Here is a 72,089-nt window from a genome sequence, read left to right on the forward strand (position 1 = left end):
GAGAACTTCTCTAAAGCTACGCGTTAATTATATGAAACCGAATCCACAAGCAACCTCGAGTCGATCCATTCTTCCAGTCCAGGAAAACACTGCTGCAGCAGCACATTGCAATCGAACCCGAGAAGAAGACTTGAAAACCAAAATTGCACGTCGGGAACAAAAAGAAAAAAAATCAAATCAAGGAAGCGATTCGTACGTTGAAATGGGACTACGTCACAATCTTTCTCCCGAGCTCACAATACTAATGAAAAGCCTTCAATCCTTCCTCGAACATGAACCTGCTGCAGCAGCCATGGCATGAAAATTGTTCCCCCGAACTCTAGTTACAAATTCTGTTTCAATCCGCCATAAACGATTGGGCAGAGCACGAGTTCAATTGTGTCTTAATCCGGAGAAACGAGGGTGCCAAGATTCGGCTGCGCTCCTTTTCTTCATCCAGCCCAACAACTAGACCAAACCAGACGCGATGAGGAAGGGGAGCGGGGCGGAGAAATAAAATTATAAAAAAAAAGAAGGCGAAAAATAGAGTGGAAAATTAATAGTTCTGTTAAGGGAATATAATTGTGAGACGGTAAGATCTTCGTGTTCCTTTGCATTTCGATTTGGAATTTATTTGAACAGATGAGGTATCCTCCGCTGCCCTCGTCTTCTCTCTTTTTTTGGTATCGCGCCGGCGCTTTCGTTGGAGCCCTAGCCCCAATTCTCGACGGCTGCTAGGGGTTGGGGGTCGATTGGGAAGGACGGGGAGAGGAATTTTGTCGCGGATCTCCGTGAGTTTGGTGGAGGGATTAGGGTTTTCCATCGCGCAGGGGAGTGGGGGGATGATCATAAAGAGGAGCCAGAGGGCGCTAATGCCGACCCTCAAGCGGTGCAATGCCGAGGTCTCAGTGGGCGACGGCGACGGCGATGGCGGTTGGAGGAGGCGGAAAAGGCGGAGGGAGTTGGAATCCTTCCCTCTCGAGGTTCTGGGTCACGTCGCCGCAGCCTCCGACTTCCCTTACTTTCCCTTCGGTTTCGCGCGGAGACTCGAGGGCTGGGAGGAGGACGCCGCCGGCACCGTGAATTCTTACAGGTGCGGTGATTCCTCATGCTGCTCCGCAGAGAGGTATCTGGGGGCGCGGAACGGGCGGAAGGGGAAGATGGGACTGACACGTCAGGAGGTCAGACCGCCGGTGGTTCGGAAGACGTCGAGTGGCCGCGCACAGGTGCTGCCTTCCAGGTTCAATGATTCGGTTCTGATTGACCCTTGGAAGAAGGAGAAGCCTAAGGCAACAGCGTCGGACCCTGATTTTGAAAGTAGCTTTGGTTCGGTGTTGCCCAATTCGGTTTCGGTGTACGACGAAGAAGAAAGATATCTTGCATGCCGAAATATTGGCTTGAAAAAGTACTCTTTGTTAAGAAATTCGTCGACATATCCCCAAGAGGGTTTCAAAGACAGAAATGGAAGATTTGCACAGGTGCGTAATCAACCTAGTTATGTATGTAAGCCAAAGGCAGTCAAAGAGAAGTCAGTGAAGGAAACTAAGAAACAGAGGAAGACTGACATTAGACCTGATGAGTTTACTTGTGGAGATGTTGTTTGGGCTAAGTTGGGAAGAGACTCTGCTGTATGGCCTGCAATGGTAATTGATCCAGTGCAGCAAGGTCTGGTACAGTCTGCAAATGCCTGCATCTCTGGAGCCATCTCTATAATGCTCTTTGGCAAACAGGAGAGTGGGAATGAGAGGGTTGGTTAATCTCTGTGTTATTCTTATTTTGCCATTTATACACCTGCTTGTGCCAGCATTTGTAACAAAGATATTGACTTTGATCAGGAGTATGCATGGGTGAAACAGGAGACTGTTTTTCCTTTCACTGATTTTGTAGACAGGTCAGTGTTCAAATTTAGAGGGGGGCATTTTTGTCATTAGTCTTCAAATCTAAGTTGCATTGCAGGTTCCAAGGGCAGGCTGAATTGCATACATCTAAACCCAGCGAGCTAAGGGCAGCCATTGAAGAGGCCTTCCTAGCTGAACATGGCTTCTTCAACATGGAGGGTAATGTGATTAGTTCAAGTGGTGAACCTCCTTACTCTACTAGCATCAAGGAGGCAACTAGTTCAAACCATGAACAGGAATGCCAGTCAGATACCAAGGCAAGTCATTGTTACAGCTTAAGAACATAATACCTTTTTGTTCTGACTTAGCTGCCCACCATAAAAACAAATTATGCCCTCTAATCACGTGCATTAGCATTTTACTGTGTAAAGCTCGTAGGTGAGCTTGAAATATACTATATTGTAACAGTCTGATCAAGTAACAGTTTTCTTGCCACTATTACATAGTAGACATCATTTACCCAGTATAGAGCTTGCTAAATTTGTTCTTATTGTGTTTTAATATTGAATTATTTTAGTAGACATCTAAACACTTTACCATACTACCTCTGTCAATTGTGGAATGTGGTTATTTGATGGACCTCATGTCATCGACCCATCTTTACTACCAACAGTCACATGTGCTTAGAAATTAGCATAGCTTAAGCACTAGGTTGACTTTCCTGCTCGCAACCACCATACAGATTTTATTGAACCTCAAATCATTACCTAGAGATAAATTATCCTGCAAATGTAATATTTTTATTTATTGTCTTTTCAGTTACACAATCAAGGTTTGGAAAAGGACTTCTGTAAAAACCTTTTTTGTTATTGTGATCCATCAAGTATTTTAATTTTTAAGTTTCTGTTTCTTTTAATTCTTTTTATTTTTATCATGCAACTTATTTTTGGAGTTGGTTTATTAATAATACCACTGTTTTTCTTCCTCAGCAGCCTTCCTAACTTGTGGTTTACAGGGACTGTCAATGAGATTCATATCTAAACACTCCTTTATATGCTCTGAGATTAACCACAATATTGGGATTAATAACACACGTTTCTGTCTTTATTACTTGTTATTTTTCTTCTTATTGGTGGACCAGAGATGTAGCTTATGAGTGATATATGGTACAGTTAAAGGCTCTCATTTTTTTGTTTCTATATGCTTTGAATAAATCATTATATACTGTGAATTTAAATATCATTTTTTTTTATCTATCCTTAAGAACTTTTGATTAATTATCCTGTTGACGCAATTTTGTTTCCTCTGAACAGTTTTCTACCCCAAAACGATACTGTGGAGTATGCAAGAAGATTTTGCATCATAAAGTTGGTGGGAGATCGGTAAATTCTATGCCATAGCAGAGAACAGTTTATTTTCATGCTTTGCTGCAAAAAAGTCATTTAAAGTATTTTCATGCCATAGAAGAGAACAGTTCTAATTGCACTTTCATCAATCTGAAATTTGTTCTTGTAATATATGGTTTGTTGGAAAATCTATAAGGCATGTGGGCAATTGAATTTTTCTTTTTTGCTTGAAATTCCAAAACACTTAATGATGTTGAATGATGTGAAAATGAGATTCATCGGTCATGTACTCATTCTGTAATTATTTTACATCTGTAGAACAATTACTTTTGCTCCAGCTGCAAATCAAAGTTTGACCTATCCGATACAGAGAAGAATTACTTACAAATTAGGTGGGTGCCTTACATTTTAATTCCCGCCAAAATATGAACCGTGTTATTTAAATTTTATCATTTTGTGTTTAGAAGCTAATGCTGCCTGTCTTCTGAACAGCTGCAGTCATAACAGTGGTAGAGACACCGAACTAGTGTTTGATAAAGTGACAATTTGCTGTTTTGGCATGGAGGGGATATATTTACCAGAGCTAAACATGTAAGCATCTAATCTGATTTATGACAAAACTTGATCAATCTGCTCGACGATTCTGACAAAACTCAAGATTGACCCGAAATGCCAAATACACCCCTGAACACATGTTTCTTTTGGTCGCACAAACCTCTGGGTAAACTCAACCCATAAAACAATCAGAATTATAGTCTCTTGTAATTCATTAACTCACAGATATTCAAGTATTCAATTCAACAATCCACTTGATCGTATGAGTCTTGTTTCACAATTATCAGTTTCTAGTCAAGCTTGACCTCTTGGGCTTCCAATCATTCTTTTGGATTTCTTGTCAATCTGCCAAGCTCCTGGCCCACTATGATCTCTTCGACTTTCAATCAACATCTTCCTGTCAACCTTGAGCTTTTGGACTTCTTGTCTTTATTATTACCTTTTGTTATACCTGCTATAACTTAAGACATACTCTTGCTGTAGATCATTTGAGACTTTTAGCACAGTTGTTCTCCAAAAAAAGAAAAAAAGAAATACTGTGTCATTACAAATCTTTACCTGCATGGGTTTACCAACTAGTTTATTCTTTTTTTTATTAGGTAGACCACAACGTTTCTTTGTTTATGCATGTTCTGTTTGTTATTAGTGTGTTGTTGCTTTAGTCATCTATTTTCCATTTATTTTCTTATTTGAAATGATTTATGGTTCTACTGAGTATGCACTCTTGTTTGGATCTTTCTTGTGATATATTTCCTTCTGCATTTTGGTCAGTGTTTCATGCTGCTGCAGCTATTGCAAAGGGAAGAAGTTTATGCTTTCTGAATGGGAGAGGCATACTGGATCAAAAACTAAAAATTGGAGGTCCAGTGTCAAAGTTAGAAGTACAAATATGGCATTGGGAAAATGGGTTTGTCCTTAAAAATTTTCCAGTCATAATGATAATAATATTGTTCTATAGGACTGAATATTTCTCTGATTGGCCAGATGTGATTTCTTCAATTGCATGATTAACTTGTATTTACTGAGATCCATGGATATAGAACTCCCTATAATTTGGTAGTGTTACAAAGACTAGCTGTCTGAATGAAACAATAGCATAAGCAATTTTAACAAACATTACAAATGTCTTAATTTGCAGTTAGATCGTTATCATTCCAATATAGTTTCCACAAATCACACTAAACGGGCATCTGCAAAAGAAAGGAAACAAAAGCTGCTTGCTTTCCTGCAAGGTACATTCTTTTCCTAGTATTATTCCTTTACCTTCCCCTGTGACCAGCTGGAATTAAGACGCCTCCTTCAGAAGTTCAACGGAATCCATAACTGACGGTTCTGGATTATTTTTTTCAGAAGCATATGATCCAGTATACATGAAATGGACAACCGAACGATGTGCAATCTGCAGATGGGTCGAAGACTGGGATTATAACAAAATAATCATTTGTATTAGGTAAATTTTGATGACATGGCATGATTCTAATACTAGTTTTAAACTTAGATTTTCTTTATTACTATGTGTAAAAGAAATGAAAACTGCTAAAATTACTAATATCTTGCTAACATTAGATGCCAAATAGCTGTCCACCAAGAATGTTATGGAGTAAGAGGAAAACAAGATTTCACATCTTGGATTTGCCGAGCATGTGAAACACCTGATCAAAAGCGGGATTGCTGCCTTTGCCCTATAAAAGGTATCATCTTTTGGGCTACTTGATTTCTTTGCTCTCTATAACATTATAGCAGAGAGCCCCTTAATATTTTATAATAAATGTCAGTCTGTGATGCTAAATATAAACACTCATTGATATAATAAATTAGGATGAGTTTCCAAAATTAAATGATCATTCTATTGATTGCATATCTCTTTTCAGTATGTCTAGATTAATGGGAAACTTATTAAGCTTTCTTACCCTAGGTAAACCTGGTTTCTCTATTTATATTCCTGAATGTAACTTTACATTTCACGCCTTAATAACAGGTAATGTTTACAAGTAGGTTCCATATTTGCAAAGAGGCCTTTAACACTTCCATTGAAGCTGGTTCAAAGATACTATGAAAACTTAGATTCTGTCAAATATGAGTAGATTTACTAGTTGATTATCAAAGCTAATAATGGTAGCTAAGAAACAATGAAACAATTTTGTGGCTTGTTCTTCTCTTTGATAACATCTATGTGTTGTGTGCTCTTATGAAACAATCAATTATTAAGATAGGAGATGACGAGTTGCCCGGAACCGAGAGATTTAAATATTTAGGATCATTTTTGCAAAACGATGGAGGGATTGAGATGTCTTACATAGAATACAAGCAGGATGAGTGAAATGGAGGGGAGCGTCTAAACTTAAAGGTAAGTTCTATAAAACCGCAGTTAGACCTGCTATGCTATATAGAGCTGAATGTTGGGCTATGACTCAAGCACATGAGCAGAAGATGAGAGTTGTAGAGATGAGGATGCTAAGGTGGATGTGTGGGCATACAAGAATGGACAAAATAAGAAATGAGAGCATTAGAGAGAAAGTCAGAGTTGCATCTATTGAGGAAAAACTCCGAGAGACATGTTTAAGATGGTACGAACATGTACTTAGACGACCAATAAATGCTCCAGTTAGGCGATGTGAAACTATGATAAACATGCATATCAAACGAGGAAGAGGAAGACCAAAAAAGACTTGGTTAGCAACAATAAAACAAGATAAAATTTATTTAAATATAGATAATGATATAATAGGAGATCTAGCATAAAATGATTCATATAGCCGACCCCACTTAGTGGGAAAAGGCTTGGTCGTTGTTGTTGTTATGAAACAATCAATTAGAGACTTGATGCTTGCTTGATTGTTGTAGTTCAACATCATTGGTATAATGAGAGCATGCCTGAACTCATTATCAGCTGCTTGATCTAGATGTTTCGCATGTAGCTATGGATAAAACTATATACTACCTTTACACTCAGCTTGCCTATGCCAATTTGCTTTTGTTCTTCTAGGAAATTAGTTCATCTTCTCGAAGAATGTACTAGTCTGATGTAGATTGCCAATATGTGGGAGACCTTCCCAATCATCATCATTGTATCCTGCTATCTCTTACACTACAATCTGAGGATCCTAGATATTAATAAGGAATCCTTTCCGTGATCATTTTTAAGCTATTATAAAATTATCAGTGTTGTCTTGTAATGATAATGTGCTATGGAGTCAAGAGGTTGGCTGATCTCGCTTACTGCAAACTAGATGTCTGTAACTATGAGGAAATTTAGTTTCCTAAATAGTCTTCTCCTATGCTTCCATGGATTAATTAGTGATTCCATCTTGGTATGGTTCCTAGCATCCTAAGTCCTAACCTCAAGCATATCACATACTTCCACTGAGAGATATACTAATCTCTCCCTGCCTTACTAGCCTTTATGCTTTATGCTAAGGAAGCAGTTGAGATCTCTTAAATCTTTGGTCTGAAAGTGCTTATAAAGATATGACTTCATTTGCAAGGTGAAATATTGAGTAATCTTATATGCTAGCATTCCAAACTGAGGAATAGTTGAGCTAATATTCCAAACTAGTCCCATGGAGATGGCTTCGGCATATAAAGAGACTTTTTTATCTTGTATTTTAAGCCAATTTCCTCCTGAGAATGATGCAGATCAACAAGTCATGAAGGCAAGCGTGCTATCATGTTGATATTGTGTTGGTCAAAGACAATTGCTAAGGTAAGAAAGAGGTTGAATTAAAGTGATTTGGTCCACAAGTTGAGAGAGTGTTAATGGTGAAGACCCACTTATAGGACACAATAGACTTTACTGGGGAAAGAGAAACTAGCTCCCAAGTGTCATTGAAGTATCCATCTTTTTTGACCATGGTTCGCTGCCAGCCCAGATCAGAAAGAGCCTTTGAGATAATGCAAGGAATTGATTGTGAAATTAAAGAGGACAAAAAGTTTTTGGTTAAACACAACATAAAATAAATAACAAGAAAATGAGTGAGTACTGCACCATTGGCTACCTTGGTGAAGAGCAGTGGGAAGGTCTAAATGAACAGCAGAATTTGTGATGATGGTAGGCAATAGGATGGCTATAAATTCTGAAGGAAACACTGAGGCATATTTAAGTCTTAGCCTTCATCCATACACATATAAAGGTAGGCCTTTGAGGTGTGGTTCATAGTGGTACAATGCAGAGGAATGAATGACAGTATGAACAAGGAGTTATAGTGAAGAGATAAAGAAGAGAGTCAACTTAAAGAAAATTAACATTAGCTGAGAAAATAGACTGTGTGTTCAAAAGAGTAACAATGGCACCCCCTTCTTGAGATGACAATAGTTAGGAAAGGTACAATTGATGGATTCGGAGATACTTTTCTTGCCCAGGGTTTAAGAAAGGATGAAGAAAGTACAATCAGATATTTGTTGGGAAAAAGCAAAGAGCATCCCATATTATTTTCGTGAAAAACATTAATAGTACCCCATACTAAGAAATATTTAATATCATGTCCTATTTATCCATGTAATAATTAATTAAATGAATGGAATAAATTATTCCCTTCCTCTAAACATGTACGAGATTTGAAAATGGTAGAGATGTGATAAAAACAACGATTGAAATACCATTCCTTGCCGGGCATACTGTTCTGCTCGGGGAACGAATTCGACACAGGAAGCTCCCCAATTTCGCTTGCGTCAGTCGTGCGTCACATGCGCGAATCGCGCAACAGAAGCATCCCAAGGCGTTGTCGGAAACATCACGGGACTCCTCCGGCGCCACCCGAAGGCGTTCGTGGGTGATGTCACAATGATATCACTATGCAAAATTAAAATTATGATTTATTTAATTCGAACAATTCTTAATTAAGTGTGATATTTTGAAGAGGTTTTCATAAACCCTAACTAAATTATCCCAATAAAATATATAAAAAATATATATATATATATTTTTTAGATATTAATTTTATTAATTGATATTATGAAATTGGTTGACCCACCTAGTGGGATAAGGCTTGGTTATTGTTGTATATTTTGAAATTATTTTTACCGTTTTAAATTTCATTTAAAAATTCTAAAAAATTTTAATAAATCAAATTTACATCTTGATATTTTTTATTATTTTATATTTTTTTACTGTTTTAATGTGTAATTGATTTTCTGATATTTTTTTTACTATTTTAAATATATATTATTTAAATTAATAATCAATTAAATGAAGAAATAGTTAATTTATATAATTATTATATATAAAATAACATCTTTGTATTAATTTATATAATTATGATTATTTAATCTGAGCGTTGGAGAACTATAGAGTTGACACAAGCAATATTAGAATCAATGCTTCCATCTGATTCACGCCACTCCTTTTGATATTATTAAGGTCATCTATTATGATGTATCAATTTTAATTCGAGTCATTAATAGATCAATTTTCTTTAAAAAAACTATATTTAATTATTTTTCTAACAATATTAAGTTGTTCAATAATGAAGAACTTATATAAAATCACCATACAACTTATTTTAAAATTATACACAATAAACATATTTATCTAATAATTACTATATATAAATTAAAAATACCAAAACCGTATCGGTACAACACGATACCGAAACCGTATCGTTCTGGTTTGGGATTGAAAACTCAGCACGGGTCGAGATTTAAAACCTTGGATAAAAGTCCACAACATCCATTTGTAAACTTTCAATAAGGATAGAATGAAGGTGCCTCTGAAGAACTGAGTTTTCTGGATGGATATCATGCAGAAATATGAGGGTGATGAGTTTGTTAGAGGAGTCTTGTATGTCCCTAACATCATAAGTGATCTAGTAGATATCTTTGGAATCAACAACAAAAACTTTGAATTTGACCATGTGTGTGGTCATCTCCGTGTCTGATTGTTGCAATTGGAAGAGATTATCGATCACATCATAACTTGAGAGATGTCACCCACATACTAGTTCCAAGCTTTAAACCTATGTCCAAATCTCCTTGTGGAGAAGAAACAACCAATACCTCTATAAATAAACATATATGGGCAAATAATTTCTATTGAATTATCCACATTCAATATCACTATCCTTATACTTACTAATAAAACTTTTGATTATTTCTTGGTCCCTCAAATTAATATAGACTCTAGCACTAAGATGATGAATGGGAGATGGTCAGCATAGCTTGGTATAACAAAGAACTAAAAAGCCTTGTGTCACCTGTTCAAACATGGTTCTTGGTATGTAAAAAATGTATCAGATAGATAGATCGAGATATGCAAACACTCTTGAGGCTGGGATCAATGGACTGCCAAATGGGGGAACTGAGCATTAATCCACGCTTAACATCCTAGTTGGTCCATGAACCAAACTCAAATTGCTATGATCCATACAACATAGTTTTTCCCATTCAACTTCTTTGTAGTAAGTGTCATGGAGCTTGAAAGGACAAGAGACTCAATAGTAGCAGAAAAATAGGAAGTTGACGAGTCCAACATTTAAATTGAGGGGATCTCTTAAGGATTTATCAAGTATAAGGGTGCCTCTTGGCACTGGAAGAAAGATGACTATTTAATTTCTGAAATTTGGGCATCAACCTAAAAAGAAGGAACAAGAAGGAACGCTGTGGAAAGGGCGCAGCAGGTTCCTTGCTCCTACTTGGCAGCTTGCTACTTGTATGTACCCATGGAAAAGGAGGGTGATGTTGCCACCTATAGGTTAGAAGGAGGGCAAAACAAATAGTCGGGAGGGTGCAGTGGCTCGTGAGTCTTATAGTCACGATGCTCACGGAGGTGACACTGGAAGCTAGTAAAAATTTCGCATGGAAAATTGACTCATGTGGAAGCAACATGTGCGCATGGGAGATGTTGACCAAAATCATGTGGTCACACATTGTTATGGGTGACGTTTGTGGTTGTGGACAAGCATCACAGTCGGGTATCCTCATATCATGTCACAAAGGGAAGTTGATCGATGCAGGAAGGGACCTTTGAGTCGAGACAATAGATGGATAACGTAATGTGTCTTTAGTACCATTTGAGATTAATGAAAAAATATTTTGAATTCCATATTCTAGGCATCCCTATTTATATCCTTATTTTAAATTTAGACTTCACATCTCATAATAGGTAATATTTACCATTAAGTCCCTATTTTACAAAGAGGTACTAACAAAATATTGTGTAGCATAAAAATTATATGGATTTTGTTGTTTTCTTATCGAATTTAGATTAATTTTTACCTTAATTTGTTAGTTCTCTGTTTGACATATTGCCTCCATATGGATTATAAACAGTTTGGTTTCAAAATTTTCCCTCATTGGTGTGTTTAGGGGGTGCTCTCAAGCCAACAGATGATGATTTGTTATGGGTCCATGTTACTTGTGCTTGGTTTCAGCCTCAAGTCTCTTTCGCAAGTGATGAAACAATGGAACCAGCTGTTGGCATAGTGAATATACCACCAGAGTTGTTTGTTAAGGTTATGATATTATTATGAAAAGACATATTTGATTCAATTACTTCTTCAACAGCTTTATAATTAAAATTGATCTCTGAACTTATTTTGACATGAATTTTCTTCCAGGTTTGTGTTATATGTCGTCAAATGCATGGTTCTTGCACACAGTGCTATAAGTGTTCCACCTTTTATCATGCTATGTGTGCATCAAGAGCAGGCTACCGCATGGAGGTAGAATAAAATGATGATTGTACATTTTGTGTATTAAAAATTTAACTACAATGTCTTTGGATACAAAATGAAACATTTGACAGTCAAACATATCTATGCACAATGCTATATAAGACGTCTATCAATCAGATGTTTGCTTAAATTTGTACTTCAAGAAATCAACTCTTTCTACTTTGATCTTTCACCTCATGAGAAAGGGTGTCCCTTGGTACTTGCACCTTTGATATGGTTTCTATTTCTTGCATACGAGGTGAAGTTTTAGCATCAAACAAAAAGATGCCAAGTCTTCATACACCGACTATATATACTTGTGTTGTGTCTGAAGTATGGAACCATGCTTTTTTGTAAACATGATTGATTAAGGACAGATTGTATATATAACTTTGTTTCTGAAAGAAGGACCTATTCCAGAAGATGCTTCCAAACATAAATTGTACTTTCTAGCTATAATAACAATCTTCTGTCTTTGTCTTTTTGGATATTAGTATCGTCCGAGTACTTAAATAATTCTTGGATAGAGTTCAGTGAGTTTAGTTTTGTTGCACTTCATTGTAGGGACAACTACTATTAAAATGCTGTTTTCTTGATACAAAATATAGAACATGTAAACTATGTTGTGATGGTATGAACATACTCAAAAGTGTAATATATTCTACAATTAGAAGAATTGAACCAATTAGGGTGGAAGGTACAAGAGGTGGAGGAAGATCTAAGAAAATATTTGTTGATAAAAAATAATTAAATTAGTTTGAAATTACTAATGATAATATAGGGATAAAATTCACGAAGACATCAACTAATCATAATTGGTTTTTCTTGCATGAAGGTAAATAAGTAATAGAGGAATTATCACAAACAAGAATCTTATTACATGATTATCTCTTCTCATCTCCCACTTTGTTGTCTTTTATGCCATTATTCCATATCTGAAGCTTCATCAATATTTCTTGTGTGAAGGAAATCTTTGTCAATATAAGACATTATCTCAAACAAGAATCTTATGATTTCACAGATTCTGATTTTGCACTTTGTCATCTTTTATGCTATTATCCCAAGTTATGAACACAGATATGGGCCTAGTAATGTTTTAATAGATTTATGTTTTATGCTATTGATATAGGTGTCTTCTACTACCTCAATTCCTTTCTGATAAACGAAAATGTTGGTTTGTTGATTTAGGTTTATCCCTGAAAGAAAGTAAACTTCTTTCATATAGAAAGGATATCATTGGAACCAACAATACTTGCAATATTTAAGGAGGGGGCAATAGTCTCAATGCTTAGTCATGTTTATTTTAAGAGTCTGGATTTTCATATGTATGGAGGTACAATTCGCCATATGTTGTCATTTGTCAATACACACTAAAGTAAGATAGGTTTGCATTCCCATTGAAAAAAACTGAGAGATCAGTCTGACAATGCCATTTTTAGCCTTCTTGATGAATTTCACAAGAGAAGTATCATGCGAGCATCACCCTGGGGTATGACTGTATGAGCTCTGTCTTTCCATCTTTGAGAACTCAAAAAAAGGGCTTGTTACTATATTTTCTGTATTGTATTTTTCTTTATTGTCTGGAATTAGATGAAACCATATGCCTGCACATTAAGTAGCTCATTATTTACCTTTTGTTCTCAATTATTTAGCAAAAAGAAATTATGGAGTCACTTTATTTCTTATTTTCTGAACACTGTGGTTGAAGAAAATCTGTACAAAAAAGAACAGATCTCTGAGATGAGATCTTCATTCTTCAAGTACCTACTGATGTTTCCTCATCTAAACCATTTATCCTTGTCAACCTTCTGTTTGATATGCAATTGAAGTCTTATATCTGCCATACCAACACAAAATACATTTTTGATTAATAATCTCCATTTGTGAATTACAGTTGCGTTGCTTGGAAAAAAATGGGAAGCAGACGACGAAGAAAATTTCTTACTGTGCTCATCATCGGTAAACTTTTTTACTTTTTCAACCATTAATCTTTATCTAAATTGCATGTGCTGTTCTGAAGTATCACTTATATTGGTCAATGAAAATATACACAGCAATTTTACTTTGTAATTATATATAGCCACTCTTTTTTCTGTTTCACCATAACTATCTTAATTTCAAGCACTCCTCTGCTCTTGTAACATTTTTTTCTTATGTTTTGACAGTGTTCCAAATCCAGATAATTGTTTGGTTATTCATACTCCTCAAGGAGTCTTTTCTTCCAAAAAGATGAATCACCATAATGAAAAGCAGACTGGTTCAAGACTGATTAGAAAAGGCCATCTTCATAATTCAAGCATCCCTATTCAAAATGCTGAAACACCATCTGTTGCGAGGTGTCTTGCACATGGAAGGATAGAATCTGAGGTTTTTCACATTGGAACCTTGTTATTTTTGTTTTAAAAACACAGTTTATTACTTGCAGTTTTTCAACTATTTATCACATAATTCAAAATGGCCCATGTGACATGAGTATAATTGATTTTTTTTTTTTTTAAATTTCGTTGTGATAAATGAATTTTAGAAAGATTACATAAGGAATATCTATGTAATAATAGACATTTGTTTTCACTTGAAAACAATGTACCACTCATCAAGGGGTTAACAATATTATCAAATAATATAGAACATTAAGGATAAGGGTTCCTGTATTTGGCAAGTAGTATAGTCTCTATATAATGTTGAAGATGAATCAATAAAGTCAAAGGTATTCCTGTAAAGACAAAGATAGAGGGAGAGACATTTTAAGTCGCTTGAACTTGTTTGACATCTATTGGAAATATGAACTAATAATACATTATTAGTTTTAAAATGTCTGCTAAGTATATTTGATATTGTCATTTCATTTTACATCTTCTACGGGTTAAACTCCCATTAACTGCCATTCTATATCATGTGTTTGATCCTTCAACTACTTGTTGGTATGCTGGCATTATTCTAGAATATAAATGCAGCATATGCTCTTAGTTGATGCATAACCAGCCCCTATATAAGTTTATTTTTGCATTTTCTTCGTTTCAGAGGAAACATGAAGATGCCATTCCACACCGTGTAAGAGGACCTTCTCATCATTCTTTAGACATGGTTCACAGTTTAAATTCACCTAGGGTAATGGTCCTTTTTTCTCCTTGCGTGACATCTTTATAGCCTTCATGATCAAGCAATGCTTTAATTGAACTGAGATATGTGTGGCATCTCATGTTTTGTCTATCCAGAAAGAGAAGGATCCAGAGCTGTTTTCGTCATTCAGGAAACGTCTGTACCACTTGCAGGTAACAGTTTAACACTGGCAGTGAACCAGCCTACATTAGCATACATGATAATATTATAGCAAGTTAGCAACTGATCTACTCTTTATTGTGCTTATGTTTATAGTCAACAGAATATAGTAGAGTTTGTTTTGGCAGATCCGGGATACATGGATGGGGCTTATTTGCTTGTCGGAACATTCAAGAAGGAGAGATGGTATGCTCAGACAATCTTTGTCATTCAATTATCTGAAGAACTAGGTCTTTTAATAACAATTAATGAGATTACTTATAATTACATTTGGGCATGTTCTGAATCAACTAATTTGCAACCACTTCATGCTATTTTGCCCTTTGTGTGGAACTGAAATCCATGGTTGTAATTCCTAATTGTGGATCAAAAGTAACCAGTCGTCGCATTCTAGCTGCAACATAATCTGTAGCACACCTCATCAATCAAGCCAAAAAAGGTACATGGATTAACCACCATGGCTAAATCTTGTGAAGGAAAAAAATGACATTGATTGATTATGTTGGTTAATTACAACTGGTTCATTTTAATTGTTGTATGAAAGTTAGTTTGATAGAATTAGAAAAGAGATTAAATGGGTTACATAAGAAAGGATATTAAGTGAAAGAATAAACTAATCATCATTCCTTTGTCATCCATCCATCCATCCATCTGTCCTTCAAGTTATCTATCCTTCTAATTGAATAAGCTTTAATGCTATGTTTGATAGCAATGAACAAAACGAGAATTGTGGAATGATTCATTCCATTAATGAACTAGTATGACAAGTGAAATGATTTATTTTATGCTTCATCCATTTAGCCTGTTCATGTTTAAAATTTCATTTTGTACCGGGTGAAATGGGCAAAATTTACCATTCCGATCACAGCTTGGCACCGACACCGCAGAGGGGATTTTCATCAGGCGCGTCCCAGCAGTGATGCGAAGGCTGCTGCGACGTCCACAGGTAGCGGCAAGGTCACCGCAACCTCCGCGGGTCATGGCTAGATCGCGCGCAACACGCGGGGTGTAGGTTGTGAGAAAAATTAGAGTAATAATAAAAATTAAGTTAATAATTTCAATCAAGGTTTAAAATCTTGAAACGTGCTGAGGTACCGTATTAGGTCGTGTCGATATAATTTTAGTATTTTTTAAATATAAATATATTAAACAAAAATAAAAAATAACAAAATTAATAATATATATATATATATATATATATATATATATATATATATATATAATGAGATAATTTTATTAGATTTTAATTAAGCTATTTAGATTATCCCAATATAGTTATGAGTTGATTAAAATTATTAATCTAAGTTATTTAATTAAACCTATGTTAAAATCTTACCCCTCCAACGCCACCCGCCACCGCGAGTCTGCGAACATGTTTGGATGCATCGCACTAGCTCGGTGTGTCTGGACATGCCGTTAGGCCAGTGCAACGTGTCCGGACCCCTCGCAACGTGCCGACACTAGAGGCGTGCTTGTGCCGGTGCTGGTCCAATGGCGGAATGAGATGTTTCGCCTATATCGAGTGAAATGGCTTGAGATTTTATTCAATCTCCCAACTAAAAATAGATAATCTAAATAGACTTAATCTAACCCTAATAAAACTACCTCATTAACTTAATATATATCAGCATATATATTTTATTTATTTTAAATTTAAAAAATATATAATAAATTTTTATTTATCATATAATATACCACAATCTCATTATTTTTTTTTCCTTTTTTTTTAAAAAATTATTAGTTATTTATTGTTTTAATATTTAGATTAATATATTTTATAGTTAAAAAATATCGAAATCATACCAGTACGACATGATATAGTACCAAAACCGTATCGTTCCAATCATAAATTGAAATATCGATAGTGGTCGAGATTTTAAATCATGAACTAGTTTCACACTCTGAGTCCATTTGGTCTAACCTACATGAATGACAAGTATATTCAAATTTTCTAATCCACTAGGTCCTCTACCTCGCTTGGTACGTCGAACATGCTCAGTTTGCCCAGTCAGTGCAATCCACTCGATCTACTTAGCTTACTTGGTATGTTCATCATGCCAAGTCTACCTAGCACATTCAATCCTCTCGTCACGCTTGGTTCACTTGACTTGCCCAGTTGACCTGTATTGTTCGCCCAACCCACACTTTATGATCCATCTATCTTATTTATCTCTATCCAATATTTGAAATTCTTAATAATATTATATTTAGGAGTAAAGGAACGAAGCATATTTAGTAGTGGCGGAAGGAAGCATTCCATCTTTTTTTTGTTTGAAAGCATTCCACCTTTTAACATGCAATGGGTGGATATTCTTTGTAATTATCATTTCACCTCAATCAAAACATTGGATCCTATAGGGAATGAAGCATTCCTATTGCACCCTACCAAACATTCCGTCAATGATTGTACATGATATTCAAAGTCATGGATGCGTAAATAGTCATGTAATATTATATGTGCCATTTTATAATGCTGAGCATTGGACATCATTGAATTTCATAGGACATGAGAATGATTTGATGAAACTAACAACTGGTGAACTATTGTCAGGTTATTGAATATCGTGGTGAACAAGTCAGGCGTAGTGTTGCAGACTTGAGAGAAGTACGATACCGGTTGGAGGGAAAGGGTTGCTATGTGAGTATTCTTCTTCACTTTCTACCGTCTTTATCTTCTGTCATTTGCTAGTCCAAAAAATTTCACACAAGAATCTTTTTTAATATTCTCATATCTTTTTAAACTAATGAACAAACTGTTGTTTCCTGTAATCTTTAATATTATTAAATTGCACAGTGGTCTATGATATATTTCTCTCGTAAAATTACTTTATTAAAATTAAAGGAAACCATTTGCTTGGGCTTTTATTCATAGCATGATAAGCAGCATGCACCAATCAACAGTCTATGTTATATTTCTCTCATGAAACTCTATCAAAATTAAAGGAAACCATTTGCTTGGGCTGTAATTCATAACACGATTAAGCAGCATGCACCAATCAACAGTTTATTCTAAGATGTATGGCAGTTGTCTGTTGATATGATATTCTTTGAGTAATCACTGACATTAATACTACATATTTACCATATTGTCTGACCACTTTGATTTTTTTTTGCATGAATTATCCTTGTTTGTAAACGTGTTTGTTGTTAGGTAAGTAGAATAAGTAGTCTGGTACTTGCACAACTCTTATTTTCCTTATTTATGTTTTTAACTTTATTCTATAAGAAAACATTGCATTTTTTCCACTTATATGACATTAGAGAGTTTTCCCTTCTTAAAATGGTAAAAAAATTATCACAATAAAAAATATTTCCCTTTTAACTTTTAAACATATGAAATATTTTGAATTAGATTGCTTATTGATATTTTTACAAAGTTTTTTTGAAATGACATTTGAACATTTGGAAGAATATTTGAATATGAAAAGATTATTAAACATATGATAAAATTAAAATGAGAAGAGGAGAGGCCGAGAGGGGAAAAAGAACTCAAATAATCTTAAAATAGATGCATTTTGGGATTTAATTTTAACCAAGAATCATTAACTTAAGTTTAATTCAAATTAATGGCATGTATGAGAGATTTGAAAATTTAGAAGGGTATGTATGCAATGCTAAATTTTGTATTGAAAAATATTTCTTTTTTTTTGAAAGGGTAAATATATGTTTGCTTCAAAAATGAAAATCATCCTGGCCTTACATAATTTGTTAAATATTTTCCATTTAAGTTAATTACATTTTTATTTAGTTAAAGATTTCTAAGAATTTTGGTTGTAGTTAGGTTTGTGATCTTTATAGTAGGATTTTTCTTGGAGATTCATCTTGCACTTTTGATGGAGCCTACATAGTTTAAATGTTATATACAGGTTGTTTGTCTGTTTGAGGTTTAACCATAATGTGATTTGTGTGGCAGTAAAATCTGATAACTCAATGTGGTCTGTGCAGCGTCTAAGATTTTTTTTTTTAAAGAAATTTTTTTGTTGAACTTATACAATTGCATTTTGGCCTAGCAAGTGTGAATTATCAGTTGTGAGACGGCCTTTTCTGAGAACTTCTCTGATCATCATAAGAAACCCTTTTTTTGCTTAGGATTGTATATAAAACCAATCATGTAATGGACATGCTTACCTCAAAACTAATAAAAACAATAATCAATCCGTGCACTAATTTTCTATGTATTCTTTTATTGATTCTATCTCTTGTGCATGCGACACACATGCACACACACCAAAAAAAGATATCTGTGAAGAGGAAGATTACTAGATAAGTTTGATCCTCAAACCTATTGTTATGCTTTTAAAGATTGCACAATAATCAAGGATAGTTTTCACCCTACTGGCTTTGAGAAGTAGGGAGTACAGGTACTATGATTATCTTCTCTCAGATTGTAGTGTGAACTTGCATGGAAAGCATCTTGGTAATGTTGCTTCTCTGTCAATTCAAAAGCACTGAACTGGTTAATTATGATCTGATGGTCAGAATTTGTAATGTTTATTGATTTTATGAATGGTAAGTGTGTTTTGTGTGAACTTACAGTAAACCTCGTCTCCAATTCTGAATGGTCTCATTTTTCATATAGTGGAAGAACGTTTATCTATATTGCTCATCAGCTATTAGACTTAGTTGTGTTGGAAGATAAAAGGGGAGAGGGAGAGATAAAAGATCACAAAATTACAAATGGATCACGGATCACTTGTACAATTTTGTGTTGCTTTCCCTCCCCTTCCCCCTCCTTGTTATTTATTCAAGTAGTGTAAGATCATCTTGATTTACTGAACACTGCCCATAATACTATAATATCCTAGCAATTTAATGTTTATTGTCTAATATAGTCATTTGTCTTGCAGTTTTTTAAGATCAGTGAAGAAGTGGTGGTTGATGCAACAAATAAAGGAAACATAGCACGCTTGATTAACCATTCAGTGAGCCATATGTTTGATAGGATAATCTTTTATTGAATCATAGCATAGTGATGACAAAAGAATTGTTACTTCTGTACAGTGCATGCCCAATTGCTATGCTAGGATCATGAGTGTTGGTGACGATGAAAGCCGAATTGTTTTGATAGCTAAAACAAATGTTTCTCCTGGTGAAGAACTAACGTAAGTTCATTTTGTATCTGCAAACATTTACATTTAGGATATTTCTGTATTTCATTTTTCCTTACATTTGTACGCTTCACGAGTATGATAATTATCAAATTTCCTGCGTTCCATCATCATCATCATGTAGTTGTTTGTCCCGGCAATTTGGGGTTGGCTAGATGAAACTTATCTCACCATTTAGCTCTATTATTATATTGCTTCTATGCAGTGCATCCCCAAACCCCAATTGAACTCCATATGCATGATATTGTCAAATTTTTGTTTGTTGCATGCTAATATTATTCCACCCTAGCTGTTTCTAATTTCTATAGACATACTTATGAAACTAATTCTATTGTTCAATTTATAGCTAACTCTTCCAAAAGAAATCATGTTACCTTTGGTTGATGTTCTGAGAACCATAAACTTAGGACACTAGACACCATGAAAAATTAATGTTGTTTACTGTACAGAAAATTTAAAGATGACGACAATAACAACCAAGTCTTATCCCACTAGGTGAGTTGGCTTATAGAAAGTTTAAAGACCACCTCCAAAATTCATGGTCTTTGAGACAATATGTTGATCAAAAGCCTTCTTTCCTCTGAAATTGTGTGGCCTCTGTATCTCTTTCTAAAAATATTTTTTTTAATGCTCCACGTATAGTTATTGGTTCGATGGGCAGACATATGCCCTATTTGGCCAATAATACTTTTATTTATCTTGGAATTAGAAACTCGAGAGAAATTTCTTACTCCAAAAGATTATAAACTTCTTCAATTTGACAAAATAAATGCAGTTTAGACTCCAATGAAAAACATGAAACCTTGTTAGGTGATAGGAACATAAGATGAGATTCCATGTGTCCTTCACTTACTTGAGAGTTGAGACCAATTTTAGAGCTATTTTATATAATATTTTGGATTAATGTTGTGTTCTTTGTCACGCCTAAGTGCATCTATGGCAATTAGCATGATATGGAACTCAATGGTGTGACAATTTTTTTTTGGTACTTGTGGAACAAGATTTATACTCTAATAAGCGCCAGTATAATTACAAAATCCTGATATATGAAAAATCATTAAAAAAAAAACTTTAATTGCTTAGACAACTCTAAAAGTGTAATATAAGCAAAAAATTTTATGACATAAGCAAAGTAAATAAAAAGGAATTAAGAGTGAAATCTAAATATCTCAAAAATGACCTGCTGCATGTGCATGCCCCCTCAGGCGTGCACGTTGGCATGCAAGGGGGCTAGAGAGAGAGAGAGAGAGAGAGATGGTTGGCGATTGGTGGGTGTCAACGGCGTGTGAAGACATGAGTGATGTGATGCCGCATGAAGAAGGTAAGTGAGGGGAAGGATCACGAGAGTAGGGAACACATGGGGAGTTAGGAGGTGGACTATGAAACTCCTAAGTGCTAAAAATTTCCACTAACCCAATTCAACACGGCTAATGAGAATATTCGAAATTGAAATTTGCTTCAGTACTAAACTGATTAAAATGAGTCTAAATGATCTTGGTTTGCCATAACCTAATTATTTGGTTAGTTTAAAAGGAATTAGTTTGAAATTTTAAATACGATTAAAAAAATCTATATCTAACATGTCCAATATTTGGTTAAATGAAAAACCAGACAATCAATCTAATCTTTTAGTTAAAATCTTGATTTGGTTGTTATCGTAATTTGAAACTCTACTGCATTGAAACCATATAGTTTGACAAAGTTCAATTAATTCTTATTTTTATTCTCAAAGTTTATTTAATTTGATATTTAAAAAAAATTCTACTTGATAAAATTTCTATGTAATTTTAAATATGAATTTAGGTATGGTTTCGGAGTGACTAGTTTGGTTCGATTAATCAAATGGATATTGGAAACCTCATCAAAATCTTTCCAAATAGAAAAATATGAAGCTCTCTCTCATCCCTCAAGATGTCTGAGAATAAGAATGTCCTCAAACATTGTAGACAAATTTTCTAAACAATGTATTCCTTCTCTTCATCACTTGGCTGTCTTTTCAGAATCTGAAATTGGAAATTTATGGAATTTCCAGGCACCCAATAGGCCTTATTTCCGCCAGGGTAACGCGTTGCTAGTGGACTACTCAAAATTATTGAGTTGAACATTAATTTGTCTGTTTGTTATAGTTTTAACAAATTTTATTTACTCTCAAGTTCGAACCTGTGTGATGGCTTGCAGGTATGACTATCTTTTTGATCCTGATGAAGGGGATGAATGCAAAGTTCCATGTCACTGCAAAGCTCCGAACTGCCGGAAGTTCATGAACTAGATACTAACGATTAATGCTCTGATTCCTTTAGCAAAATTCCCTTTTCTGACTCCTTGGAAAAGTCTCTTTTCTTCATAGTAGGTCTAGCGTTGTCTGTTCTTATTCAATCTCCCATTATTTATTAAATAAGCTATTAAGAGAAAGAGAGAGATAGAGTGAGAATCACAGGTCTCCCATTCTTTGTAAATTAACTGGTGTAACATATAGTTCAATTGATTTACAAAAGCGAAGGACTTTTCATGACAGCTGTCTTGCCAGTGAGAGTCAGTCGATTTTTTTGCGGAACTTGTCGGTTTTAAAGTTAGTCTATCTCTAAAACAAACAAGCAAACAAAACTCCAAACCGTCTTGATGACTGTAGTATTCTTGCACCTAATGCGTGCGTAATTTGTATCCTAAAGTGACCTAGTAGGATACTTAGCAGAGATGTACGCAAGGTTTACACTTACCGAATTGGAGTTTAGAGAGGCATCCGAATGTGGTTAAAAATTACCCAGAAATCTTGGGTGTCCCAGAGAGGTGACATCGTTCAGGTAAGCGATGGCTCGCATAAACCAATCTACGTACACCACTTCATACGGGTTATGACCCCACCTGGTCCCTCCAATGCCGTGCCCTACTTCATTGATGCCACTCGAAGCTCATCACTGTTCTCTCTGGGCAAACTGATTGTCATTCCATGTCCATCAAAACTCAATCAACACGACCGAATTCAAATCATTGGACGCAATGATTGGCCTAGGCCTAGTTCATGCCAAGCGATTAGGTACCACCCGATTCCATGATCTCCCAGGCAGGTCTAGCAGGGGCAGGGCCCCAAGAAAGAAAAATGAAACAGAACAATAGAAAAACCATCTTCGCGTTCCGGTGGGCGGAAATCGGTGGCCGCAGCAGTCTCTTCCACTCTATCCATTCCACAGCGCGGCAGAGGCATCTCCCTTGATCGCAAATAGCCTGTTCGATTTGTGATCCTACAAATCGCCTGGCCTGTAGCAACGAATTACCAAGACACAAACTGATGTTGTCTGCGTGTCCAAACAAGAAAGGTGAGTTGTTTAGCGGTGTCGGATCCCATGGTCTAATCGAATCACGTACTTCCGACTGAGGTCGAATTCTCTCGGCTGATCGAGTTCGAAACATCGATCAAGGATTTTATATCCCTGAGGCAAATTCATCTGAATCGATATCGTCTACTACAATTCGATCGCAACACGAATTAAACTAACAGGCCATTCATTCGTTGCATGGTCTGATCTCTAGCTAGCTAGTTAATGATCCAGCATAGCTTCCCAAATGTCGACGAAGGCCTCCATGATCACGGCGTGGTGGCGCGGCGAGTTCAGGGAAAGGTAGCAGCGCAGGAGCCCCTCCATGTCGCTCACGGTGCTCACCTCCCGCCCCGCGAGCATCTCCACCATCGAGCTCCGGAAGTCCGCGTACGGATCGCTGGAGTTCTTCACCAGAGCAACTCCTCTGTTCATGACTCCGCTCGCTTTCTCCTCCCCCTTCCTTCTCCTCCTATCGGGATGGGAGCCAGAGGAGACGTCGTCGGAGCTGGAGCTGCCGGCGGAGCACAAGGAAGAAGAGCCGCTGAGCTTCAATTTGCTCGTCGGAGTAGAAGCCGGACGCCGCTCGCAACTCGCATGCTCGTGAGCTCCGCGGACCTGCGGGACGAGGGCCGCGCGGCGCTGCTGCTGGCATCGGCCGGAACATCTTTTGCAGCGAGGATGAAGCGGATGCTCATGGTGTTTGGAGGCGAGATGAGAGGCGGCCGTGGCGGTGGCGGCGGTGCATGAAAAGTCGAAGAACATTTGAGCGAGGCGATGGGTGAGGCCGCCTCCCCGTCGACCAACTCTTCGCGTGCTTTTGATCTTCTCCATGGCGTGGATTTCGTTACACTCACACGACTTCCACTTGTATATAAATATCAAATTTGAGGAATACACGTTCTAAAATTACTGCCAGGAATTGATGAAAAGAATTAAGTAAAGATTTAAGAAAAGTTGGGCTACTGTTACGCTCGTGACCATTTTCAATTTCTCTTTGAATTCAAATTTATTCCGGGAAAAAAAATAAAAGGACACTCCAATCTTACTATTTTTTAAATTTTTTATTTATTATCAAAAACATTCTTATTCTATTATAACAATTATAATTTTATAATTATTATAATATTAATATTAATTAATATTGTAGTATTGATAAAAAAAATAAAGTGCTCATTATAGTTATTATAATATAAAATTATTAGTATTTATAATATAATATTAAACAATATCAATTAGAGATAAAATACTAATATATGCTAGTTCAATAAATGGTATGAATCACAGTTTATTCCTTAGTTCTAATTTGAAGCCTATCAATTAATCTTTCTTCATCATCGTTGGTCGGATATATAGTCATCGTCAAAACACAATTATATTTTATTAAAGAAGATTAATATTGTTTGTCTTATCAGTTATCATTAACCATATCAAGTCATGGCACAATTAAGCAACTAGTTTGAAAAGAAATCATATTGGATTTTTTTGTTTTAAACTTTAGTTTGTCCTTTTCAATCAATAATGTATGCCCACGTGTAGACCTACTGTTTTAAATTTTTTTCAGTTTAACGGTAGTGATGTGGAGGAGGATGTGGAGGGCACGTGGTATCAAGATTCGATACGATTAATGAAGACCCTAATTAATTCAAAGTTAAGACGTACGGAATTCAGCTTAGGTTGGCTTAACTCATGGCGAACTCGACTCAAGTTGGATATGTTCTGCCAAGGTCATCTTTCGGTGAAGTTCAATTCGGATTGGTGTAAATTGCGATGAACTTGTACTAAAAAACAACATAAATAACAGTGAAATTTATATCCCATCATTAATCACCATGAAATTGAGTGTTTCGTCATTGATCAACGATGATCAACAATGGAATTACTCGATTCCGTCGTTGGTTCACAACGGGACATCAAGTCCCTGTGGTTAATCCTTCTCCAATTAGCAATTATGAATATACTCCTTATTAACTAATCAAGAGGTCATGTTTAGTCGATGATTAATGACAAAATCGAGTTTCTGTCGTTGATCATCATGGGCCAACGATGGAATACTAGATTTTGTCGTTGACCAACGACAGAATACTCGATTCCGTCATTGGTCGATGACGGCATTGTCGTTTCTGTCATTGGTTGATGATAATATTGAGTTTTCGTCATTGGTCAATGATGATTAACAACGGAATCGGGTATTCCGTCATCGACCAACGATGGAACACTCGATTTCGTCGCTAAAATCAGGCAAAGTTAGGGTTTGCAGCCCGACTTTTCTTTTCACGCGATCTCACCTCTCTCTCTCTCTCTCTCTCTCTCTCTCTCTCTGGTAATTCCGTCTGACAATATCCGAAGTGCTTTTGACTCCGACCCTTCCTCTTCGACGCATCTCCGGCTAGTTCTCGAGTGTCCCTCTGCGTGTCGTAGACGCCGTTGTCCTCAGCCCCATGTTCGACAGCCTCAGCCTCTTCTCCGACCTCCTCAGGTCCAGTCTCCTCAGCTTCGGTAGCCTCATCTCAGTTTTGACCTCCTCAGCTTTGGCGGGCTTAGCTTAGATTCGACAATCACAGCTCCAGCGACCTCATCCTCTTCTTCGACCTCCTCAACTCCGACGGTCTCGCCCTTAGATCTGGCCTAATCTCCAGGGAAGATGTTAGTGTTTTTTCTCTGTGAATTTTTGGTTTAAAATTTTGATTAAGTTTTTGTGATGACTTGATTGTCTGAGCTAACATAATTGTCTTATTTATCAATATTTTTCTATATTGAATAATCTAGTGTGGATAGTATATATTTGGTATATTAATGTAATATTGATGTTCTTCATCTCTAATGAGTTTGGATGATTATTGATAATTTTGTTATCCACGTTAGTAAATTTGGGATTAATTTAATCAATAAATCAAAATTAATTTGATCTACATTAGCAAATTAATTTAATCAATTAATTTAATGAAGCTTAATACAAAGACCAAAATGACTTTCAAAATTAAATTCAAATTATGAGTTATAACTAAACTTAATATGAGTGCAAGCTATTAATATTATTGATATATTATGTTTAATTGCTTTATTTAAGTTTAATTTAAATTGTACAAGTTTAATAATATTTTAAATTTTATTCTCATTAGATAACAATGTATATGAACAAAATTTGGATGTCCAATAAATTAAAAAATAAATTTATCATAGATAAATTTATTGCTGAAGGTGTCAGTTTATGAACTTTACTAAAAGTCATCCAGAATATATGATTGATGCTGAATTATAGTGATCGTATAATCATTGCAAATATAGAAATAAAAATTTCTATGATGAGGATAATGTGAAAGTACATATATGTAAAAATAATTTTATTCTAAATTACTACAACTTATACTGTCATAGAGAGCCTTATTTGTATGAACCAATTAGGTCTTCTGTTGGTTCATCATCTAACACAACTATTGTTCGGGAATCATCAACCAATGATATTGCAATGTAATCAATGGTTTACGATACGATAAATGCAGTTGATTATTTCAATATAGATGAAATACCGACACTTGAATATCAAGAACTATATGAAATGTTAAAGGCTAGTGAAAGAGAAGTGTGGGAAGATATTCCTTTTAGTCATTCCCAACTATCAGATATTGCAAGGTTATTGAACATGACAACTAAAGATCATTTTTCAAAAAGATGTTATTATGACATGTGTCAATTGATATCAGAGTTGCTTTCTGCTGATAACATAATGACTGATAGTTTATACAGTATAAAGAAATTAGTTAGGAATTTAGATTTATCTATAGAGAAAATTGATCGTTATATAAACAACTATATGATATTTTTTAATGAAGACTATGAACTAATTGAAAGCAGAATCTATACTAACAATCGTTATATGCATCATAGTCACATATCAAGGAAGAAGAAAAAAAATATTGAATGAAAAGTTATGTATTACTTCTCATTAACGACTATATTTCAATGCTTGTATGCATCTACCATAAGAGCTTTGTTGAGATATGCCCGGGGCCGACACTAGGGGGGTCGTTAAGATAGCAAATCTATCTTTTTTTTTGTTGGGATATACTCGATGCGGGTGCGTGTTAGAACACATTTAATAAACATGTGCAGTGGAAAATAAAATAATAATTCATAATTATTACATCACACATACCACACGCATACAAGGATACAACATGCCAACATGATCACATAATTAAAATTTTATGGAAAGTAAATTTATGTTAGGTATACCTTACGTATGACCTATAACGAGAAGGACATCAACCGTAACAATATTGTCGAACCTCGTCTCTATTCGTATCCACGTTAAGCTCCTCAAGACAATTTCTTGAGTACAAGCCTCTCCTTCAGAAGTTACTAGCCATGAGCGAAGAAGAGGGTTCAAGAGGAAGAAGAAGAGAAGCACACAAGGGAGAGTTTTTCTCCCTTGTGGTGGTCAAGGCAACAAGAGGGAGAACCCTCTTGTTGGCGGCGGGAGAGAGAGGAGAGGGAGAGGAGGATTGGGTTTCCAAAAGTCAATCAACCAAATAATGAAACTTGTATCTAATTATCTCTCAATTACATCTATATAAAATCCTCATTAATGAGTTGGATTAGAAATCTCAAATCCAACCCATTATCCCTTAACCAAAAATTAGCCCATTAACCTCTTGGTTTGGTTCACAACTAAACCAAGTTGGTTCATGACTAATTTATAATTAAACCAAATATGATTCAACTCTACCATAAGAGATGTAGCTCATTTGCGCTTTCATTATGACAAATATTTTCATATTTATCTTATGTATGGTACAACCAAGCATTTATTTCTTGAACTAAGAATTCTATTCTTTAACTTGTTTTACGTCTTTTAGAGACTCAATAGTGCGTGTGACCCAATAGGTTTTCAGTTTATCTTGGTCATCCATAATTAACTACTTAATTATAGAACGATCATGAGTAACACCTAGTAGTACATTGTGATTCCCAATTAGTTGGAAAATCATAGTTGATCCTAGAACTAATTCTAAACTCTTCAGCAGCTACAATTAGTCGTGCCTTGTTCCTTTCACTCGTCTTATACCCACTTGGTTCAGGACATTGCCTATGTGTCTGTCCCCACTAGACTGATTACGTCACACCTAGCCTAAGTAATACTTCCTCATTCTACAGATTTAAATTACTCATACATGTGTCTAAGAGTCTCACACTTTTAACATATGATGCTTTGGCCAAAGACTTTGAGTAATAATGCTAACGAATGGTCATAGGGTATACGTCTCCTTGCAAGGAGCAGTGAATCCTGTGTGGGCTATCCAAACATCTTCGGGCATTTCGACTTTACCCAATCATCACGGGTCCACACCTCAATGAGGTGCTTGCTTAAGATGTCAAAATATAAGTCTCTATGACCAAAATGACTTCTATAGCTTAAGTCGAAGGAAACTTACACTCGAACTGTAGTAAGAGCTTCACAAACATATCCATATATATAGATAACCATATGAAGTCTTACAGCGAGTCGCTCCAATGAAATAGTTACCATAACTAGTATCCACATTTAACTCTTAACATCCCAATGTCTCCAGCCAGTGAGAAAATAGTTGTTTGACAAACCAAGGAGTATAACTCGTGCTAGTCTTACAGAATTGATGATGTCTGAAAATTTGACGACTTAGAAATTCCAATACGTTCATAATTACACATGTAGAGATAATCACTAGTTGTGATCCAATCACAATTTCTCTTATGATATGAATTGTATTGCAGACATTTAGTAAATGAGTTTAAGACAATCAAATATATAATATGTACTCAAATAGTGAATCTATATTTAGTAAAAACTGTAAGGTGATTGCCTTAGGATATCCCTCAAAATCTAACAAGTTTGCCACATGAGGTGACATTATAAGCATGTGCACGAAGGAGATGTAATGTGTCATCCTTATGACTCCCCTACATGGAAACATATTGATACTATATTTCCCTCATTTGTAATGGATATATGTGAGATTGAAACTTTTCGTAGATAGATTTTAGTCATTTGGGACAATAATATTAATCTTGTCTAGTTATATTAATATTGTACAATTTACTGTCATATATGTGCATGAAAGATGAATTTATATTCTTTATTGTACTTATTCTTGGTCCAACCAATCACAAAGAGAAGATAGATATTTTTTTGCAACATTTGATTGTTGAGCTGAATGAATTATGAAATATAGAGTCAGTAACTTATGATGTTGCAGGTAAAACTAAGTTTACATTGCATGCTATCTTATTATAGACAATCAGTGATTTTCCAACATATTCAATGTTATTGAGATGGAGCACGACTGGTAAATTATCATGCTCACATTGTATAACAGAGTTTGATGTATTTTCATTATCTTGCAGTGAGAATGTATCTTGGTTTGATGTTCACCATAAATTTTTACCAGTTGAACACCTTTTAAGTGAAATAAGAAAAAAATTCTAAAGAATGTTGTAGAAAGAAAATTTCCGCCAATAATCAAGTGAAGAAGTCATTGAACAAATAGACAATTATGAATTTCTATCAGTATCAGTATCTCAGCCTATTTCTAATGAGATAAATAAATACATTATTAGGATGTGTAAATATGATTAGAAGAAAAGGAGTATTTTCTAGGATCTGCCATATTGGAAGTATCTACTCATTCGACATAATTTAGATGTGATGTATGATCTTCGACACTGTGATAAATATGCTTGGAAAAACTAAAGACACTGCAAAATCACATAAGAATTAAAAAAACTAGTCAACAGACCAGAGTTACATCAAAATTAAATAACCAATAAATTTTTAAAGACTTGTTATATATTAGACAAAGATGGTAAGTAAGATTTATGCAATTGGTTGAAAGAAATCAAATTCTCAAATGGGTATGTCTTAAATATGACTCGATGTGTGGATATGAATAGATTAAAGATGTTTGGAATGAAGAGTCATGACTATCACATGTTCATACAAAGACTTATTCCAATAGCTTTCTGTGACCTACTTCCTAATAATGTTTGACAAGAACTTACAGAATTGAATCTATTTTTTAGAGATTTAACAGCGAGGTGTATTATGATGGTCAATATGCTTCGGCTAGAAATAGATATTCCTCTTATACTATGTAAGCTAGAGAGCATATTCCCTCCTAATGTTTTTAATTCAATGGAACATCTACTAGTACATTTACCTTACGTGAGATGAATATGTGGTCCTGTATAGTACAAATGGATGTATCCATTCGAATGTTTTTTTAGGAAATTAAATAATAATGTTTGCAACAAAGAAAGAGTTGAGTAGTCAATATGTAATGCTTATCTGGTTGAAGAAGTATCTTCTTTCTACTTATATTATTTTACTAATAATATGAAAACAAGACATCATAAGTATTCTAGAAATTCTAATAATACTCAGCTGATAGATATAGAGATGTTTTCTATTTTCAAGTTTCATAGTAAGTCAATTGATGCATCAGTTTTTAGATATTTAACTTAACAAGAATACCATGACAACTTGAATGAATAACAATAACAATTATAAAATCTATCAATGGGTACAAATGAGGTAGCTGAAAAGTTAGAGATCAAATTTACATTATGATTTCAAATCTATATAAATTAGAGATTTTTTTTTATAAAAATTATTCATGTGTATTAAGTTTCGCCTGTTGGATCTTTGGCGGCCGGCTAGAGGGGAGTCAATGGCCCTGTAAAGAAAAATGAACCTTCCTCGAACTTTTATAGCTTAATAAATTAACACTTGTATAAAAGAATTAAGAGACTTAAATAAAAAATGGAAGAGGCACAAACAATTTACTTAGTTACAACTGGGAATGTTGTTAATCCAAGACCTTGAAAAGTGCACTAAGATTCTCCTCTGGACGGAGTAGCCTCTTACAACGTTGAAGCATACAATTACAAAGCTAAATAAGAAAAGAATTGATTACAAGTGTTCTATTTTAGCTTCTGGAACCAGAACTATATTTATAGCCCTAGTTGGAGTACCTGGAAGGGTTCCAGGTGCTTGGGGGGATAAACTTTTATCCCTGTCGCAACGGAATGCGCCATGTTACATTCCGAATAAAAACCTACTCCGGGCGCCCAGAAGGAGTTCTGGCGCCCGTACTAGAGTTAACCTCATGTTTGTTGGGACCTTGACGCCGCTAGAAGGGGGGGGGGGGCGGGGTGAATACCGCCCCACCCAAAACGTCACTTCCTACAATGGTTAGTGTGCACAGCGGAAATACAAGACAAACACTAACAAAAAAAAAAATGCAAACCTAACATATTGTTTAACGTGGTTCGGAGATGAAGCTCCTACTCCACGGCTATCCGTAAGGTGGACGATTCGGATCTGTTGGTGGATGACTCCCTGAAAAACCTTTGGCTAGCTTGAGTAGCTCCTTGTGGGTGGAGAAATCTCGCCATAAACTCGTACAAACTCTTGATCACTCAAGAAGACCTTGGAGGCTCTAATAGGGGTTAACTACCTTTACTTTAGTCAACCTTGCCCAAGCACCCTGAGCTTTATTAAATAGAGCTCGGGAAGAAACACCTAGCTGTATTTTTTATTACCAGTCGATTAGTAAAACCACCAGTCGACTGGTAAAAGTATCAGTCGACTGCTCCACATGAATTGAGCGAACAGAGACATTCTGTTCGCTAGCAGTTGACTGATGAAAACACCAGTCGATTGCTATAGTAACTGCTACAATAATTACTGTAGTAAAACCCTAAACCTAGAATTGTACCCTGAGTACAATCTCTCATGCACTCGTCCTTGCCCGCATAACCTAAACCTAGCCTTCTAGCCTCCTCCATCAGCCTCGCGTCACTCGGATGTCTCCCCATCCTTCATGCCTTACCTTCTGAAGCTTCCTTTGGACTTGTCCTTGTTGTCAGGTCTTCCTTTGCCAAGAGGCCGCACCTCCGGGACTTCATCCATTACCAAGTCACACTTGGACTTACGTTGCCAAGACTACCTACTTGAACTTAGACCGCCAAGACTCACCCTTGGACTTTCCTCCTTTGGTAAGATCACACTTGGATTCTCCTTGTTATATCTGTATTCTGCATACTCATAATGCATATCAAATACAACAATAAACCTAACTTAAACCTTTGCCCAAACATCAAAACCTAGGGTACCCAGATTACTCCAACAACGTTAACTTGTTTGGCCCGGGTTCTAGCTCCGGCTCTGCTCACTTAGGTCCGGGTCTTCCGCTTCGGCTTCAGCTCCGCTTCGGTGATCTTGGCTATCTGGAATAGGGCTCATCCGAACCCAACTTCTGACCTTCGAACAAACTTCCGCTCCGGCTTCTTGTGCCTCAAAAACGTCACGCGCCTCCTTCTCATCTGCCTGCGTTCTCTTCCATGACACCTCGTACCTCAGACGCACCAAGTTCGTCAGCTCTCTCCCGTGTTATCCTTCTCACTAGCTGCATCTTTCGCTCGACTTCCTGTGCTCCTAAGTTCCTTTACACTTAGACACATGGGTTAAATATCACAAGGACCTAACTTGACTTGGTTGATCACATCAAAACTACCACGGGATACTTACAATCCCCCCTTTTTGATGTGAGCAAATCCAAGTTAACTTAGGATAAATCACAAAAATAATAATTATATAAAAAAAATTTCAAGTAAAAAATACCACTCTCCCTAGATTTAATTTTTACTACTCACCCTTTTGATCACAGTAAAAATAAGATACTTTTAAAATAACTTTGGAAAAGTTAAATTTAAAGTCTAAGGAAAAACAAAAAAAACTTTGGTTTTATAAATAAATGTATTACAAAAAAATTAACAAGGGTTGAACAAAAAAAAAAAATTACAAAAAGTTGAATTTTAGGCAAAATTAAAAAAAAATGTATTTTGATAACTAGTTCTTAGAAAATTTTCTAATGGAAAAGAAAAAATGTTTAGATTAAAGAATAACTTAAATAAATTTTAATGATCAAACTTTTCCTAACAGAAATTTTGACAAGTAATTTAAAGCATTAGTTAAATGCTTCACAGTAAGTCAATTAAATATTTATTTCAATAATTAACTTTCAGGCTGTGGTGAAACACTAGGCCTTCTTGGTTATTGGAACAACAACAACTTTCTAGTCAAAGACTTTTAAAGAAATTAAATATTTAATTTTCTCTCTGAAAGTCCTTAGTAAAAAAATAATCAATCTAAATATGATTTTGGAATCCAATATAGGTTCCTTCCTACAAGATTAATCAAGAATTTCTTAGGAATATATTTTTGAGATATTTTTCTAATTTGACCCTTATGATATTTGAGATACTAGTTAAGTCTTGAATAATTTCTAAAATTAGAAGGAATAGCATTTGAGTATGCACGACTTTTCAAATTTTCAATTTCCTTTTTCAATTTTTTATTTTTTATTTTTACTTTGTCGAAATATTCTAATCGACAAGAACCAGCAAAGGTTAATTTTAACTTTTTATTTTCTTTTTCTAACTTACAACAGTTTTTCGATAATAAATTTATAAACTGAAATAACTTGTTAGGAGGAAGAGACCGTAGTTGACTTACCTTGTCGATCCCTAGTCTGAAGCTCCCTCTGAAGTGTTGTTTTCTTCTGATATCGCTCCCCTTTCATCGATGCTCTTAATGCTCATTTCGGATGAGCTTGCTTCGTCTTTGTCTTCTTGGTGACTTGCCACTAGCTTAAGTTCGACGAGGGCTTCTATCTCCGATTCGGATGACGTGTCGTCCCACGTTGCCTTTAGATTATACTTAGGCTAGGCTGGTTTCTTGTTCTTTTCCTTATCCTTGCCTTTGTTCTTAAATTTTGGACAGTTATCTTTGACATGTCCTTCTTTATTGAAGTGATAGCATCTTACTTTCCTTTTTCTTTTTGTACCCTGCACTTGATTAAATTTATTAGATTTAAATAATTTTAATTTTTTTTTACCAATAACGTCGTTTCGCCATTGTCAAGTGATATCTCAGAATCTGGTTCGTCCGTTTTAGCTTTTAAGGCAATGTTTTACCTTGGCTCCTTCTTCAGATCTGCACATCTCATTTCATGGACTTTAAAAGTTAAAAACATTTCTTCTAAAATACTTGACTCTAGATCCTTAGATATATAATAAGCATCTACTAATGATGCCCATTTAGTAATCCTAGGAAATCCGTTAAGCACGTACCTTAGCGAATCTCGGTTGCTTACCTTTTTCCCGAGATTTGTGAGTCTGGTGATGAGTTTCTTTATTCTTACGTGGAGGTATGTGACGACTTCGTCTTCTTCTAACCAGAGGTTACTGATCTGGTTCCGGAGCATGTCCTGTCTCGCTAGTTTTGTTTCTGAGGTCCCTTCGTGTAGTTCCAGAAATTTCTCCCAAAGCTCCTTGGCCGACTCGTAGGCTCCGATACGGTTGACTTCTTGAGGTGGTAAAATGCTAACCAGATGAAACTCTGCTTTACCATTTTCCATGAACTCAGCTTGCTCCTTCGTCCATTGATATTCTTTTTTATCTTTTGGAGCTACAAAATCATATTTCATAATTATTAATAATTCAAAATCTATTTTAAAAAATACCTCCATCTTTTTCTTCCAGTTCACAAATTCCCCCTCGAACTTCGATGAGTTGATGCTCGGTTTGGCCATCTCGTGTGCTTTGTTCGAGGATTAGTCCTCCTGAAGCGAACTTGTCTCTGATACCACTTGTTGGATCCTTGGCGGCCGGCTAGAGGGGGGTCAATAGTCCTGAAAAGAAAAACGAACCTTCCTTGAACTTTTATAGCTTAATAAACTAACACTTATATAAAAGAATTAAGAGACTTAAATAAAGAACGGAAGAGGCACAAACAATTTACTTGGTTACAATCGGGGAGGTTGTTAATCCAAGACCTTGAAAAGCGCACTAAGATTCTCCTCTGGACGGAGTAGCCTCTTAAATATTGAAGCACACAATTACAAAGCTAAACATGAAAGGAATTGATTACAAGTGTTCTATTTTAGCTTCTGGGACCAGAGCTGTATTTATAGCCCTGGTCGGGGCACCTGGAAGGGTTCCAGGTGCCTAGGGGGATAAACTTGTATCCCTGTCACAACGGAATGTGCCACATCATGTTCTGGATAAAAACTTAGTTCAGGTGTCTGGAAGGGTTCCGAGCGCCAGGATCGCCCGGACCAGAGTTAACCTCATGTTAACTTGTTTAGTTCAGGTTCTAGCTCCAGCTCCGCTAGCTCGGGTCCGGGTCTTCCGCTCCATCTCCGACTCCACTTAGGTGATCTCGACTATCCGGAATAGGGCTCACCCGAACCCAACTTCCGGTCTTCAAGCAAACTTCTGCTCTGGCTTCTCTTCCTTCGGAAACGTCGCGCCCCTCCTTCTCATCCACCCGCGTACTCTTCCGCAGCACCTCGTACCTCAAACACACTGAGCCCGTCGGCTCTCTCCCGTGCTGTCCTTCTCGCTAGCTGTATTTTTCGCTCGACCTCCTGTGCTCCTAAGTTCCTACACACTTAGACACAGGGGTTAAATACCAACATGACCTAACTTGACTTAGTTGATCACATCAAAACCACCACGGGGTACTTACACTATCCTAATTTATATCATAACTATTTTTATAGGTGAAAGATAGTAGAATATCAAATGTGTAAGATGAAAAGATAATGGATCCTGCATCAGGACCCTCCGTAAAATAACAGTGTACTCGTGTTACTATGTTAATGGTTTCAAATTCCACGTGTCACAACGAGATTCACGGAGATTAACCTATAATTCTAGTGTTTGCATTAAAATATTTATCGACAATAGTAACATTAAGTTTGATTATTATGGTAGACTTGACCAAATTATAGAGGTTGAATATCATGTATTACCTATAAAAAGATGTGTGTTATTCAATGTTCATGATATGATCCAACCCCAAGAACATGTACTATAATACATGTAAACTATAATTTAATTAAGGTTAATGCAAATAAAAAGAATAATAAATTTGAACTTTTCATTTTTGCAGTACAAGCAGATCAAGCTTTCCATCTTGAATACCCTATGAAAAGAAGAAAATCTAGTAATGGTTATTTGTTTGTCGAATGAAGTATTGTTTGACCATAGAAATGATAAACATCATCATTGCTTAAAACCATGATGCATTTCAGAATGATGAACTGGACATTCAGTTGATTCACAACTTCAATTCATATCTCAATTACTTGTAGATGTTAATGTCATTTACGAGGATATATATGATAGAGAGATGTCCAGCAGTGAGAAGCTTGTTGAACTAATAGAATCTAGCGATAAGGACTTAGAAATTATTAATGTTCATGATTTCGGTTTTAATGATGATTAAATATTAGCATTATTATTCATCAAGTAAGTTATGCTTCCATCTTATTTTATGCAAATCTTATCATGTTAGTAATATTATTATGATATGTTATAATGTTATTTTACAGATATTATCATGGCATAGCAGGCAGTCACACCCCGTGACCATACAGTGTTGAGGGTTATTGGGGAGTCATAAGTATTTTTGTTATTAGTAATTCAAATTCATATATGACTTCATTTATAATATATTTCTCATACCTTAATATTTTTTCCATGTATTTTTAGTCCGGGTGGACATCAAGTAGGTACGTATATAAGCGAAAAATTTAAAGAGTGAGTCTGTGCTTCTAGTACTAGATGGAGGCAAGTAAACCAAGAGATGAAGGATTTCTATTATAATGATTTTGTAGTAAGTAAATTGAATATGTCTGATATTACATCCTTTAGTATACTAATTTTTCAATTTATTATTGTAGAATAGACATACCTGGAAGGAAGGGCAGGAGCTACAATTTATAGTCATATAGAATATTTATTGTGTCAAACTATATAGAGACCTTTTATACAATATAAGAAGGAAGGGCACAAGGCTAGACCTATTCAACCGGTCGGTTAATCGATTTACCAATTTTGGTTAATACTAATTAACCGTCGGTGATATAAAACTAGTTAACCGATCGATATTCTTTCCGGTTTGAACCGGTTCCAGTTGAACCGGTTCTGATCGATTAACAGGTTCCAACTGAGAACCGGTGGGCTTGGGTAAATGGGTCGGTTATTGGGTTTTTTTTAATACAAACTAATTAACTAAAGAAAAGAAACTCAAAACTCCTCCTGTGACCCTGTCTCCCTCTGTCTCTTCTCGACTCTGCCCAAATTCCTAATTTCTACCTTAGTCGACTGGTAGGCATCGCCACAGACGTCGAGTCACCGACGTTGTCCAACAGCAGTCTCTGTCGCTCGCCATTTAGTGCTACTATGTTGATTGGTGTTGACATGCTGCTGTGTTGCCGAGGTAGTCGATGATGGTTCAACCTTCTTCCAAGCAGAAGGAATAAGAAGCTCCAATCACAACAAATCAAAGGCCACCACGCCATCGATAGTCATCATCACCAACTCCGTTAGAGCGCGCAGAAGCAGTCACACTCACACAGGTAATTTCGTTATCACTGTAGCAGAAGAATTGAAAAAGTTGTTATTTTCTCTTTTTGAAACTTGTACTTCAAGACAGAAGCAATGTGAAGAATTAATTGTGCTCAATATATTACAAAATGGCCCAATGACAACTGAAGAATCTAACAAGAACACTAAGAGTGATGATAGCTCTAGCTCACGATCAACTGAAGATATCAAGAACAAATGAAAAAGAGCTGGGGGTGGTGTTGGTTCTTGAAAGAAGTATTCAATCGTGTGGTAGATCCAAGCAAGAAGTATAATTTTGAAACTTATATTGATAAAGATGATGGCATTCAAAGGGCAAGGTGTTTGTATTGCAGTCATGTTTACTATGCAGATCCAAGCAAAAATGGCACTATATCTCTGAGGCAATATATTCTTAAGTGTCCAAACATTCCTCTCAACAGAAAGGACTTAAAGGTAATACAAAGTCAATTAACTTTTGTTGGAAGACAAGTTGATGAGGTGTTTGGCAAAGTAAAAGTCAATTTACAGGCTTGAAAATTCAATCAAACCATGGTTAGAAATGTTATTTCTTATATGATCATAGTAGATGAACTGCCTTTTAGATTTATGGAGGGTAAGGATTTTCATTACTTAATGAGTGTGGCTTGTCCTTCATTTTCTGTTCCATCTCATTTTACTGCTACTACGGATTGTTATAAGTTATATATGAAAGAAAAGGATAAATTGAAGTCGTTTATTAAAAATGAAAGTGGTAGGATTTGTTTGACGACTGATACTTGGACTTCAAAACAAAAGGAATGTTATATGTGCTTAACTGCCTATTTTATTGATACTGACTTTAAGATGCATAAGCAAATTTTGAATTTTTATCCTGTTTCTAATCATAAAGGCAATGACATTGGTGAATAGATTTATAAATGCTTGCTAGATTGGGACATTAATAATGTGTTCACCGTGATAGTTGATAATGCAAGTTTAAATGACACAACAATTTTGTATTTGAAAAGAAAATTTATGAATTGGCCTGATTGCATATTAGGGGGGCAGATGTCTCATATTAGGTGTTTAGCACATATTCTAAATTTGATTGTCAAACATGAGTTGAAAATAACAGATGAATCAGTGGAGAATGTAAGGGCAACCATAAAGTATATTAGAATGTCTCCTACTAGGATTGGAAAATTCAAAGAAACAACTTTACTTAAAAACATTGAGTACAAGAAGCACCTTACTTTGGATGTTCCTGTTGGATTATGAAAGTCGATAGAGGGGGGGGGGGGGTGAATATCGATTTTAAACTTTATCGAGAGATTACACAGCAGAAAATGTATAAGTGAAAAGAAGAGAGCAATGCTAACACAGTTCGATTTACTTGGTTCGGAGCCTGTGTCGACTCCTACTCCAAGGTCCGCACACAAGGGTGCTTTCGATGGACAATTCACTAGCAATTTGAAGGTTTGATTACAAATTAAGTACAAGAATGCTAATGACAAAATAAAACAATACCGACAAAGAAAGAAACTAGAGGAACATCACGTTGTCGGAGCTTTGCAGCGTCACAGGAGCACAAGATATCAGATTATGAGTTCTATGTTGTTGTTCTGACTCCAGCCTTGACCCTCCTTATATATGAGGTTCGAGACGCCTGGAACCTTCAGGGCGCCCTGACCATGACGTAGTCGAGCCAACCAGGGTGCTCCACGTGGTGAGGTGACGCTGAGGATAAATTTTTACCTCCGGGCGCCCGGGTACCTCCGGGCGCCCGGACCCTGTTTTCCAGCGGTTTCCTACCTGCAAGAAAATGTTAGTCCGAGACAAATATATATCCTGTAAAATAGAGTATTAGCACAGTTTATTATTAAATAAAATATTAATTAGATTCTGTCTCCTCAAGACCAGAATCTAGTCAAGATCTCGACTTAGAATTCCGAAATGGTTCTAAGTCGGATCGGCGCCTAAGTTCCCTTCCCGGGAACGCGTCCTCACAGTCATTGCCCTCCAGTAACTTACCTTCACTTACCTGCCAGACGTCTTGTCAGCCCTTCGACCCGTCTAGGCTTCATGCCAGCTATCCGGTCTACCCGTCGACCTAGCTGGACTTCGTGCCAAACGTCCGGTCAGCCCGTCAACTCGTTTGGACTTCATGCCAGACATCAGGTCGGTCCGTCGACCTGTTTAGGCTTCTCCTGCACACTCGATCAGAGTGTTAGATAATGACAAAATTAACTTAACCTATTTTGTTATTCATCAAAACTTGAGTTAGACCGTTAGTGCTAACCGCACCAACAATCTCCCCCTTTTTAATGTAATGACAACCTGGTTAAGTTAGTGATAAATATGCATGTAAGAAACAAGCATATAGTTGTTAAGTTAGCTTTTAAGTTTTGTTCTGTTTGTGTTTGTTTAACTAACTTAACCACATAACCCTTCCCCTTTGGCATTCATCAAGATAATATAGAACATCAAGTTAGAAAAAATCAAGGTCAAGAAATTTAAGAACTGTAAGTCAGATTATCTTGGAGAAGTATAACATAGAAACTGATTTAATTTTCAAAACTAAATAAGATTTAATTTTTCAAGACTCAGTTTGTAAAATCCAATTTTTAAAACCAACTTTTGAAACTAAGAAAAATCTGTTTTCAATTTTAAGTTTGTAACCTTCAATTTTCAAAAAATATATAATTTTTCAAAACGAAGTATAAAAAAGATCATGGGTTTATAAAAAAGATCATGGGTCTAAATATCAGAACTAAGTAGAAAAAAAATTTAAAGTTTGAAAACAATTTTTTTTTTAAAAAAATGAAATCTTAGTTTCAAAATCAATTTCCAAAATCAAGTTTGATTTTGTAAAAACTTTAAAAATGTACAATCTGATTTTGTAACCTTTTAGATAAATTTGTTTTGAAATTCAAATATGATTTTCAAAAATTGAGGACTCCAATTTTCAAATCCAACTTTTTAAAACTAGGTTTGGAAGGTTTAAATCAGAAATTTGAAACGTTGAAAGTAGATTTTTTAAAAAAATAATTTTAATTTTCAAAACTGATTTCGAAACCTAATTTTTAAAATTTTTAAACACTTAGTTTTGACTTGTTTTAAAGAGAGGTATTTTGTAAAAAGTAATTTAAACTAAGTAGAAGAATAATTAACCTCTCCCTGAACCTGACATTACAAAGTATGTCTAACCAGTTAGCTACTTACTGACTATCCAGAGGATAGCAGCTTTCACTTGGTTAGTCATGTTAAGTCCAAGCATCAGTTAGTATTTGACTAAACTGAATAACTTAACTTGACTACTATTTGTTTCGTATTTAACGCTCAGACTTATATCGATACACTGACATAAACATCTTAAGTCTAGGCAATTTACCTATGCATCTCACCCCTTTATATATTTTTTTCATTAAAAGAGTTTTTAAAATAAATTTTAAAAAGATTTTTAAAGTTTTTAAAAGAGTATTTAAAATAAAAAAGATTTTTAAAGTTTTTTTAAAAGAGTTTTAAAAATAATTTTTAAAAAGATTTTAAAAAAGAGTTTTTAAAGTTAATTTAATTTAATTTAATTTAATTTAAGTTAATTTAATTTAATTTAATTTAATTTAAGTTAATTTAATTTAATTTAATTTAAGTTAATTTAATTTAATTAAATTAAGGTTAATTTAATTTAATTTAATTTAATTTAATTTAGGTTAATTTAATTTAATTTAAGTTAAGTTAATTTAATTTAATTTAATTTATTTTATTTTAATTGAGTCCTTAGTCATCTCACCCCATCTACGTTTTCAATCAGGGAATCCTATAATTTTGTGAGATGAATTAGGTTCAATTTTATGGTTTAGTTTAACTTTGTGTTAGATTCAGGTTTAGCTTTGGGTCCAACAGATAGACATTCTTTGGATAAACTTCTGGACTATGGTGAGTCACATGGACATCATTAGAGTAATCATGGCTTCGAGGTTTTCCAAATAGTCCTATCCACTGGACTTAGTACAAAACCTTGGTCTAACTGGTTAGGATCCATAAAGGGTAGCTTCGGTTAGTTCCACTTAGCCAAATGCACCAGATCGAAGTCATTTCTTCCTAGACATGCATAGACTAAGCTTCCCTAACGTACTATCATCCAAAACTTCACCAGTACCATATGTCAAGTTAAACTTGAACCCTTTCTAATTAGTCCTTATTACCCTGCCGAGTAGGTTGGTTTGGGTTACCCTGCCGAGTATGTTAGTTTTGGAGGTGCCAACTATTCTGGAGCCTCCTCCTAAATTATTGATCTTTTAATTTTTGGTTCTTGGTTTATGTTTATTCTTTTTGTAGTTGTAATTTACTTGATGATATTTTAAGTCTTGACGTGGCTTAGAATATTTAGATTTTGAATTTGTTGATCTAGGTTTGTATTTTAATTTTTGATTTGGTTTATTTGGTTTTATATAATGTATTTTTTCTTTGGGTATGTAGTATTGGTTAAGTCCTACTTATGTGGTTAAACACGCTTTCGGAACCCAAGCTTTACTTGTTGGTTTATGTTGGGTTATTAATGATTTAAATGTTTTATTTGAACTTGACTTATAACCAAGTCCGGTTTTGTTGTAAATTACTTTTTGATTATTTAAGATTAAATCTAAATTTTTAGATCTTGTTGTAAATTTTTCTAACATTTCTTTTAATTTATTAATTTCTATTTTTAGAGATAAATTCTCCTCCTCAAGTGTTAGATCTCGAGTTGGATTATTTTTTGTAATTTGTTCCTTGAGGTTTTGGTTTTCCTCAAGGAGTAATTTGTTTTCATCTTCTAATTTAACTAATTTTCTATTTAAACAAGAAATAATTTTAAAGAATTTTCTATTTAAATTTAGGTACACCTCTTCGGGACCTTCGGAAACGAGTACGGACTCGTGGCTCGATTCAGGTTCGGACCCGTCTTCCGATTCGTCCTCCGACTCTGCTTTGCGGGCCATCAGCGCGCAGTGACTCTGGTGCTTCTGATCTTCGGCCTTCGATTCGTCCGAGGAAGAGTCGTCCCACATCGCTTTGAGGGTCTTCTTTTTAGTCGTCTTTAGTTTATCGTTCTTCAATCTCGTGCACTCATTCTTGTAGTGGCCCTTCTTGTTGCACCCGAAGCACGTCACATTCCTTGGTTCGGTTGGAGAGTTGATCTTCTTCAGGTCCTTCTTGTTGAACCTCTTCTTCCTCCTGGTGAACATTTTCCTTACCAGGTTCACCAGGTACTCTTCGTCTTCAGAATCCTCGTCAGAATCTTCTTCAGGTTCAGGCTTGTTCTTCTTTTCTTTGGAGGAACCTGCAAACAAAGCAATACCTCTCTCGGTTTGGGTGTTAGTCTGTTCGTGTAGTTCTAATTCACAAAATAGTTCGTCTAACTTTAACTTAGATAGATTTTTTGAAATTTTGTAGGCATCCACGATAGATGCCCACAAATTATTGCGCGAAAATGCGTTTAACGCGTACCTTATCAGATCTCGGTTTTCCATCTGGTGGCCTATTGCGTGGAGTTCGTTGAGGATATCCTTGATCCTTGCGTGCAGCTGACTCACCATTTCTCCTTCCTGCATTTTTATATTAAATATTCTATTTAATAACAAATCTCGTTTCGTTACCTTAGCGTCGTTGGTTCCTTCGTGCAGCTCGATTAACTTGTCCTAAAGTTCTTTCGTGTTCTGGTGCGGTCCTACCCGGTTCAGCTATTCCCTTGTCAGTCCGCATTGTAGCGTGTTGATTGCCTTGTTCTCTGTCGATGCTTTCTTCTTCATGTCCGGAGTCCACTGTTCCGGATCAAGTGGATTTTCGGAGTTGTCAACTGGTGCTCTGTAGGCTTTTGTGACGCTGAGCCATTGGTCAAAGTCCGTCTTCAGGTAGACTTCCATCCTTTTCTTCCAATAAGAAAAATCATCCCCGTTGAATAGGGGAGGACGTACCGTGCTGAAGCCTTCAATCTGAGACATGATGACCCTGCACATAATAAAGCAACGACAAACAAAGTCCCAATACTTAGTCTTGGATTAGTAGTGCAGGAAGAATTAAGAATAATAGAAAGAGCTAAATTGGTGTTGCACCAATTTAGATTTAATCGCAAAGAATAAATTTCCAAAAAAGTAATAATACCAGTTTGGAATTATGCGAAAAATTGAAAGTCGAAAACTAATAAAAGAAAAGTTTCACCCCCTTGTCTGATTGATGGTTGCACTAAATCAGAGCGGTATCTGTTCTGATACCACTTGTTGGATCGTGAAAGTCGATAGAGAGGGGGTGAATATCGATTTTAAACTTTATCGAGAGATTACGCAGCGGAAAATGTATAAGCGAAAAGAAGAGAACAACGCTAACACAATTCGATTTACTTGGTTCGAAGCCTGTGTCGACTCCTACTCCAAGGCCCGCACACAAGGGTGCTTTCGATGGACAATTCACTAGCAATTCGAAGGTTTGATTACAAATTAAGTACAAGAATGCTAATGACAAAATAAAACAATATCGACAAAGAAAGAAACTAGAGGAACAGCGCATTGTCGGAGCTTTGCAGCGTCACAGGAGCACAAGAGATCAGATTGTGAGTTCTATGTTGTTGTTCTGACTCCAGCCTTGACCCTCCTTATATATGAGGTTCGGGATGCCTGGAAACTTTAGGGCGCCCTGACCATGGCGCTCCACGTGGTGAGGTGATGCTGAGGATAAATTTTTACCTCCGGACGCCCAGGTACCTCCCAGGCGCCCGGACCCTATTTTCTAGCGGTTTCCTACCTGTAAGAAAACGTTAGTCCGAGGAAAATATATATCCTACAAAATAAAGTGTTAGCACAGTTTATCATTAAATAAAATATTAATTAGATTCCGTCTCCTCGAGACCGGAATCTAGTCAAGATCTCGACTTAGAGTTTCGAAATGATTCTAAGTCGGATCGGCACCTAAGTTCCCACTACAACAAAAACCCTCATAGACATCAGTGGAACAACAACGGTTTTAAGCAAAAACCGATGTCTTTGAGTATTTTACACCGGTTTTTCCAAAAACCGATGTCTATGAGCGCAGATTTTAGCTCATAGACATCAGTTTTTTAGGCGATGTCTATGAGCGCCCTTTTTTTCGTTAATAGACATCGATTTTAACAGCGGTTTTTAAAACCTGGTGTTAATGAACCAAAATAAAATATTTTAATTTTCCCACCAGCCAAAATTTGTAACACGCTCCAAACCTAAATCTATATCGCGCCCCTTCCTCCGCGCGACCATCTCTCGCCTAAACCTAAACCTAAACCTCTGACCATCTCTCTCAACCTCATCTCCCTCTTCCTCCTTCCTAGATCGACGCCCCTTCCTCTCCCGATCAGGATCAAGACACGACGCCCTTGCTTCTCTGTCCAACCACACCGCATCTTCTCTAACTCCTCTCTTTGGTTGAGAAGAGGAAGCCTTCTTTGCATTCCAGTAGTTTTTCCAACTACTGTTATTGTTTGTTGTTTGTGTGTGTAATTTTCGACTTCAGGATCTAAAAGAGAGATGGCGTTCAATTTCATCGCCAATGGCGACGATTTGAAAGAATAAAAAAGAGAGATGGTCGTCCAATTTCATCGCCAATGGCGACGATTTGAAGGAGGAGGAGCACCACCACCACCACTACAGGCACCATCAATAAGGGTCGTTGCCGCGGGGCGCAAGGCGGACTTTGTCGACCAACTCCTCCTCTGCTTGCGGCGTCGTGACGGCGATCCCCAAGTGCGTGCGTGCTCCGACTACGCACGCCGGTTCCTTCAAGTGCCGCCTTCACAGGGCGAACTTCCACGGCCACGCGCCGCCCTCTCCGACCTCGATCCCTCCCCCTCGGCCTCCCGTGAACTCCTCCACCACCCACCAATCCGCCATCGCGATTCTTCCGTCCATTCTCATCTGGAAAAATCCGCTCTCTTCCCAACCATCATCGCTCCAGTGCTTCGTCCGGTGGATCTCTTCGAGTGGTGGCGAAGAAGACGAGTCGTCAGCTGACTTTGTCTGATCTCTTCCAGCGCTTGGCAACAGACGTAGTCGCTGAGAAGCATATTTTTCTACCTCTTGTTCTGCCAGGTATTGCTCTTCCCTGTTCCATCTCAATTCGTTCTTGGGTGCTTACGAGGGAGACTAGCGCAATTTTCATGAGTGAATAAATGGGTTTCTGTTAGGTTGTTGTTTGGAAGGGAATTCCTCGAGTTCCATGGCTTCCTCAATTTGTCCTGTTCGTTCAAGGATCGCTTTGCAGTTTTGTGCGAATGAACTGTTTGATGATATGCTTCAAAGAGATCTGCCTTCTTTTTTACGAAGTGACATGTTACGAAAACTTCTGTGTGCGCACAATGAAGTGGATGGGTTTGGACTAGGGAGGCCGGATCTTCTGGTCCGCAATTTGCGGACCAGGGGATGGTCCACTGTATATGGACCATTGATTTGGATGGAGCCCACCTTTAAGTTGGTAGGGTCCATCCAAATCAAAGGTCTACAATAATGGACCATCCCTTGGTCCGCAAATTGCGGACCAGAGGATCTGCCCTCTTGGACTAGGTGCTAAAATATGTGCTGATGCGGTACGATGAATTTGATTTTAGTTGAACGGGAGGCCTTAGGATTGATCGTCTCCATATGAAGCTAGATTTCATATTTATTACATGCTTTGTTAATTGCGATGACATATTTCCCTTTTGTGAATTGAAGTCAATCACAGACACTTGCATAGTTGTGTATATGTGGTAAGCTTTCAATTGAATTGGACTTTATTTATGTGTTTCATTAATTTAAATTTCATCATTTTTTTGGAATATTTTCCAATTGTAGGCATCTATATAGAAAGATACAGGAAAAGATGTTACTGCAGGATTTCAGATTGGTGGATCCAGTGCCTGTGGAATATGTACCATCAAGAAATCAGAATAGAGATTTCATCCAAGAACAGTTGAATAAAAGGGCTTGTTACTTAAGCAGTAGACTAATTGGTACCTCATCTGGTCAATTGGTTGTTGTGCCATGCAACGTTGGGTGAGTAAGAATAACATTATATATCACTCTCACTTGCATATTTTGAGAACTTGCAAGATGCATATATACACTAATTATATTTCTTTGTGTAGTTTTCACTTGATTTTGACTATCATCAATGTTGAGAAGGAGATTATTTTTTTGTTGGATCCTCTTAGTCACCGCATTCATGATCAAGATTGGAAATATGTTGTCAACATGTAAGTTTTTTGGCTTCTTTTTTTACCTTTGTTGAAACATGTAAGTATTTTGATGTGGCAATACAATTCCCACGGGTTATATGCATAAAGGGCCTTGAAAATGTATAATGCGGAGGCTGGAAGGAAAGGGAAAAAACAACCAACATGGATAGTTGTCAATGTATGTCCTTTGATTAGCAACTGTTTCACTATCCTTGAAGGAGTTATTCCAATATTTCTTTTCTAACATAGGCTCCTCAACAACCGGATGCGGAGCAATGTGGTTTTTATATCATGCAATATATGAAAGATATAATTGAAAATTTTGGAGTTGACCACAAGGATTTACTTCCAGCAATGGTAATAATACAATATCTTCCATTTTGCATATAAGCCCTAAAGATAATTTGTTGCATTTTCCAACATTGTTTCAGTATCATAATTGATACAAACTCATTGATTTTGATTGATTATGAACGTCTCTTAGCTTTTGAGATCTTGCTGCTGCTATGCTTTTCCCCTGGTGCTTGATGTGTTTCTATGTTACAATGATTTTTTTGTGAACAACCGGATGCTTTTCCCCTGGTGATTTTGATAATTTCTATGCTTTTCCCCTGGTGCTTGCTATGATTTTTTTGATACAAACCGGATGCTATGCTTTTGTTACAATGATTTTTTGGATACAAACTGGATGCTATGCTTTTGTTACAAACCAGATGATTGCTTTTCTAATTTGTTAAGTACTGATTTCTGACTTACATGCCACTGAAATATTTTCTAAATCTGAAACACACACTCAGAAGAATTTTTTTTTGTATTATTTGTGTGCCTTTACCTTCATTAGATTCGTCTGGCAGGAAGATGTTGTTGATGAATATATAGATTCGTGCATATGTAAGTGAAACCCTTCCCATTGTTTGACAAAAGATGACATATTCTCAGACTGAAGCAACACAATGGCATATTAAAAGGTGGAGCAAAAGCATGCTCTGGTGGAAGGCCTTGGAGTCTTGCATGTATTATTCGAGGATTCTAAATGTCTTTGCTTGACTTTATCAAGTAGATAGCGTCAAGTTAAAACAGGTGTTAATGCCTCGTGTGTCAAAATCAAAATTGTTGTTATGCATCGAATAAGAGTTGCAAATCTTTTACTACTTTTTACAACTTTGTTCTGCAACTTTTGGATAATCTATTGTAGGATGCCCAAGATTGTTCAGCAAGTTTATGATTCTGATTCTGCTTAGGCTCAGTTTCAGTCTATAGCTAGTTGATTCTAATTTTGACAAAATATGACAAAATTTTTTAATGAACCCATATCAGGTGGTTATTAGTAAATAGGACAAAGAAATATATTATCAACATCAATGAACCCATATTTTTGCTAACTATTTGGTCAGCTATATGGTTCTTAGTTCTTACTCCTCAATTGAACTCTATGCAATATGCATGACTAAACCATTGGAGTCTTAATTTTGTCAAGGTCTTCACTTTGTTTAACTATATTATATATTTTATTGAATGTCATTGAATATGTATATTTTTCTCGTGTTCTGGTTATTTGAATTTACAAACTAATTGTACAGATGACAAGGAAGAGGGATGACCGGGAAAAGGGAGGAGCGAACGAGAAAAGGAGAATGGGGTCGGACTTCTACCACTGAGGACTTCAGAGCCGACCACTGAACTATGCTATGAGACCTAGGGAAAGGATTGAATGTTGGATCTGGACAGGAAGTGAGGCCTACTGCTCCGTGGGGTACCCATTAATGGTTAGGGATAGTATATCTATTAGCTGGCTTTTGATGTACAAAGAATGTTTGGGTATTTTATGGATATTGTTCTAAGAAGATTATTTATATAATTTATTAATATTTGTGTATTTTATGGATATTATTGAATGAAGAATATTTGTATAATTTGTGAATATTTGTGTATTTTTTTTTGTTATTGTCGGTTTTTCATGGTTTCGAAAATCAAATTTGTGAAAAAATATACATATTACATCGGTTTTCCACCGCTGTAAAACCGGTGTTATTAACTAATATTACATCGGTTTTCCACCGCTGTAAAATCGGTGTCGTTAAGTGATACTACACCGGTTTTAACCCGATGTCTAAAATGACAGACTTTTAACATCGGCTTCATAGACATCGGTCGAAAATGAAATAGACACCGGTGGAAAACCGATGTCTATGAAGGTTTTTGTTGTAGTGTCCCTTCCCGGGAACGCGTCCTCACAGTCACTGCCCTCCAGTGACTTACCTTCACTTACCTTCCAGACGTCTGGTCAGCCCTTCGACTTGTCTGGGCTTCGTGCCAGCTATCCGGTCGGCCCGTCGACCTAGCTGGACTTCGTGCCAAACGTCCGGTCAGCTCGTCAACCCGTTTGGAGTTCGTGCCAAACATCAGGTCGGCCCGTCGACCTGTCTGGGCTTCTCCTGCACACTCGGTCAGAGTGTTAGATAACGACAAAACTAACTTAACCTATTTTGTCATTCATCAAAACTTGAGTTAGACCATTAGTGCTAACCACACCAACAGTTCCAACTAGATGTAACTCCACATACATCATGCTTTCCTCATCTTTAAATTATATTCGAGTTTTTCAATCTTATGCTGAGAAGCATGGTGATATGGTAGTAGCTCTAAAAGAAGATGGTCATAATGTGCCTTCTAGTGAGGATTAGGATAATGCAAAGAACTTGTGTGATTATTTGGAATGTTTTTATCATGTTATTAATGAAGTTTCTGCTAGCAAGTATGTCACTTCAAATGATTTTGTGTCTCATATTAGTGAAATTGATGGTTTGATAAAAGAGTTGAAGAAGAGTCTTGATCTTAACACAAGTGCAATGTCATACTCTATGGGTGAGAAATTTGATAAGTTTTGGGGGGATGTATCAAAGATGAACAAAGTTATTTATATGACTGCTGTTATGGATCCAAGATGAAAGTTGGGATACGTTTCTTTCATGCTTACAAATATGTATGAGAAGGATATAGGTGGAACCTTATTTGATAGTGTAAACGAGCCATGGAGGAGATGTATGATGATTAAAAGAGATTGTATGGATCGGGAGATTCTTCTGTGACTTCATTATCATCTTCTGTTTCTTCAAGTTCACGAGATGTTCCTGTTTCAGATGCAATAGAGTCCTATGTTTGTGCAAGAAATAGAGAAAATGTCAGACATCAATTGGAAATGCAGTATCAGAAATTAAAAGCCAATGTTGTAACTGAATCAACTTCAGAATTACAAAGGTATTTAGCTGAGTAGACCATCAATATACAAAAGGGTTTGATATCTTATCTTGGTGGAGAAATAACAAGGCAAGATTTCCTATACTTTCTGAGATGGCTCACGATTTTTTTTAGGAGTTCTTTAACTCCTAGAATCATGCAAGCGTTGATTTGTGCTCAAGATTGGTTTCGAGTTACTGGGTCTCCAATGATAGTTAAGGAAAATTTATTAGAGTTACAAAAATTTAAAGCAGGTATTATGTTTGACTATTTTACTTTTTATAATGTTTGATTTATATGAAATAAAGTATTAACATATATTTTTAGTTGTAGAATTGAACCTGATGCGGTGATAAAGGGGGGCCTACTAAGGAGGTCAACACCAAAGAACCAACGGGCTTACCAAAGGGTGATCAAGCGGAGCTCTCCTGCAGTTGCCGATCGGGCATGAATCACGCAATCGACAAAGGGTTGGTCCAAATAGAATGTCCGTACAGCTAAGATCATCATATGCTCATCATGGAGTAGAGGAACATTGGGACGACCGAAGCTTAAGTCTAGCCGGGCGGACACAAGCTATCGAGTCAAGTCACCACAAGGAAGAGCAGCCTAGTCCGGCCGAGAGGAGGAGTTTCCAACCGATCCACTATCTCGCTCGGCCAAGCAGAGGGGTCATTGATGTATCTCTTAATATCTTTCTGGGAAATAGTGCCGCTGACATAAGACATGATCAACAAGCGGATCGTACGACGGAAGTTTCTACTGTCTTGTCAAGGATATGCATGCCCTGTTAAGGTATGGTGTCAGAGGCACTTTCCTGAGTCCTTTCATAGGATAAATTGGAGAATGTGGCCGTGCCTCGAGTAGCATGCACACTGTCCATTGGAGCACTATATAAAGGGGGGGTTATACACCAGTTGAGGTACACATTATTCACTATTCACGCTTGCGCTCATTGTTGCTCCACTTTCTTTTACTATTCAGGTGATTGACTTGAGAGTTGGAGAGTCAACGCCAAGGACCCCTTCCCTGGCACGATATTGAAGTTTCTTGTGTTGCAGAGCGGAGCGAAGTCTACATCCAATCAATGCAACAGTCACATCCCCAGCTAGCCATCTTCTTGATTTTCGGCAGGATCAGGATCCATCAGAAAAGGATTGTACTTTCTTTGATAATGTGTAGTGGCTTCTCTCTACCAAGATCATTATGCAGAATTGAGAAGCGATTAAGTGAATCAAGTGAAAGGCAAGTTTTATGAAAATTTTAAAATATATTCTCAATTTTTTTATTTTATATCTGAAAGTTGGCTTTTTTGCAATCCTTGTTTGAATCTTTCATTCTCATGTTAACATTTCCATTTCAACACATTTGCATATTTTAAAATTTGAAGTTGAAGAGTTAAAGTTTGAAGAGTGAAGAGTTCAATTTTAAATCCTTTAGAAATCTTGAATTAGTGTTAGACAAAGAGACAATGTTTGGTGTGTAACATGTGTTGATGTATTTTTGAGATATTTTCGAATGGATAAATTTTAATTATGATAGTTAATGGTTATTTAGAAGATGAAGATTGTTGTTATTTGTTAGTGTAACGTTAGATTGTTGGACTTGGATAAATCTTTTCTTGTTGAATAAAAGTTTGTTTGGCTGCCTACAACTACAAGCTGCTTTATTCAAGTAGTTGTGATTGCTTTCACATAACTTATTTGGTTGATAAACATAGTTTTTAAATATTGCAAGTGAGTTATTTAGTTGGATATATCTCTTTTTTTTAGGTGAAAATCTAACATATCACTGTGCTAGATGGCTAGTGAAAGAGATGATTGAAAAGGAAAAAACAATCATTGATTCAATTTCTAGTTGTTCTACCAAAGCAATCAGTTGTTATTTAAAAGAACAAAGAGATCATACAACACCTTGTCAGAGATCAATTAGTTCCATGTACAACTACAATTTGATATTTTGTTGTCTGCTCAACTAGATGCTATTACTCAGCCCAAATCTTTCATTTTACACTTTGGTGGCTGTTTGGTAGATTGCCTACCGTTTAATTTTTGCAGCCACCAGTTTGTTTATGCTCATCTTCTATAGTGTAGTGCAGTGCTTTGGGATGATTATCTCACTGCCACATTGCATATCATAATAAATACAAGTATCAGATGCAAGTTCACGCAGCGGTTCAACATCAGTAATAAGAAGATAAGAATAATTTAATCTTTTTAAGGAAAAATATAACATAGCTTACCTTGTATAATTACATTTTGCTTTCCCCTCATTACAATAAATATGACTTTTCGCATCGCGCAATTATACTATCCGCAGCGTGTATCGCATGATGCACAACTCCATGTTGTTAAAAGCTAGAACACATATGCAATGTGCGGTTGCGTACTGCAGAAAAGTGCATTTGCAACGCGCAGCTGTGCGCTGTGGAAAAGTGCATTTGCGTGTGGTTGTGCGCTAAGATAAATTGCATTTGCAGCACGTAGCTGCACGCTGTGGTTAATATCATTCACAGCACGCAACCACGCGCTGCGGTTAAATGCATATAAAATAAAATAAAATTATATCACACATAATTATCAATATATTACAATTATAACTAAAGGAATAATTGTGTTACAGGCATATGAAAATAAAGGAAATAAATATCATATAATTTTTATTTCCAATAGAAATAACTGTGTTACAGGCTGATAAGGTAAAAAAATTATGAGCAACAAGCCTTTCCTCTCTTTCTGTCTATCTGAAGTAGTGCAAGTAGTTCAAAATTCACATTGATTTCCGATTGCCGCGTTGCTTCTTCTATTTCTCTTGTATTGGAATACATAAAATAGCCACAACATTATTACACCACTCAGTTCTCACAAACTAACATTCATGAGACAAGTCTTACAAGAATCAAACGACATAAGTTAGCATTAAATAATCAACCACTGATTCATGTGTTTGAAAAGAATCAAATGATAGTTTTCTTATTCTGAAACAACGGGAGCTGGAAATACATTGATAACATAATAGATAAAAGTTTTGATAGGGAGGGGCACTCACTAACCTTCTGTGCTTCTACAATTAAAGTATAGTATGCTTAATGTCGGCCCAACTGCAAAGAAAGATTGGTAAGATATTAACATGAGCATGAAAAACACAAACATAAACAAGAAGCATGAAAAACACAAACATAAACAAGAAACAATTATCAAGCATTATAAATATATAGAGAATAAAAGTATAATGCAAGAAAAAAATAAAATGCAATGGAAAGAGAATGAGGATTAGTAAATTTCTACACATCTTAGATACCACTTTTCTTCAAGTAACAAACTATTAGAGGCATGTTATAAATTGATGACTTTGTCAATTGAAAAATAATAAAACACAAGTATTTAATCATCAATTTATGGAAACAAATTATAAATACAAGCAAACTAATAAAGCTCATATAGATTTCTACCAAACTAAAAAGGCTCAGATATGATAACAACTGCATGTAACTTAACTTGTGATTTCAGAAGGATTACAAGCTTTCATAATAGTTGAAGGAAACACTAGGGAATAATAAAACAGAGTGGAAGAAAATCAACTTGCTAACAAAGATGTAAGTTTCTGATTTTTGTCTTTAAAATCTGAGTGATAGTTGAAGGTCACTCATCAAATTTTAGCAGATGTCTAACTTCATAAATAGGTCGTAGTTGCCTGATCATCTGAACATCCAGATATGCATTACAGTTGAAGCACCAAACTGATAGATCACTGCCAGATGTTATTAATCACAAAGCATTTAATAGGCACTCACTTGAAGTTAATCAGCTCATGGACTAAGAGGCCAATTTATCTAACCTGAAACTCAAAGCAAGGCAGTGCCCAGTTTCTTGGTGATGGTTCACCATGTGCTTATTGATAAAACGACTGCAGAAAACATCTTTGCAGCTCAAACACAACCAGTTTTCAACAGGTTGATGACACCTGAAATTTCCTTTAACACAACCAGTTAACTAAATGATGTTTCGGAGACGTTATTACGAACATATCATGGAGTTTAGACATAGTAAACCATTTGAATCGAGAAAGGGCTTTACAAAACCTCTAAAATCGTTAGGGTTTATCTCCTACCTTGATTCGTCTTGATCTCCAGATACATGGAACTGTAGTTTGATGATTTGCTGTTGAAAAAAAAAGAAACTCAAATCAGATATTTAGATATTCATAAGTTAATGAAGAGGCAAACCTAGAGCAGGGGGAATCGGAAGAGGAATTTGGGATAGGTCGTAGCACAACAATGGCAGGTGGTCGCAGGTCGTTCCAGCCTCGACCCAGCGCGATTCGACACCAAAGAACTCTTCCTCATCCACCTTGAGCTAAGGATCAGAAATACACCCATCACAAGGATCAACCGGGTACTGGCACAATGGATCCAAAGATAAGAAGGCAAAGACAAGGATCACTTACTGTTCCCGTCGACGAGCTGTGCTCTGCCACCATGGTGGCTTGATTTGAAGAAGGGAAAACCGAAACGGTTGAGGGTTCCCTCAACGCCAAGATGTCGTCTGACTATTATCGAGCTAGAAAAATTGTCGCGTCTCATTCCGTCCCCTTCGTAGATGGTGCTGAGGTGCCTCTACTGAGATAGGGCTCGAAGGGAGGGCCTCTGCTACTGATGGGTGCCTCTACCGATGGGGCTCGAAGAGGGGCTGCTGATAGGGCTCGAAGAGGGTGGAGGTACCTCTAACGCTGATGGTGCTCAATACACAATTGCACAAGTTTGTGGTATATCCTCAATGGCTCCATGGTATACGGTTTGAAGAACCAAAGTACCTTGTTGCAAGAAAAGTTCTCTTTTCTCCAAAGCACCTTCATGCACATATGATGCTTGCTCTTCAAAACATGGTCTTAAAAGATTCTTGTTTTTTCTTAATTTCCACTAATCAGAATCATTGTTGCTATGCTGCAACAATTTAACATCTCATAGAGCAACTTTTCAATCTACTTGTTAAGATAAGTTAGTTCCATTTGAAGATACTCCAACCATAGATCTTTTGAATCAGGGCAAGTCCTGAGACCATTTTTCATGAGAGCACGAGCAACTGCAACATTCAAATTTTGATCAAACTTCCATGCTGCAACATAATTCCAAAGTCCAAAAAGCTTTGGATGGTATCTAATTATCTGTGCTAGGACCTGCAAATATCAAGAATATTTATACTAAGTAAATTGTCAATTATTATATGAACCTGGTGTCTATCGATCCACAATGAGAGAGTATTACTTGGAGGACATATCTAATAGCCAAATATATCATTTGTAGATAAAATAAGACATAGTAAAGTTTTTTCTTCATTTAAGTTCAAACAGCAAGTTAGCAGATCATTCTAAACTATAAATTAATAAAAAATATAGTTCAAAAAGTGAATTACCATAACTCATTGACGTTCCAACAACTTATATCAAAGTCATTTTGATGGAGACTAGGAATGCAACTTAAGCATCATTCTCTCGTAATCAAACAAATTCAAAGACAAAAAAAAAACAAAGAAGAGGGACTACAAACTCAAAAAACTTCATCTTTGTACCTGCTTCATCCTTCCATGTCTTTTGTCATTGCAAAACTCAAGGTATTTGAACCAGAGAACTAAATCACCCCTTTCATCATTGTGACCCTCCGGTATATATCCAACATCCTTAGGACCCCTGTGATGTCAAACAAGGACCTCTTCCATATCTTTGATTTCTTCTTCTTGTTCTTTTTAAAAATACCTTTGTCACTGAGCTTGTCGCTTGCGGAGGCTATGGAGGGCATCAAGTTGCTTCTTGTACTCAATATATGCTATAAAATCCTCCTTCAATGGGGAGCGGCGCTTGAGGTGATAACTCAAAGTCCCTATGGTGGCAAACAATCTCAGCAATCTCTTCACTGGAGAAGAGGCCTTGTCGCTCAAGGTCGTCAAGCTCATTGGTCATCCACTCTATCCAATACTGGATTTAATTTTGAGCTTGAAACCATCGAGGAGACCAGAAGCGCTCCTCAGAGGTAAGAAATCGAAGCAGAAAGGGAGAGAAAACAAAGCTCGGGATTCAGAAAAGGGGAGTTACTTCATAAACCAAGATCGAGATCCCTAAAGTTCTTCTAACGGCCCGGAGGAGGCGACGTGAGATGGTTGAGGAGAGCTCTCCCATCCCCTAGAACCCGAATGATAATCGTATTTGATCACCAGATACGTCTCCCTGTCCCTCCCCTGGAACCCTAATTTAACCCCCAACTGTGTCGATTGGCTTCTCCACATCCTCCTCGTTCTCATCTTGGAGGGTAATGTGAAGGGTCGCCTCAGCCCAGCGACGAAGGAGGTGAACGGATAATGAAGATTTTGGTAGGGAGAGGGAACGAAGGTTTCGCCGGTGATGAGACGAAGAGGAAGTCGTGGAGGCATGCGTGAACAAAGGCTTGAGGATACATTTGTTAATCCTCGTTAATCATATACTTTTCTTTACATAGGAGAAAATGACAAATAAAATGACACAAACATGTCAACCACTAGTCGAGGGAGAAGAGTCACAAACTCTATCCACCGAGATCATAAATGATATTTATTATGATGTGGCTGGTAGAAGGATAAAAAACTCCACCCTCTACGACCTTGACTTCCAAGCTAAAGTGGTATATAATCGTTTGAGGACTCCTAGGGGTCAATCCTAGTTCTGTTTCTTCTACTAAATGTAGTCATTAAGATAAGAAAATCAAGAACTAAGGGATCGACTGTTCATAGTGGAGCAGATGATGACTGCTTGGGCGATGAGAGAAGATGTTGTCGTGATCGAGATGCGAGTAGTTATTGCTCAATGACCCAATTACAACATCATTTTAAGTCACTGGAGACTCAAGACCCACAGGGCCTTGTTGATTAGCTCATTCTGAGATTTGTTTAACTATAACTTTTTTTTTCTTTATCATACATAATCATATAAATTATATTTATTTGGTTTTAATATTATAATCTGGTCATTTCTAATTGTATTACATTTTCTTAGAAAAATTTTATCTCTATGATTGATATATTCATCATAAGTATTAGGTATCCAAAATATGATCCAGATACCTTTTTTTACATATAAAATTAGTTATATATTACATTTTTACCGCATGATTCTAATAATAATCTATCATATTTTACTTTATGTCGGATTTTATAGTACTAACTCATAGGATTGTAATTTGGATGTCTATGTAGTGGATTTGTGCCATGGTATGAATACTTTATTGTGGATTTGGATACTTTGGATTTCTACCATGGTATTTAGATTTTTTTTATATCTATTGGATTTTGGATATTTTATTGTGGATGTTTGGATAATATATTGTGGATTATGGACATTATTTATGGAATTAGTTTGTTTGTGTATCTAATGTTTGTATGATTGTGATTGTGGATGTTTGGATTGTCTATTGGATAAATTTGTGTATGGATTGTAAATAGATTGTGTTTGTATTGTCATCGTTTGTGATAGTTTATTTTCATATGGAAAATATAAACAAGGTAATTTCCAAATTTTAAACAATTTTTTTATAATTTTTTTTATTTAGCACTGGAATTATGGTTTCAATCATTAAATATTGACGAAAATCATAATTCAATCGTTAAATATCAATATGGAACCATTGTTTGTTATGATAACTATGGATGGAAAACACCATTCTATCAGTAACTACCAATAGAAAACACCATTCTATCAGTATTTACCAATGAAAGCACTATTCCATCAAAAAATCAATGATATCACACAGTAATTAGTTTTGATAATTAACGACGGAATCGTGTTTTTCGTCAGTGCACAATGACGGAATAATTTTTCTATCATAAAATCTATAGTTAATATAGCCACAAAAACAATGATTCCGTTGTTGGTTAAGGACGGAACATACAGTTTCATTGTTTGTATTAACGACAAAAATGAAGTTTCTATCGCTATATTAACAATGGATTTTACACGTCCGTTGTTGCTTGAAATGACGGGTTTTTGATTTCGTTGTTATTTTCTTTGACGGAAATGAACTCTTGTCACAAATTCGAACAGATATCACATTCCGTTGGGAAAAAACTATTTACGAATCAATATTTTATGACGGCCATTATTCCGTCGTTATTTCGTAGCTATGGGCATATAGTGATCGAATAGCGATAGAAATTTTTGTTATTAGAAGCGATTTTTTTTTGTAGTGTTGGAATAGGTCAGGTTGATTCATCGAAATTTAGCCCAGTTTGGGACTGAATCCTCATGCATAGATCTTCTCAAGTTATCTCCAAAGCAAGTTTGAGGGCAATTACAAAATCAAAGAGGCGTAAGTGAGAAAGAGCGTTCATTATAAAGTTAAAAAAAAATGATTAATTAGGTTGGGTAACTTCAAGTCTGGGGCGATCGGTCCAATCCTACGGAAATTTTCCATCGGCCACCAGCATAAATCGGGAAGCACTCGCAGCGGGCAGCCCAGGAGCCCAGCATCCTTTAGTTGTGTGCCCCATTTGGAAGAAAAATTTCTGTAAATTCGTCATAGCTGAGGATCGAACCGCGTTGATTATAAAGTAGTGCATAGAGTAGGAGGAGACAAGTTGATTACAAATTAGGTAATATTGCCGCCAATAGCAATAATAATGCCAATGAAGGAAAGTGCGCCGATTATGAGGATAAGGGTTCGAGCCCTCTTATCAACCCTTTATCTGTCGGATATAGTTCACTGAGGTGCTTTGCGCACGCTCTTATCAACTGGAGTGGTACTGAGACTCCCCAAAAAATCCTTTCGGGGATTTGTGGGGTATGGGGCCGCAAAGCGGTGGACCCAGTCACTATAAAAAGTTTACCCTACCTTAGTTTTGTCCCTGGGAATATGATGTCATGGTAGGATATCCAGGTTGATAGGTTGTCCCCGAGGCATCCGCGGTTTGAACCCCAGCTACGATGTATTTGTAGTCATTTTTCTTCCAAATGGTGGTGTAATCAAAGGATACTGGGCTTCTGGACTAGCAGCCGCGTGCACTTCCCGATTTTTTTTTGATGGCTGATGGAAAACTTTCGTAGGACCGGATTGATCACCTCCAGGGATGACCAATAAAATTAACTAGGATTATTATTATTTTTTCCTAATAAGAAAGGAAGCGCGACAGTTTTACGGATGCATCCGCACCTTGAGTACTAGTGCCATTTTCTCTATATATGGTAGCAGTATCAATCGGGAAAAGAGTATGCTTAAGCCTCTCAAGTCTACTATATTTTATTCCATTACATTCTTTTTCACCTAGTTTTTTACAGGACAGACTATCAGAGGGGCCACACCTGTGGCTCCCTTCTAATCTCTTTTCAATTTATTTTAAGACAGAGTATTAGATAGAGGTGTCAAAATTGAATCCGATCCAACGACTTAATCTAAATCGATCTAAAAAAATTTAGATTTGAGTTATGTTAGACATTTTCGGGATCATGTTGGAGGATTTTCGAATTGAAAATTTTCTGATCGGGTTCTGGTCAAATTCGGATTGACCCGAATTGAGAGTTTAGTGGATTTTTACGATTAAATTAAATTTTGTTTTAAACATTAAGATATTTTTTTAATATTAATATTAATATGACAATGTTGAAATATTGAAATAAAAATAAAGAATTAATAGAAAATAATCAAAAACTTCGTTTGAATCAGGTTTTCGAATTATTCAGATTGGGTTTAGATTGATCAGGTTCGGATTCGAATTTAAGAAATTCATATTGAATTCAGATTTAGGTGATTTTAATTTCTTTTTTTTTTTTTTCCAATTCAATTCAAACCTGATCCGATTCATCCTACTCAAATTGACGCCTATTAGAGGTCTTTCACGGAGCTATCCTCTCCTTTATTGGGCATCCGCTAGAAATCCAACTTATCCGATTAGTTAGCCGCTATAATCTGACCTACCATAAGTTGACTCGGTAGGAGTCGACCTGTTGGAAGCTAACCTGCCAGAGATTGATCTAATAGGAGTCGATCTGACAGGAGTTAACGGACCCCTTGATCACCGGATCAAGTAGTATTGGTATTTTAATTTCATTTGCATTTGTTAATTAGATTTAATTGATAGTATTCTTGTGTAAAATTTATAATAAATTTTATAAATAACGGATCCCTTTATTCTTGTGTTATTCTTGTTAGGAAGCCCACTATACTTCTAATGTTTGGGCCTTAATTAAGGGCGCTTCTTCCCTTAATTTCATCTTTTTACTCAAATAATTTTAGATTTTAATTTCTCCTCCACTCAAACAACTGAACAAATTCTTCCATAGCCAGTGGAATAAAGGAGGCCACAGTATTGGAAACTAGCAGTCTGCTCATATAGATTTCAGATTCTTCTTTTTTCCCGAGAAATTTGTGGTCTACAATACGAGCAGTCTCGATCATTTTGAAGCTAAACGATCACATTATTACTGGAAAGTCTGATCCCCAAAACTTATAAGATCTTTAATCAGTTTTCTTTTAAATTATTATTTTAAGTGTTCGAAATCTCATTTCAATATGCGAGACGATTAAGATGACTGAATAAGAGCTCTCATTATTAATAAAATATAGTAAGCTGCTGAGGTTGAGCAATACAGTTCATGCTTAAACACCTGTGGATCATGGCAATCAAGCTGTTGCCGCAGCAGCAGTGGCTACATCAGGAGCAGCCTCCGGAACAGGCTCAGCCGGAGCCGCCACCGCCTCCGGCTCCGGAGCCGGGGCTGGTTCTTTGGCTTCCCCCTCCCAGAAAGAAGTCTTCTTGCCTGATTTCGATACGGTTTGGAAAACAGCTTCAGGCGTTACATCGCCTTTAACCGTCACCTTCTGTTCTTGCAGATCCACCTCGAACGACTCCACTCCTGAAATAAATAAATAATTAAACAAGAAAAAAAAAAAAAAAGGAAGAAAGACAGTGAATTAATCCATAACCTTCGATTAATTATGAGGAAATCAATACCTTCCATATTGGTAAGAACTCTCTTAACCGCCCCTGCGCATCCTTGGCATGACATAGCAACCCTCAGGACGACGGTCTGCGATATATAAGAAGCAACTACGTATGATAATTAAACATCGAAGCTAAGGAAATCGGTATGGATCTCAGAGATGGCATACCTCGGCCATTAGAGCAGAGCAGAGTCGCTTGAAAAAGGAAGGTCGAGATCGCTGTGTTAATTTATAGAAGAAGAAGAAGAAGACAGAGGAGTACAAAGTATCGTTTTAGGGTAGATGGCTAAGAAGATTTAGCGTGAGGCAGAGAGAACAATGGAGATAAGGGATTAGGGTTGGGTAGCCAGTACAAACGATCGTGCAGCAGTACAAAGTTGGGTGGTAGGGCAACAACCATCTTTGTGCAGTAGATAACAAAAGCTAAAATGCTTTTGAATCAGAAAAAGCAAACCGCTGTGCATATATTCTTCTTCGTTTCTCACCAAACAATCCTGTGCCCACCATAAATCATGGTTCACGGTGACTCTATGGCGAAGCTAGTGCACTACTATATATGGCGACTCTTAGTTATTGTATCTCGTTCAAACAGTCGGTACTTCCAATTTACATTCGGTAAGGTGGTAAACTGAGTCAAGTAGAATCAAACTTTATGGTATTAAAGTTTATTTGATAAAGTAACTAGATAAGGTTAAGCTTAGCTTAAAATAAATTAAGTCGTTTAAATTATTATTCAAGTCGGCCTTGATTCCTTTTTTATGAATTTATCATGAATTTTATTTAAGCTTATTTGAAACTTTTTATATTTTAAATCTGTTTGATTGGTTATTGAGCATAAATTTATTTTGAAAGTTTTTATTTATTTTATTTAACAGGTAGATAATAATACTATTGATGAGTATGATTCACGAATGATGTTTACAAATATTGTTCATGAATATTAATAAGTTAAATATATATATATTCAAATTTGTTCATTTAATTTTTATTTGTTAAAGATTATTTATTTAATTGATCTTGTATATATTAAACGGACATACTCTTACCCAATTAAATATCAATTTATTCATGAACATTTTATTTAGACTAATAATGAAGGCTTTCTTATCTTTTCTTGTCACTTCTTGTTCTCTTAACTCTAAGTTATTGTTGTTTATAAGTACTTCCTCCTCCTCCTCTCTCTTTCTCAATGATCAATCTTCATGGTGTCTCCATAGAATGTCCAGTTGATTAAAGAATGAGTAAGATATCAATTTCTGATCAACAAATATCCTCAAAGAAAAAAATCTAATTCACCTCTCAGTTATTTAACAGTTATCAATAAGTTAATCTTATGATTTATCTGTATTTATATAATTTCAATCGGAACAGTGAAAGAGACGCATGAAATAAATTTAACTCTCATTTTACTAGATGAACCTTCACGTAAAAGGTAGTAAGAAAAAAATTAAAGTTGCTTTTTGTCCACCAAATATCTACCCTCTATATATAAATAAATGATAATAATAATAAAAATATCTAAAACGCACGCGAACACATTTTAAATAACTCCACAGCTGATTAGCCGTCTAATTAATTAGAGTTGTGATACTCATCTAGAATTTTCATCTAGAAAATTCATCTAGATAGACACATAAAGATGGGACCCACCATTTCACTTTTTGTGGGCCCCATTATTTATGTGTCTATCTAGATGAATTTTCTAGATGAAAATTTTAGATGAATATCATTTCTCAATTAATTATCCATCCGGTAGCCCTGTAGCCCCCTCGAATCTTCTTCCTCTCTTTTAAAAAAAAAAAAAAAAAAAAAAAAAAAAACCGAACGTAATTTACCTTCCACCGAAATTAAAAAAATAATTTATTATTTTCATATCACAATTATATTTTATTATTTATCAATTCTGTTCCTTTTTTCTAGCTCCCTTTCCCTATTAAATATCTAGAAATCGCGATCCAGCCTGGCGGCTTCCTGTTTCCAATCCCAGCCTCAGAAACCGACTCCACCACCACCGCCTCCTTTCCCTTTCCCTTTTCCCTGCATCTTCTAAACCTCATCGCCTTTCTTAAATCAGTTCACCTGCGTGCTTCTTGCTATTCCATCTGCTTTCCCCTTCTTCTTCTTCTTCATCGTCGTCATCTTCTTCTTCAAGGTATTTTGGTTGTTTCGAGACGAAATCGACGGATTAATCGATCTTAAAGCCGATTATCTGTTTTTGTTTTGAGGGGAGATGAGGTGCCGTGGTGGATTTGTTTTTTGGTGATATCGATTTGTCTTTGTGTGTGTAGATCGGACGATCCGGAAGGGGAATAAGCCGGAGGATGGCCGAGGAGCAGCGACTGCAGGAGAGCCACCGCCTCTGCGCCAACAACTGCGGCTTCTTTGGCAGCCCCGCGACGATGGACCTCTGCTCCAAGTGCTACCGCGATCGCTGCCTCAAGGAGGAGCAGCAGCAGCAGCAGCAGCGGCAGAAGAACTGCCTCGCCTTCCCCGTCTCCTCCTCGTCGTCCCCTTTCGCCGCGGCTGAGGCGACGGGTCCCTCCGCCGCGACCGCCTCCCCGACCTCTTTGTTCTTTTTGGCGGACGCTGTGGAGGAGGATGCGGAAGAGAAAAAGGGGAAGGCGGTGGCGGTACCTGGGCAGCCGAACCGCTGCGCGAGTTGCCGAAAGCGGGTGGGGCTGACGGGATTCAAGTGCCGGTGCGGCGCTACCTTTTGCGGCGCGCACCGACTGGCGGAGCTGCACGGCTGCACCTTTGATTTCAAGGCCGCCGGCCGTGAGGCCATCGCCCGTGCCAACCCCGTCGTCAAGGCCGACAAACTTCAAAAGATCTAAAATGGTTTCCACGGCCCCTGCCTGCCGATCAACTGCTCCGATGTCGCCGTCGTTGGTTTCCTTTCTCCGGTGTTTGTGCTCTATGATTTCCTTTCTTTTCTTTTCTTATTGTTTTAGTTATTGTTTTAGTGGGAGAAGATGATGAATTGATGAACAGATCTGGTAAATTATTATTATTATTATTAGATTTTTAATTTATCGACATCAAATTATTAAATTAAATCATAATTAATGCAAATAATGATAATAATTGCGGCATCAAATGGGTGTCCTCGTTATAATAAATGCGGCGACAAGTGGTCGTCTTTATTAACTATTATTATTAATGAGTATTATGTTTTTCGGGGCTAATTAATTTTGAAGATATTGATTCCATAAAAATTTTATAGTTCAATAGCCCAACATCATGGGGTCTTGACGCTGCATCATACCTAAATACATACTTTGATTTCTTACACGAGTTGCCCGGTTCATGAACCTAATCTCATATGGAATAGCTCGCATCTTTTGGTTGGATATTTTCTTTGACTACATTCATCTAAGCTTATTCTTAGGCATTAGATAGCTCGAATAGTTGCGATCGCACTAATTTTAAATCAATTTGTCAAACTATTTACGATAAAATTGAGTTCGCAGAGTGGAATATATTTAAACCTCTTAGTTCTCATGTGGGACTGAAATTCCTCTGACAATCTCAAAAGATTAAAAAACTCTCTTAAATTTGACTATATTATACTCTATCGTTAACAAATAAATCAAAGATCATTTAAACAATATCAAAGAATTTTGGGGGAGGGAAATGCTCAGGCACCTTAACTCTCGATCGCAATATGTTTTCTTGACTTGGCCTGATGCTGTGTTTTCTCAACTTGTTAGTCGCAATTCATGACACCCATTCATTTAGCCGTTGATCCAATGCGGCGTTTGGACCACTCTTCTAACCTTTTCCTGTGCTGAGCATTCATCCTGATCAAAGGACGCTTCTGGCTTATCATCTTCTCGGCATCTTTCCAGCTTTCAGCCACTCCTAACTCAACAAGGAGCGCGCACATAACACAAACACTCCTGCCATGGCCTGTTGTCGAGCAACCGTAAGGAAGAATGAAGTGGTTAAATAACACAAACATGAACATTTTTCCAAACAAAGGAAAAGTGCAACATTTATGGATGTGATCAACACAAGAATTAAAAATTCAGGCATTGCAATGGATGAAAGAATAGTCGCATCACTAGTTTTCATCAATGGAGGAAAAAAAAGAGTTACCAGTCTCAACCTCTGACCTGACTATAAAAACGACTACCACTACTAGGGTTCAATTATTTGGATGGAAGATATGAAGAGGAGCAAGGGAACGTAAGAGAAGCATTAACTACACATATTGCTTGCTTTATTTGACAAGAACTCAACATTGAAAAGTAAATAAATGAATAGGGATGTAGAAACTAGAAACTAACCATTTGCACAATGAATGTAAACTGGTTTCTTTTCAGACCTCTTTTGGCAAGCCCAACGGACAGCATGTTCTATTTGTGTAGGATCGGGGGATCTGGAGTCCCATAAAGGGATGCAAAGATAAGATTCTGCAGGAACAAAGTAGCTCCTCGGTAATTCACATGTGCAATCAATCACTGCAGGGTCACCGGGAGGCAAACGACTCAATGAAGTAGGCCACCCTCCGAGATATAGTTCCTCAGAAATTTCATCATACAATGACTCTCTTCTCTTTGTTCTCTTGAAAACAACATATGCTCGAACTGTCAATAGATATGGGGCAAAAAGAAACTTTGACCAAAGAGGGAAGCTCCCATGAGAGCTCTTTCCTAGAATCAATGGCAAATTTATAGCCGGATGAGATGCAATGGAGACTGTGTACCCAACCAAAGCACCCAGTAGAAGGGGTGCTGCGGTGTAAGTTCTGCCGTATTTCTTGAGGCAAATAAAAGCCGAAAAGAGAATTGTTGACAGACATCCCATAACCTTTGATATCCCCATTTTCTTTGCCGAGCAACAAACAATTGTATTTTTACCTAACCAAAAACAAGGCTGTGTGATCAAGGAAAAACAGTCTCAAAGAATTAGGAAAGAGACCTTTTTACTGGTAAAAATAACAGGAAAATGAAATCATGAAACCAGTTTATCACAGAAAATTCCCACAGGATAAGTTTTTTAAGGAATTTTGATACATTACAGCAAGTAGAGAAGCACAAAATGTTCCAAGAGAAAGATGCACGTGTACACATGACATAAACAATCATAAGATCCAAAAAATTGCTGGAGTTTTTGAAACTAAAAGAGTCTAAAAAAAGATTTTTGATGACAGAAAGAAAGAAGAAAAGGAGAGCTCTTGAAGCACATGAAAAATTTACATTGAGAATCTCAAATTGAGAGAGTTCTTTTTCTCTCTGGATGAATTCTATCTGTCTTTATAAGATACTTATCCTTTTGCTTCATCAATTTTGTCCGAATCTTCTAAGTGATTTAAAGGTTCAAATTTAGTGCAAAGCATAATTCAGTGTTCACCTTCTCCAAACTGGTGTATGGGGGGTGATTTTGATTGTCCAGGTGATCTAAAGGCCCAAAAAAAGTAGGATGAATGAAGCTGAAGAGACATAGTCTAACTAATAGGTGTAAACAGATCAAAGTGGATTGTGTAAATTTCACTCAAATTCGAATTCGTACAATGGAGCAAGCTTCATCTGTCCAGTCAATCTCAGTCTTCTTTCTCCCTGTAAATGAAGCTCCAACCACCAAATTTATGCACCCCAATTGACAAACTCTGGTAACCTTATTTCCAAGTCGAGTGAACAATGACTCTTCCTCAGGAGTGAAAGTCGTAGAGGGGAGGGATAATGATTTTATAGTACCACAGAGAGACTACACCGAAACATAGTTGCACATCATTAGTAGTGGAAATTAACCCTAAGAAACATGACTACTCGCAAAGGGTAAAATCAAGATACTTATTTACATACACAAGAGAAAACGAATTTTCTGACTTTTGCTGAAACCTAAAAGCAGTTAGAATCTAAATTAATTTTTCTATTCAAAGTGAAATGTGTTTATCAACCAAAAGTGTTAGATCAAACAACAGGACGCTCCCAATGTCATAAACCAAGCTGCTCACTACACCCAAAAAGACAAAAAAGAATAAGGATTTTCTTACTTCCAGAGACCTCGAGGAGACTAGATAAAATGCAAGAGGATCCCAAGATTGTGCCGGAGTAGTTAGTGAACTGGGGAAAGAGCGAGCGATTGAAAGGCTGAATAGGAGGAAGAAGAAGAGGCGAAGAAGTTGCGGAGGCTTTTGCGAGTGCCTACAGGTGCGGATCGCCGTCCCAGGAGAGAGGTCCACCGCGAGCGCACCTCGTACGCCCTTGACCACAAACGAGAGACGCCCAAGTGGTTGCTCCAAAGGCACCTGGAGAAAGACCAGCTCAGTGGGCCCGATTTGGGGAAATCCATTATTATGTCATTCTTATTTTCGCCTACTTATGTATCCTAAGAAATTTTCTTTCTTCTTTATATCTCTCCACTTTTATTTTTATTTCTAATAATATCCATATCATTAATTACTCTGTGAATATCAAACGAAAATCACATGTGATGTGAACATAACTTTATTCTCCCCTATCACATGTTTTAGCACCTGCTCGCTCGCAGAAGATTGAGATGCCACCGTTCATGGAGAAAAGTTGGTCGTCGTGCGTCGAAGGTTTAGGGTAGCAACTCACTTCATCGGGAGCTTTTTGGTTTGTGAGCTTGCTCCTCGAACTCTACTGCACGCCGCCGGCGTGGCTCCTCAAGTTGATGAAGCCGAGGTTGTCGTATTGGTTGACAGCGCAAATGGAGCGGGTCTCTTTGATGATGGTGGCGTGGTGGATTCGCTTCTCATATAGGGAGGGCGAAACTGATGTGTTGGTGTCGAACCATGACCACACCACACCCTTGACCATGAAGTTTAAGAGACTGATGAAGCTGCTGTCTCTTCTCGTGAATAATGTCACCACCATCAGACACTTGTCGACATTGAGAAGTCAACCTGTTTGCTGGTGTCTTGGTCACACACCCCGATGTCGTACTCGTTGCAGCGCCCTTTGCAACTGACGAAGATCTTCCGGTCGGCGTTGCTGAAGCTGAGCGTGTCGACAGTGAAGCTCTTAACTTGGCTGTAGTGGGTGATATGGAAATGGTGACGGAGCTCACTAGTGGAGGTCAAGAAAATGCAGCGATCACGATGCTGTCGGCGTCAATCAGAACCGGCCCTGATGCGGTCAACACGGGGCTGACGCACAGGGCCCCATTTCTTGGAGGGCCCACTTTTTTTTATATAGTTTATAGCAAAGTTAACCCATGTAAAAAATTTAATTAAAAGAACCTACTTATAAATTATAAACTATTATGGGCTTTTTTTGTAAAAGTGCCAAAAAAATAACCGCATAGATATTTCTTCCTCCATCTTCGCTAAACCTAAAGGTGCCACCTTTTTCTGCTTTTGCTGTTCGCTGAAGGCTCGACAGAGACGTGGTAGTATTACCTGTTAAATAAAGCTAATTATTTACATGTTTGATTGTAGTTTGACATGTAATTAACATGCATAATCATGCAAATATTTGATTTTCTTCTGTTATAGCGCACTTATGCAATTCCTTTCTTCTTATTGATGATGCAGTTTTACACTTTTTTAGAGACATCTCTTGTTCCTCTTTCTTTGTCTCCCTATTTCTTTGCATTCTTCCAAGATGTGGAGATACCTAGGACGCCAGTAGCACCTTCCCTAAACGGCTAAACTTTAAGAATTTCCATAAGAGAATCAAGGTAAATTTTTTGATTTTCAATTCTTCCAGTTTCCCCTCTATTTGGACTATTGTATCTTCATATGAATCATATTTTTCCTTCTCATATGTTTTACTTAGCAATTAGCATGTTGTTTTCTTCAATGATAAATGTTAATATGTTATCATATTTTTCTCTCTGCTCATGTTTCTCAATAGCTTCTTGGAGCATGGATTCATTTTCATAGGAAATTACTTCATAGGAAATTGAGTTGCAAAATGAACATTTTATAATAAATGCTTATCTAATATCTATAATAAATGGTTGTTTGAGAGTTTGATTTTCTTTTTTTTTTTTTTTGTAGAAAATTAGAATGTCTGAAACTAGAAAGTATTTATCAGGGCATGATAAACAGAAAAAAAGAAAAAGAGTTGAAGAATTTATTGAGTCTCAAAGAGGGAAAATTGACAGATTTATTATAAAAGAATCGAAAAATTCATTACTTGAAGATTTGGTTAATGAAGAAAAACAAGAAAACAATGGTAATGAATTACATGAAGGCTTAGCCATTGAAAATGATATAGAGGGAGATGTGAATGAGATTGAAGACACTGAAAGTGGCGATGACTTAGACTTTAAAAATAAGTATTCTGAAAGTGATGATGATGCTATTAATGAAGTGAATGAAGAACCAAGTTCATTAATTCCACTTGACATTTTTTATCCTAAAAATTGGGAGAATTTAGATCCCAAGTGAAAGGATCAATTAGTGGAAAAGGGTCCTATAAGAGATGTATTAACAGGGAAAGGTCCCAAAGATAGATCAAATAGACGATTCTCTTCAGATTTCTATACTCAGATTTTGTCAAATGGTCAAAAGCATCATAGAGATTGGTTGGTCTACTCACAAGCACTTGATAAAGCATTTTGTTTTTGTTGCAAGTTGTTCAAAAGGGGGCCTCAACCAAGTCAACTAGCAAATAAGGGATACTGTGATTGGGGGCATCTTAGTAGCAGACTTAAAGAACATGAGACAAGTATTGAGCATATCAATTTTATGTTAGTTGGTCTGAATTGCGTATCAGGTTAATGAGGGGTATAACAATTGATAATGCTATTCAAGATCAAATCAAGAAGGTAAAAGAACATTGGAGGAAGATATTACACCGATTAATTTCACTTGTGAAATTTTTTGTTAAACAAAATATAGCATTTCGTGGTAGTAATGAGAAACTTTATGATGATAACAATGAAAATTTTATAGCTGCTGTTGAGATGATTGCTGAGTGGGACTCAGTGATGAAGGAGCATATTGAAAGAAATACATAGGGCTGCAAATGAACCAAGTGTTCATGAATAAGCTTGGTGTTCGACTTGGTAAGAGCTTGTTTATGTTCATTCAATATATATTAGATTAATTAAACAAACAAGCTTGAACAACTCATGAAGCTAAACAAATAAGCTTAAACACATATGTGTTCATTTCGTTAACGTTCATGAACAATGTTCGTGAACAACGTCCGTGAACAATGTTCGTGAACAACGTTCGTGAACAATGTTCACGAACCATATTTATTAATAAAACTCTTTTCAATATGCTAAATAAACAATAAAATAAAATAAATAAATTTAAATTATCAATCTTAATAATCAATCGAACAATTAAAAGTTTCAAACAATCAAACAAGCTTGAATTGAGAGTTTGATAACATCTAAAATAACCAAGCTCAAGCCAAGCTCGAACCAAGCTCAAGCCAAGCTTGAATTGAGAGCTTGATAACATCTAAACGAACCAAGCTCAAGCCAAGCTTCAAACAAGCTCAAGCTCATAAAAAATAAACCAAGCCAAAATTGAACACTCATTTCAAAAGCTTGGTTCATTTTAAGTTCGGCTTGGCTCGACTTGGTTATCTTATCAAACAAGCTTGAACACCCCAAAGCTCGGCTCGGTTCAGCTTGTTTACAACCCTAGAAATACACATCATCATTATCTTAGCCACAAAATTCAGAATGAATTGATATGCTTGTTAGCTTCTCAAATAAAGAGTTCTATTCTTGAAATCATTAAAAAAGCTAAGTTCTTTTCTGTAATACTTGATTGCACTCCTGATGTTAGTAACCTAGAGCAAATGACTTTAATTATAAGATGTGTTGATGTTTCTACAAGCCCAATGAAAGTAGAAGAATACTTTTTGAGTTTTTTAAAAGTGGATGATACAACAGGACAAGACTTGTTTGAAGAACTACAAAATGTGTTGAAGAGTTTTGATCTTGATATTGATAATGTGAGAGGGCAGGGATATGATAATGGGACAAATATGAAAGGGAGGCACCAAGGTGTACAAAAAAAATTATTGGATATAAATCCTAGAGCATTGTATACTCCATGTGGTTGTCATTATTTGAATTTAACACTTTGTGATATTGCAAATTCCTGTGGAAAAGAGAAAGACTTTTTGGAAGTAGTACGACGGATTTATATAATATTTTCTCATTCTACAAAGAGGTGGAAGATTTTGATAAATCATGTAATGGTAAAAGGTTTAACTCTCAAGCCATTGTCAATCACTCAATGGGAAAGTCGTACTGAAAGTGTAAAAGCAGTGGTACTTCAAGTTCAACAAATCAGAGAAGCTTTACTTCAAGTTGCAGAAGAAAAAGACACTGACTCTAAAATAAGAAGTGAAGCTAAGTCTTTAGCAACATTTGAACTTGGAAATTTTGAGTTTTTAGTGAGTATGATTATTTGGTATGAGATATTGGGTAAAGTTAATATTGTTAGTAAAAGCTTACAATCTGAAAACATGTTTATTGACGTTGCTATGACCAAGATTAAGGGGTTAATTGCTTCTTTTGAAGAGTATAGAGAATCTGAATTTGGATAAGCTATCAATATAGCAAAAGAACTTGCTTCAACAATGGAGATTGATCCTGTTTTTCCTGAAAAAAGACAAATATATAGAAAAAGACATTTTGATGAGGTTACATATGAGTCTTCGAAACTACCTCAAGAATCTGCCAAGGAAGCTTTTAGAGTTCATTATTTCTTGTTCATAGTAGAATAAACAATTGTGTCATTGAAGGAAAAGTTTGAGCAATATGAGGAATATGAAGATCTTTTTGGATTTCTTTTCACAGCTGAAAAGTTGAGTTCATTGATTGACGAGGACTTGAAAGCTCGTTGTAAGAATCTTGAAAGGAAACTACAAAGAAAAAATGGTACAAGACAAGATGTTTCGGATTTAGATGGAGATGACTTGTATCAAGAACTGAAAATCATACAATATATTCTGCCAAAGGAAACAAAAACAGCAAGTGAAATACTAATTTTTTTTCCAAAGAATGAATTGTTTCCCGAATTCATTCATTGCATACAGGATATTATTAACTATTCCGGTGATTGACGCATCTGCAGAAAAAAGTTTTTCTAAATTGAAGTTGTTGAAATCTTGTTTGAGATCAATCTTGTTTGATCACGACTTTGGGTCATGGTTGATGTCAAACAAGATTTCAACAACTTCAATTTAGAAAAACTTCTTTCTGCAGATGCGACAGTCACCGGAATAGTT

General features: G+C 36.4%; 4 protein-coding genes and 2 pseudogenes across 6 annotated transcripts; 2 read left to right on the forward strand and 4 right to left on the reverse strand.

Annotated features, from left to right (window-relative positions):
- The first annotated feature begins 249 nt into the window (after nt 1–249).
- LOC121967503 (histone-lysine N-methyltransferase ATX4-like) lies at nt 250–22,265 on the forward strand. 2 transcript variants are annotated; one of them, XM_042517780.1, is made up of 21 exons: nt 251–1,727; nt 1,815–1,870; nt 1,936–2,134; nt 3,131–3,199; nt 3,482–3,555; nt 3,656–3,754; nt 4,490–4,625; nt 4,857–4,950; nt 5,069–5,168; nt 5,285–5,409; nt 11,018–11,163; nt 11,269–11,373; nt 13,259–13,323; nt 13,530–13,731; nt 14,386–14,472; nt 14,580–14,636; nt 14,740–14,829; nt 17,195–17,281; nt 19,491–19,565; nt 19,645–19,745; nt 21,930–22,265. In XM_042517780.1, the coding sequence occupies exons 1-21, from the start codon at nt 822–824 to the stop codon at nt 22,018–22,020; spliced, it is 2,964 nt and encodes a 987-aa protein (XP_042373714.1). In that variant the 5' UTR covers nt 251–821; the 3' UTR covers nt 22,021–22,265. The 2 variants fall into 2 exon arrangements, 1 of the variants encoding a protein (XP_042373714.1); XR_006107787.1 differs by lacking the exons at nt 19,645–19,745; nt 21,930–22,265 and having other exon boundaries at nt 250–1,727; nt 14,772–14,829; nt 19,491–19,546.
- Nucleotides 22,266–53,596: 31,331 nt separating this feature from the next.
- On the reverse strand, nt 53,597–54,434 carry LOC122055174 (annotated as a pseudogene).
- Nucleotides 54,435–54,693: 259 nt separating this feature from the next.
- On the reverse strand, nt 54,694–56,377 carry LOC122055175 (annotated as a pseudogene).
- Nucleotides 56,378–60,497: 4,120 nt separating this feature from the next.
- LOC121968566 (copper transport protein ATX1-like) lies at nt 60,498–61,292 on the reverse strand. The gene is made up of 3 exons (XM_042518889.1): nt 61,081–61,292; nt 60,923–60,998; nt 60,498–60,824 (listed from the first exon to the last, which is right to left on the reverse strand). Exons 1-3 carry the CDS (start codon nt 61,087–61,089, stop codon nt 60,592–60,594), a joined length of 318 nt encoding a protein of 105 aa, XP_042374823.1. The 5' UTR covers nt 61,090–61,292; the 3' UTR covers nt 60,498–60,591.
- A 1,578-nt stretch (nt 61,293–62,870) lies between these two features.
- Nucleotides 62,871–63,902, forward strand: LOC121967504 (zinc finger A20 and AN1 domain-containing stress-associated protein 5-like). The gene is made up of 2 exons (XM_042517782.1): nt 62,871–63,064; nt 63,201–63,902. The coding sequence occupies exon 2, from the start codon at nt 63,234–63,236 to the stop codon at nt 63,744–63,746; it is 513 nt and encodes a 170-aa protein (XP_042373716.1). The 5' UTR covers nt 62,871–63,064; nt 63,201–63,233; the 3' UTR covers nt 63,747–63,902.
- Nucleotides 63,903–64,358: 456 nt separating this feature from the next.
- LOC121968567 (uncharacterized protein YnbD-like) lies at nt 64,359–67,130 on the reverse strand. Of its 2 annotated transcripts, none has more exons than XM_042518891.1 (3): nt 66,921–67,130; nt 65,202–65,774; nt 64,359–64,821 (listed from the first exon to the last, which is right to left on the reverse strand). In XM_042518891.1, exons 2-3 carry the CDS (start codon nt 65,737–65,739, stop codon nt 64,643–64,645), a joined length of 717 nt encoding a protein of 238 aa, XP_042374825.1. In that variant the 5' UTR covers nt 65,740–65,774; nt 66,921–67,130; the 3' UTR covers nt 64,359–64,642. The 2 variants fall into 2 exon arrangements, with proteins under 2 accessions (XP_042374825.1, XP_042374824.1); XM_042518890.1 differs by having other exon boundaries at nt 66,911–67,130.
- Nucleotides 67,131–72,089: the final 4,959 nt, after the last annotated feature.

This window comes from Zingiber officinale, chromosome 3B, assembly GCF_018446385.1.
Source record: "Zingiber officinale cultivar Zhangliang chromosome 3B, Zo_v1.1, whole genome shotgun sequence".
NCBI classification, from domain to species: Eukaryota; Viridiplantae; Streptophyta; class Magnoliopsida; order Zingiberales; family Zingiberaceae; genus Zingiber; species Zingiber officinale.

What these genes read in the sequence shown, in the direction of transcription:
- LOC121967503 (XM_042517780.1), top strand. Translation starts at nt 822, where the DNA reads ATGATCATAAAGAGGAGCCAGAGGGCGCTAATGCCGACCCTCAAGCGG. An exon ending in AAAATAATCATTTGTATTAG is followed by an intron (nt 5,169 to 5,284) that starts GTAAATTTTGAT and finishes TGCTAACATTAG; the next exon opens with ATGCCAAATAGCTGTCCACC. An exon ending in TCTTACTGTGCTCATCATCG is followed by an intron (nt 13,324 to 13,529) that starts GTAAACTTTTTT and finishes ATGTTTTGACAG; the next exon opens with TGTTCCAAATCCAGATAATT.
- LOC121968566 (XM_042518889.1), bottom strand. An exon ending in AGTTCTTACCAATATGGAAG is followed by an intron (nt 60,825 to 60,922) that starts GTATTGATTTCC and finishes TATTTATTTCAG; the next exon opens with GAGTGGAGTCGTTCGAGGTG.
- LOC121967504 (XM_042517782.1), top strand. Translation starts at nt 63,234, where the DNA reads ATGGCCGAGGAGCAGCGACTGCAGGAGAGCCACCGCCTCTGCGCCAAC.
- LOC121968567 (XM_042518891.1), bottom strand. Translation starts at nt 65,739, where the DNA reads ATGGGGATATCAAAGGTTATGGGATGTCTGTCAACAATTCTCTTTTCG. An exon ending in TTACATTCATTGTGCAAATG is followed by an intron (nt 64,822 to 65,201) that starts GTTAGTTTCTAG and finishes GCTCGACAACAG; the next exon opens with GCCATGGCAGGAGTGTTTGT.